We start from the raw sequence: 72089 nt of genomic DNA, 5'->3' as shown, positions 1-72089 counted from the left end.
TGGAGCAGGACACAGTGTGTATGATCAATTCAAATTTTATCGAAAAACAAGGAAATCCAAGCCTACTTATAAAGTGTGTCCCAAAAGTTTAGAGACAACAAGATTTTCATGCTTTACATGTTAAAAAGAGAAATAACTAATTCGAAACAATTTAGAATCATACAAAATATCAGTACAATATTTATACTTGATTTTGAAAAAAATTACACAATCACAGAATTTGTGATAAAAATTTAAACTTCAATCATTATTTTCCTTTAATGTTCAAAATTTTAATTAAAACCAACTGCGTTCAATTTGCAGTTTAAGATCTTGAATTGTTGCAAACTGACTTCCATTAGCGTTTAAATCTTGAGCTGATATTCCCCAGAGGGTCGCTATTGGGTTTAGGTGAGGGCTAAAGGCTAGTCAGTCCAAAAGAGTTACGTTATTTTGCTTAAACCACATTATTGTCTAGTTAGACACATGAATGGAGCAGTTGTCTTATTGGAATTTCCATTGGTTCTCACTAAGTAACTTTCCAAATGGAAGTAATTGTTCTTCAAACGTTTTCCTGTAACCTTTGGAACATTGACGACCTTTTAAAGAAGATATATCGGTTCTTCCATTGAAAGAGAATGCACTCCACATCATGAGTGAACCTTCCCCTTGTTGTCTGCTGAAAAAAGTTTGGAGTTCCTTGCGAATAACGTACCAGTAATATGCCCAATCATCAAGACCATATAAATTGAATTTCTTTTCATCACTAAAAAGAACATTTAACCATTCATTTGTCCCAATCATGTGGTTTCGGGCCTACTGAACACGAGCATCTTTATGCAGTTTTGTAAACTTCGGCGAACGACGAATTTTGCGATAAACAAGAAATGCAATTACCTGCAGTTGTCGATGTACTATTGATTTTGCAACTAGAAAGCTTACTTCTTTACAAACTGACCGTGTTGACTGGCTCTGGGTCGAAACTAATCTTTCCATCTCTCTGTCTTGTCGTTTTAGATATTTTCTTTGGTCTTCCGGAACGAAAGTTTGCTTCAAAACTATTAGGTATCCTTTGACAAAATTTGGTAAATACCAGCTCTGCGTCCAGTTTTACTTGCAATGTCTACCACTTTCCATCCACACCCTTTCAAACGATAGATTTTCCAAATTTCCTTTTTAGAGAACTGCTCATTGTGGGACATCTTGGCAATCGTTCAGAAACAGAAATGCATGTTCGTTTTTATATCAGAAAACTTGTGCGTCACGAGAAAATGCCCTTGTAGTATGCAAATTTTGAGTATCAATACTAAAATCAGATTTTTCATCGATTGTCATTATACTTTTGGGACAGCATTTTTTCTTTTATATTTTTTAAAATTAGATCTATGATCGATGAAAGTTGTTTGAGAGTTTTATCATTTTTACGTCATCATTTGATATTTGCATAGCTTATTTCGTCTTGTTTACTCATATAGTTAGCTTGTGGTTTCAATAAAATGATTGTCTATAAACTTTTGGGACGCACGTTATGAAAAAACCATTCATATGTCAACCCCCCCATCCCCCTAAATTATGGGCCAGTCTGCAGGGGCGTAGCTAAGAGGGGGTTTTGGGGAACCCCCCCCCCGAAACGTTTGTCTCAAAAAAAAAAAAGAGAAAAGAAAGAAAAAAACAAAGAAAAAGAAAAAAAATCAAAACGACTTTTTTTTGAGTAACAAAGGTCAAAAATTCACTTTGCCCCCCCCCCCCCCGAATGCCATTGAAAATCTGCTCCTCAAGCATCAAGACGCCTCCCTCTACTGCGACAATTTTTTGATAATTGACTGAAATTTGACACTTCGCTTTAGAAATGAGATTGATTTGTTAAATCCACGTATATGCAGCCTTTCTTCGTCATCGATTCTGCAAATTGCTAAATATGTTTAATTTTATGAGTAGCGCAGTGGGAATATTGCATACAGTCGAATCTGTATACTTCGAATTTCACAGGGAAGAAAAAAATCGAGATAAAGAGGTTTTGAGATACGGGGGCTTTGAGAAACTTTATAGAAATCTGGAAAATGATGGTGAAAATTTGAAATCGATACTAAAGACAATGTGGGCTCTTGATTAAAATTCCTCTGTATTAGTTTTGTTAGGTATTTATTCTGTTATTACATTATTAAGTGCTTTATTGCAAGTTGAAGGAATCATTTTGACAGTAAAAGAAACTTTAAGCATATCTTTTTCAAGAAAAAGTCTTATTGCTTTTTGGTCCCTGTTTTTTTTTTTTTTTTGATTCATTATTCTTTTGAGGTTAGCAATTGCTGCAAATCTAACTTGACCAATATTCTACGATTTTCCTTTTTTCATCACTTGAAAAAATCGTATACTTTCTTTTTACTCCTATCATTTCGGTTTTCTAAGGAATCACAATTTTAAGAAAGAGAGCAACCAAAGAATAGTACTAATCCAGATAACAGAGCGAAATGGCTTTTAACTTGAATGATCTTTAACCATAAACTTGAAATGTTCATCTTAAATGTAAAACCTGTGAATTTTACCCCTTTACTCGTCTTCCAAGAAAGTGCGCGAAACCCGCGAACAAGGACGTAGCCAAGGGGTGGGTCCATGGGGTCCGGACCCCCCCTCCCTTCCCGAAAGACTCCTCTCCTTTTTTCTCAGTTGTTGCATCTCGCATCAACAAAAATTTTCCGAAAGACAATAATTTTATAAAAGGCAGCATTCTCCCCTTAAATATTCCCAGTAATCGGCAATTTTCTCAGCGCTTGAGTCAATTCAGAACACGAGAACCTCGTGCAACAACTGCAGGTTCCCAATTTTCGTCCGTTTTTTGCTGTGTCACCTACTCCGTCCGAAACGGGGAAATGTTCCTTTCGACTTTCAAACCAGCTGGGTCCTGTGACCTTGAAATTCAGCCCCTCTCCTTGGTCCATCAAATTGCCATTGGCAAAGTAAAAACAAGCATTTATTGCCACTTCCGCCGTATCCCACATTCTCATTGGCGTGGTTTTCTTTATTTCTTTCTCTTTTCTTTTTGGATTTTCGTGGATTTCGTAGACGCATGTTGTACGAAAGACAGTCAGAGTGAGGTGCGTTCCTGGTGAATCAGTAATTGAATTCCGATTCTTTTCTGTTTTAACACGCAGTTTTTATCTACGTCATACTTATAGGAAACATATCTTGAACAAAAAATTGTATGCAAAAGAAAATTAAGTTTACCCCAACTAGGTAAGTCGTAGTGCTCCCTTTTAAAGTTTTCTTGATAATACGAGCAATTTTACGTGTTAATGTGTTTTTCCATTTAAAAACTAATTTTAGATTCTAAGCCAGCAGCGAAAAAAGAAATTCTACACATTTCGTGTGTTTGAGGATGAGAAAAATAATTATTGATTTTTTTTTTATTTTAACGCCTTTATTTTTGGCATGGTTCATTTCAGATTCATTTTATTTTTTGATAAAAATTTTATTTGAACTTTTAGATTACTTTTAACATCTCTCTCCTTTCTGAGTAACAAATTACGTAGATTTTTTACTGATGTTTTCCCCCCAATATTTAAGCATGATCATAGAACATATTAAATGCCCCCCCAAAAAAAAAATCGTGTTTGAAGGTAAAATAAATAAAATAAATGAATAAATAAAACTTGAAGTTGATGTAGCAAACTTTTTACGGTATAAAAATTGTATAGAAAAATTAAATTGAAAATTACTTGAATATTTTACTGTGATCAGTTTATGAAATTACAAGTTCGGCCATATTAAGGCATGTAATAAGTAATTTATTAGAAATTATTACTTTTAAATCTTACTGAATTGTGATTCTATGATCCCAAAAGAAAAAGTTAGTTTTTAATTGACGAAAAAAAATCTTATTCGATGTTGTTCCATAAAACATATTTGTATTTGCATCAATGGAACACATTTTCTGATTGTTATTCACTGGCTTTGTACTAAGGAGTTATTTAATTATTAGCATCTATGCATCCATCTTTAGTAAATTGTGAAGATAGCATTAAACGTAACAAAAAACAGGCATGTGCATTTAACTATAAATTACTAGGTGAAAATTACCGCTATTTACTGCGTTACAAGCAAAGAAACAAAAAAGGTGAATACGAGGTAAATGTTTTTGAGCTTTTCTTTTATATATTGCCTTTTTTTTAAACACTTATTTTCTTCAAGCTAAAGATATTTACTATTTCTTGCAATAGAGTGTTTTGCTAACATCGTATTGAAGAAAAAAAATCATTACCTGCGTCGTAAAATATGATATGTACTGTTGTTAAAATTAACAACATGTTGTTAAAATAAAATTACACAGATGCTTAATTTAATTCATTAGGTATACATTCCATTAATCGTCATGTAAAAGATCCCTTAGGTCGTTTGACTGTGAATACTCTTGACAAAATTAAATTCCTTTTGCAGTTTCGCATCGAAGAGAGCTCAGGTGTTTCCATCTGGTGGAAACTGGGCATCAAATTTTCCTGTGACATTCACATCCGCGCCTTAAGGGTGGCATATGAATGACTGGATGCCATATCGTTGGTTCGCACTTGTTCCGCAAAAGGCTAAATCCTCTAACACAGCCCCGTTAGAAAGAAAAAAATAATGATAAAATACGCCTTTTCCGATATTTAAATTTTTTTCGAACAGCTTTCACCCTTTTTAGGAATAGCGACTTCACTTGAGAACACCATTTATTTCTTGCTTCTCTTTTTTTTTTTTTTTCCAGCTAACTGAAATCACTGTGTCAGTTGGCTGAAGAAAGAAAATACAGTGAAACCCCTCCTAACGGACACCCCTCAAAGGCGGACACCCCTCTTATGCGGACAATTTTTAATTCCCCAGTTCCAATGCAAATAACATTATTAAACCCCTGTTCTGCGGACACCTCTCTACTGCGGACAAAAAAATGTGTCCCGATAGTGTCCGTATTAGAGGGATTTTACTGTATATACAGTCGACGCTCGATATAACGACCATCTCCGTCCCAGAGAAAAAGGTCTTTATAACGAGTGGTCGTTATAAGAGGTATAAATTTAAAAAATGTACACCGTCATCATGCATGCCCAAATGTTTTTTATCATAGGAATTTTTAGAAAAGTAGTGTGCAAAATATTATGACAGAATATTAAACAAGTTTTAAAGTAGAAAATTTAGGGAGAAAAATGTTACACACTTTCAGATCTGCTATTACTACTACTACCACAACAATTTCTGAAGATAAAACCAGAAACAGAGGTCTGCCTTTTTAGCAGACGTGATTTTCTCAAAACATTATTTTCTGTTTCAGATATAGGTGATTAATTGTGTTTCTCTTGCTTTCCAAAGAAACATTTAGAAGTCCCCCGAGAACCCCAAATATTTAAAAATAGTAGATTCAAACACCAAACTACCAATACATCTGTCAACTCCCTTTTCGTAGGAATCTGGAATTTTCTCGATTTTTCCTTCCATTATTTTTTCTGTGCTAGCTGTGGTGAATGGTAATGCCTCCCCCCCCACCCCCTCTTAAAGTTCTATTTGACATTGAAAACTTCAGGCAGATGTCCGTAAACAATAATCAATGCCATTTTAAGCTACAAATTTGTTTTATTGGAAAGAACACAAGAAATAGCGTCCGCTGATTCGGTCGCTGTATTGAATTAGACGATACAGAACGGTCGTTATAACGAAAGCAAATTAACATAGAGTTTATAGGAACAAAGTTGGGACTTCTACCACTGGTCGTTATAATGGGACGGTCTTTATAATGTGTGGTCGTTATAATGAGCGTCGACTGTATATATATAAAATGGTTGCAACAAAGGAAGCCTCCGTCCCTCAAAGAGTTAATAGTTTGTTCAAGCTTTTAATTGATGATTAGGAATGATAATTAGAAAACGGATAAGATTGGAAATATCACTCTATTTCGTGTTATCAAAAGAATATTATAAATGTAAATAAATAAAAACCAATTCAAGCTTTTTAAATGAAACCTTGTTATTATTTTCGTTGAGAGAGTTGTGGGATTTTGCCTGAAATGTTGTTCAAATCGGACAGGGTTACGTTATGTAACATTCATATACTAGTTATACATTCGACTCCATAGATATAGATTTATTTATCCTCATATAAATAATGCCGATGATCGAGTAACCCGCGTGTTTCAACAATGAATTCGCACCACGGCATGATATGTAATTCGATAATATGTTTTGGTAATGTTTAACATGCAAGGAAAGGCTTTATTGTGACAAGGCTGAACTCGATCCGGTAACTTGAACAGTTTTACTGGTAAGACTGTGTCATATCAGAAGAATGAAGAAACGAAAACAATGAACGCTATCTACTGGAGTTTAGGGTTGATGCACTGGTGTTAGAGTTAAAATTTCAACTATCAAAATATCACCAATCAGGCAATTGCTTCGTTCAAATGAAGAAGAGTTGAAGCAATTTTCACCCGTCATGGCTTGACGGGTGACTTTCTAGTTTTCAAATAAAATGGCATAAGTACAAATGTACATATTTTGTTGAAATATATTACAAAGCTTTAATATTTTATTAAAGTATCGCATGCATTTTCCAAGTAATTTCTAGAACAGTTTTCGTTTTCCGTTTTTCTTTTATTGTGCCCTTTTTATTAATAGAAAATACATATCACTTATTTTCAGGAGGACAAAGGTTCAACCATATTTGGAAACTTTGTATGTGATAACCTTCAGTTTAATGTTAATTTACAAACTGACAATAATTAATTTACCACTTAACATAAACTTTTTGTTAACTAATTTTAACTAATGACTCTATTAATTTCAATTATTTAATTAATTTTAATTAATTATCATATTTTAATGATCAGTTTTAATTGGATTTATCTTAGTCTTGTGTAATTATCAGCTACTAATTCTGCTTTAGCAAGCCTCCTCTTTTGAAGTTCGTGCAACCTTGGACCCCCCGCCTTAACAAAGTTCTAGCTACGTGCCTGCCGCGAAACGACTGTCCTTTTGTTAATCTTCCTAGAAAGCCTATTCGTGGAACGCAATTCTCCCTTTTTTCCACCGCCCTCTCAGATCTTGAAGATAATTGCTCTGTTTCTGAGTTGAAGAAAATGTTTTTGTTTGCTGCTTTAAAGATCATTGGGCTTCAAATCCGAAAATGATAGCATATAACTGGAATTTGAGACGATAGATTGGTCTGGTCTCGTGTGTGTCGTAGATCACAGTCAAAACGACCTTTGCTAACCAGAGTATACATCGCAATCACATTGATTTTTCATCCAGTATTTACTGCGTATTCTTTTGGAAACGTACAGCTGTTTAAAATAGTACATTCTAAGTGAAAGTTGATGCATAATGAAGCGAGCAAAACCGACAACAAGCTTTTTTAAACCCTAAGAAAAAAATGAAAATGAAGAAAAGGATTGCTCTAAAAAGAGAAAGTTAACGTCATCTGAAGAAAACGAAGTACAGTCTGCAAAGCAGCCCTAGTCCCATCGGACCCTTCTGAAGGTGATTTTATTTTAATTAAAAAGAAAAACTGCATAGCATTACATGAATAAAATGTTAAAAAACGAAATGAATCTAGACTATTTCTGTTAGCTTGGTTTGCATTAAAAAGTAGAAAATAAAAAAGACTTCTGTTTATAACACTCGAAAATTGCTGTTGCTCTCTCAAATAGATATTTATGTAAATTCTAAAGCAGCTAATAAAAATAAAAATAGAAACTTGAGAGGAGAACACACGGTATGCAGCTTTGAGCGAATAACTTTCTACCGCCTATATTTCTTCCCAAATTTTTTCATTCAAATTTTATTAACTGCTTTAAAATTAGCATAAATGTAAATACATAAAAAGCAACATATAAATATAACGATAGGAAAAGCAATTTCATTTTTTGCGGGTTATAATTCAAGAAGTCTTTTTTTATTTTTGTCATACTTTTAGTGCAAACCAAGTTAGTAAAAAGTCTTTATAGTCTGTCCACCGATGAGATTGAAAGTCAAACATCCAGTTTACAGGCGGAAATGGAAGTATCCATTAGCTTTCAGGGATGCCAGCTTTTGTAGATGTGTGTTAGCCTCTAAATTAAGTAGTCACTTTGAAATGAACGGAACACGCTCATTGGTTTGGATTGACTGGTTTTGACAAGACGTTGCTAGAAAATTTCACTTTAAATTAAATGGAGGAAAAAGAAAAAAAAAGTTGAATTTTCCAAAATTAGAAAAATATAAAAAAATTTCTTTGCTTTTGTTTTGTTTGACACAAGTATCGGACTTGGGGCATTCGATTCCAAAGTATGTAAGATTCACTTCCCTCTTATTTTTTTTAAGGCTAAAAAAGGTTTACACACACACACACACACACACACACACACACACACATATATATATATACGGGGGCGGACTGGCCAGGTCGGCTGGTCGGGGATCCCCGACTGGGCCAACGGCCGAGTGGGCCACTTTAAGCAATTTTTTATTGAACTTAATACATTTAATTCACATCTAACATTTTTTAAAGCGCAATAATAGAAGAAAAAATGAATTTTGATCACTCTATGGGAAAAAAGCGTTCGGAAGCAGGTTAATTTTTCTCCCATCCTTAGCCCCCCCCCCCCTCAGGGGCCAAAGTAAATAGCCGAAGTCCACAAGTGTGAATGCTTTCCTCTCTTTGTCAACTTTCTCTCTGACGTGACCTGAAAAAGGGCCCGGGACGAAAAAAGAGCTTTCAAAAATCTTATATTAGTACGTCTATTAACAACAATTGGCTTGCACCACTAGACAATGCGGCCCCGGCCCTGGTATAAATGTGTGGGTCATGCTTTGGGGCGTTGATACATGAGCAGCGGCATGCACAAGGTTGGGGGGGGGGGAGAAGGAACACCTGTTCGCCCTTTTCCGAGCCTGAAAGGGGCCCGAGATTTTTTAAATGAGGAGTGAAATATACAGTAGGGACGTAGTGGTAAACAAAATGGAGGGGGGCCCGTAAAAGTCATTTGTGACGGGCCTCAAAAATATTCGTACACTCCCTTGGCCTGATATTCACTATTTGCGGCAGATTCAACTAAATGCTGTCACTTGGCAATCGATTTCATTAGTCTAATGTAATTTATGACTATACGAGTATTTTCATCTCAGAATCGCATCGGGAAAGCAAGTCTGGACTACGATAAACTGAATCTGAAACAGGACAAAATTTCAACTTAGAAGAGCGAGTTTCTAAACATAGGCGGATTTAGGCCTGAGTTCCAGGGGAGGTAATAGGGACTGGGGGGGGGGGGGGTAAGCTTTTTTTTCTCTTATTTTGTTTTTTTAGCAACATTAGTTGTAATCAGGGCCAGACTTAGATTTAACGGGGGTCCCAGGGTTGTCAACCTTGGAGAAACAATTTGAGGAACATCTGTGTTGATTTTGAGGAGTAATTTAAAATTCTGCGGATCAGTCCGGAATTTTGTATAAAAATCAATAAAATTAATTAAAATCACTTATCTGATTTTTTTTTTAGAGCTTTAATTTTAAGCACTAGTATGAAAATAATTATTTCTAAATTAATAAAACAGCTTTATACACAATTTCAATCTTTGAGTATAAGCATCCTTAATTCCCCACATTTACATGTTTGCTATGATGAACTAGCAAAATTTAAGCTAGAAAACTTCGGCAGGGAAATGCGGTGCAAAAGAACTTCTTTGAGGAGCCGCGGAGTTTCGTCATTTTTGCGCAGCAACTCCGCAAAATGCGGAACAGTTGGTAACCCTGGGTCCCTATGGTATTTCAGGTATGAGGTCCCTTTGTAGTCCTAATGTCACGATAGTATTAAGTCTACAATTGAGGATTTTGATGCCCAAACTTTTCCTTTTTTAAAAATTCATATTTGCGTGCGGAGAATTGATTGTTTCCGATTGGTGCAACAACGGGTCACAAATGTAAGATTAGACCTCTGCTTTGTAGTAAATAATTTAGCCTTTCGATTGGACACTAATGTTTTTTATTGGTCTTACCAAAAATGAGTGAGTCTGGACTTACCTGGTTCTTGGTTTTTGCATCAAGGTCCAAGAGGGAAATTGTGTATTACAGATTTAAAATGGTCCGCGACACATTTTGAAAAAAAAAAAAATGGTATTAAACAATTTAGAGTTTTGAATTTTTTTGCACTGATTCACCATCAGTTTGATTCGCAAAATCATAACATAAGTATCAAAAAAAAAAAAAATAAAAAAAATTTAGTTATTGTTTTCTAAAAAAAAAAAATGGGGTTGCTTTAAATTGCTAAAATTTAAAATATTCTTAGTTCAATTTTAAAATTTTTTTCAAAAAACTATGCACAAATATCTAAGTTTTAATTTTTATTCGACGATTTAAAAAATATTAATTCAATAAAAATAGAAAATATTTGAAGAAAAATTTCGAAGAATTCAAGGATACTTTTTTAAAAAAATCATATTTTTTGAAGTAATGGGTTTTTTTTTTTTTTTTTCAAATTCCCCGTATAAAAATCAAAGTAAACTGTTTGAAAAAGATATGCTCCAAATTTCATTACTTTATCTTTATCAGCTCTTGACTTATAAAGAGTTTGAATGCGAAAAATCGAGAAAAATTGCATCATGGTGAGAAACGCGTTTGAAGTTTTAAAGTTTGATATAATATTAGTTAAAAGAATGCAACAAAAATAATTATATATTTCGTTCCAATTAAGATAGAAACATGATTCAAACGCCCTTTTAAGCAGAAAAAGACGGAGAAGTTTTTTTAAATGATTAAAAAAAAAAAAAAAAAAAAAATTGCAAAATTTGACATTTTGTTTCCCGGACCCTTTAAATATCAAAAATTGCCAGACAAAATCTTCGAACCTGAGGCATTCCCTTAAAGTCACTAAAGATAGCTTAGGGTTTCACTTATAGAAATTTTCATGGGAGAGTTCGTAACCCTTTTTTATTTGCACTATAGCCAAAAATTGATTTCATTTTCAGAAAAAAATGCCCAGAGAGAACTAGTGTTTCCTCCAGACCAAAAAAGGGGAAGTGCGCTTTCAGATAAAAGGGATAAAAGGATAGAGAAGTTTTGTTGAATAAAAAAGGTGCTTCTTTTACTTTTTGGTATACTAGGTACATACAAAGTTCAAGTGTTTTCGACAGTAATTATTTTTAAAATATTAAAAAGCTCTTTGATGTTTAGTTTTAAAGAAAATGCAAAAAAACATTCAGATATGTTCTAATCAGATTTTTGTGGATAAATGATTGAAACGAAAGAATGACGTTTCAAGGACATAGGTCGAAGGTTAGCTTAAAATGGAAGGGCACGGTGCCCTTCTAAAAAATCTTGGATGAAACCTTTCTCTTTTCCTTTCAATGTTGCCAAACATATTATAAGATTATATTTTTAAAATTTCAATGTCGGAAAATTTCAAAGGAGAGTCGCCAGATTCCCCATAGTAACGAAATGTAGTTTAAAATTGGGTCAAGTATACTTCAGTTTTTAAATACTTACAAATGAGATCACTGACCCTCCTATTCTCTCAAACATGACCAAAGTTAATTTTGCGTTTTTTAATAGTTCAAACTCTAACGTTTATGTAGAGAGCTCCCTATGCTGTTCCATTAATTTTACTAAGGGTAGCCTAAAATTGTATTTCTAAAACTTCCCATTTCGGAGAATTTCTGGGAAGAGTCCCTGGCATTCTATTGTAAACAAAAATAGACTAAAATGGATTTAAATTAAAAAAAAAAAGTTAAGAAAACACAAAATTGTGGGAGAACCCCTTGTTTTCCCTCTCCTTCAATGCTGCTGAAAATTGTAAAATTGCCTTTTTTTGACATCAACTCTGAAATTATCGCTTGGAAAAGAACTAGAACCCCGTATCCCGATTCTTTTCTTTGGCCTATATAGATTAACCAATTTCAAAAAATTTCTGGGGGGATTTACCTGGTTCCTCAACTCTTTCCTCGTGTCCTTCCTATGTTGTCAGTATAGGAGCCTAAAAATGTGCCTTTTCAGGCTTATAACCATAAGTATCCTTTCAAGGCACATAGAAAATGTGTCAGTGTTAGCTATATTTTACGTTTCGGAATTTTCTATTCTAGAACTTTAAATCTAGATTTAGGAACTTAAAGAAAAATGGAAACTAGTAGTAGTTTAATGTCTTTGCTTGACTAATTTACAGAAGTGGGCCAAAATATTCTTTTGCCGACGGGGCCAAAGTCAGCCAGTCCGCTCCTCTCTCTCTCTCTCTCTCTCTCTCTCTCTATATATATATATATATATATATATATATATATATATATATATATAAGAAGTAACCCCCCCCCCCGAAAGTCGGGTCTAGCTACGCCTCTGCCAGTCTGGGTTATAACGGAGGGTTAATTTGTCCAGAAAGTTGACTGAGTACAGAGTAGTTGGAAGTGAATGTACCTTTTTACTTCCGTATTCGCGTCTTTTGCCCCTTTTTGGGGGGAAATCATTGTTAATTTCGATGTAAACTCAAGTGGTGAATCAGTGGCGTAACCATGGGGGGGATAGGGGGGTTAGAACCCCACCCATGAGCAGGGCCGATCCTAGGGTGTCGGCCGCCCCTGTGCAAAGACCTAATGTGCCGCCCCTCAAGAGTAATTGGCATATTTTGAATAATCTTTGACGTTCATATAAGTATTTCTTCAAATTTCTATAGCAAGTTCTAATTTTAAAAAGGAAAAGAAGGAAAAAACAAGACTGATGAACTTATAAAAAGGAAGAAAAGTTTTATGCAGTATACCCTCGTTTTACGCGGTAGTTACGTTCCACGAAAATGCCGCGTAAATCGAAGCCGCGTAAATTGAGTCCTAATACTAGTGTTAAAATAGGAGTTTGGTACCGTAGATAACAAAATACTTTATTCTAGTGATGACTAATTGTGTAATAAGTTTAACGTGTACTTATATCGACTTTGCACAACGTGCATAAAGAAAACACATATCAATTTCGTTTTCTGTTTATTAAGAGGAGCGGGCTATGATAGTCTTTTGGCAGTCATTAAGAACTTTTCTCATTCATTCTTTACAGAGCATTAACGCATCCATGACCACTTGCGTCATTTCCATGACAGAATTTTTCCTTCACTAACAAATCAGACAGATCATTTCTATTGTCTAGGAATGGCTCAAATTTTTCAATGTGAACGTTTTTGGTTGTGTGTCATTGATGTCGGTACCCTCGTTGGTTTTGATCGCCTTTGTCACTCCTAAAAGCTCTTCTTCCAGTGAGTTCTGAACTGTGTGAGTTTAATTACTTTACTTCTGGAAAGAGCTCTGGAACCAATCGCATAAAATGTCTCCATTGGCCCAAGCTCGATTATTAGCACGCCAAAATGCAGTTTATTACGTGCAATCTGCAATATTTAGGAGTTTGGATTTTGGAGAGGGGAAATTTTATCTGTTTGCATTGCCGCATCCGCGTAAAATAAAAAAAAAAGGTGTCAAATCTTAAACCGTGTATAATCGAAACCGCGTAAAATGAACCCGCGTTAAACGAGGGTCTACTGTAATAAGAAACTCCTTAGATACAATTTATATTTTCGAAGAAAATAATAGATACCAAATTACCTAGTCGTAAAAACGCATTTTATAGTCTGTCTTCGGTGACATCAGAGAAAGGACGGAGGAGGGAAAATCAGGGGAGGGGGATTGTTCCCAGAAAATTATCGAAATTGGCGTACCAAAAATAGTTTTGGTAATCTTTGGTTGTGTTTGGTTGCAAGGAAAAAAGAGTCGGGTATATTCAAATTTTCGAAATTGGCGTCAAATATCGCTGTTTTAGGAACTTTTTCGAGACTTCAGGGGATAAGTAATGTTGGAGTTCTCTTCTAAATTCTTTCAAAATTGAAATCAATTCGAAGCTTTATTTGTGGCCGTAGCTTAGGAAAGATCGGCACTCTTCCCGAAATTTTTCCGAAACTGAAGTTTTAAACAAGCAGTTTTGTGCTATCTTTGTTGACGTTGCTAGAGGGAGAATTTGAAAGTTTTCGAAATTGAAGTTTAAAACGCAAATTTAGGCTGTCTTTGGTGGCGGTAGGGGATCTGGCGGCTTTCCTCCGGTAATTTCTCGGCACTATTGTTTCAAAAAACCTATTTTTGGCTACATTTGAAAACGATAGGGGAACGTGAAAATATTCCGAACTAAAATATTTTTCGGAACTAAAATCTTTTTTAGGCTATTTTTGGGAAGGAAGGGTTTTGGAGCTCCCAAGAGGATATTTCTAAAAGCGCAATTTTATGCTATCTTTGGTAACGTTAACAAAACTGGGAAGCTTCGGCGGATCTTTGGATATTTTTCGATATTAATATCTGAAAAACAAAACTATAGATTTTTGTCCACCTCACTTCAACGATTGATGGGTATATGTCCTAGCGCCTAGAAAAGTTACATAAGCCAGGCAGTTCTCCTCCAGAGTTTTTTAGAAATTGAAATCCCAAAATCGTATTTAAGGCATTGTCTGATAACAATTTAACAAAGAGCGGGCGGAGGTTCAATGTGCACTCACGAACTGTTTTTTGAAACTGAAGTCAATTTCAAACTGAGGGGGTGAGATTAGGGGCCTCTCTAAAGACTCTAATGGAGACTATCTTTGGTAGTAATGTTTGGGAATGGATTTCGGGGCCCTCATACGCAAAAATTTCGAAAAAGAAATACGAAAGACGTCCTTAAGCAATTTTTGATGACATTAAGAAGGGCTGTCCTCTGAAAACCCATTTTGGATTTTAAAATCAACATTTTCATGCTATGTTTGATTTCCTTAAGATCGGTGGTTCAAACAGCTAAATTTCCCGAAACTAAAGTCCTAAAAACGCCATTTTAAGCCTTCTTTAGTCTCATCAAAGAGGTCATGGCATCCTTTTGAATCTTCGTTTTGGAGCCACATTTAAATTTACTACCCGGGGCAGTTTATTCGTGATTTTAATTCGAAAAAAATGCTGTAAAGGGGGAAAACTACAAAATTTTAGTTTGTCATTCATATATGTTTGACTCTCAGGGGAGTCGCAATTTTCCACTGTCTCTCCACGCATCCCCGATTGTTGAAAACAGAATTTGTTGTTTGAAATGCTTGCGAGAGTATCTAATCAGTACAGCTTTTTAAAAATATAACATGACATATGTCTTCATTGTTTAGCTCTATAAAAGCTTGGGGGGGGGGAGAAACATTAGTGGCCGCCCTGGGCCCTGATTGTTCCTTTTAGAAGGCACCCTTTCATACTTCAGGAGGAGGCCATTTCCCTCATCTCCCTTCCCCTGTATACAAGCATGATTACCGGTTATGTCATAAATTTTGCAACCAAATGAAGCATGTGTGTAAAGAGTAGATATTAATGGACAATGAACCAACACAATGTTCCCTAACAATCTATTTTTCTTAAACTATGCTATGCTGTAGGGAAATCGGCACTTACTTTGATAATTGAACATTTAAAATTCAGCATATTTATTTGACATATTATAAGTTATCTTTTGAGAAATTCTTGAGGAATTTTGCTTGATTAAAAGAACTATATGATGCGGCCTGCGGCCGCCCCTTGCTTTGGCCGCCCTTGTGCGGTGCACACTCTGCACACCTGCTAGGATCGGCCCTGCCCATGAGCCCCAAAGAATTATATATACAGTGAAGCACCGTTTATACGTTTCTCTTTTGTACGTTTTTATCAATTATATGTTTTTCAAATCGGTTCCTGCATAGTCTAATACTCAGTAACCTATACCAATTATAAGTTTTTTCATACAGTCCCTTCAAAAACGTATAAACGGTGCTTCACTGTATATACATACATTATACATGTACACACACACACACACACACACACACACTTGAGTGTAAACTTGAGTGCATATAGCTTTACTTTAAACTTCAGAAAAAATTAACCCCCCCTCCAAGGATTTTTTCTCGCTACGCCACTGAGTGGTGTTACAATTTGGCGGACACTTAGCGATATATCGCCGGTCTTTTGATCGCCAAGTTTTGTCGCAAACTTGGCGACGAATTTGGCAAATTTTTTTTTTTTTTAATCTGGTTTCAATTTGGCCACTGTTCGTGATATTTAGAGAGTAAACTATTGAATCATATTAAAATTACCAGTAATGGGAAAACGACATTAAATTGGAGTAAAAGGAAGTCATGGAGTGTGTTTTTTAACTGTGGAGGATTTTTTTTTTTTTTTTGGTACATGTTGGCAAAATTGCTTGCCATGTTCTGCTCATTTCCATTTTGTCGTGTCCATTTAGTTAAGAGCAGCTGTGAAACACGCCTGCTTCCTCATGACACCGGAGTGTCTCCGCAAAACACTTGCGAGAATATGGCGCAGCATTCATCTGTGTTTTACGTGGATGGTGTTCATACCGATGTTTGTGACTATTAAGACTTCAAGTAACTGTTTATAACAAACATTCAACCATAAGGAACACAATGTTGAAAATAAAGGGGGTACGTACAGGCTACTCTGTATAGCTGTGTGCCATACTACACTATATTATTTGCAGCAAATTTGATTTTTTTCCCCTGTCCTTCAATCAAAACTGGGATTCTGTATAAACGAAACGTGCTTAATTCATACTTAAAACCAAAATGGTCCATCACGTACAGTTTTTGCTGCAGACACACTTATCATATAAAATTTGCACTCTGATTTGAATGATTAGCCAAGCTCCAAGGAAAAACCCCGTCCTTTTACTATTGCCTCATTTAAATTTTTGAGTTCATTCCTGACCGGGAAACTATGCGACAGTGTAATAATGAAAAAAATTTTAAATTAATATTGCAATCAAAAGATATTAACCCCTTAACGATCGGATAATTTTCAAGAAAACGGTCATAAAAGTGTCTATTTTTTTTTTATTTAAGAAATTGATATAAAAATAAGTGTATGAACAACATGTGCATTCATTTTTTCATTTTCAATATTTTTTAGATTGAAATTTTAAAAAAAAAAATTAAAATTTTATGAAAAGTCAACAAGCAAGCCCAAGCAAGCAGCGAAAATTTAAGAAATACGTCTTTTATACATTAAAAAATAATTTTATTAATATTTTGTGTAAATAAGTAAAGATAAGTAAATTTTTCTTGTGTGGTAAATTTTAAAGCTTGAGATACAGAGGCCAACGTCACAATCTGGTAAGTTAGAACCAAATTTCCTTTCTTCATCTCTGCAATTACATTTAATATGGACTGGTGCTGCCATCTAGTGTATAAAGAGAGAAATAAAATGTATTCTGGGCAAAATTAATGAATTGGTTTTAATAGTTTCGTCGCGTTAATATTGCACACCCCAGCATGGCATAGACACGGGAGCGAGCGGGAAGGGGTTAAAACGTGTTTAGCGGCGCATAAATTATTTGTCCTCGTGTCCCCGTTTTCAAAATATAATGTCTTAAAATCTGCCCAAATTTTAAGAGTCACCAAATTTAGCGAGTTTTAGTGAGAAATGGAACTTACTTGTCACCGACACTTTGCAGATGGCTGTTTTGCTACATGCAGACGGTGAGTTGTGTAGTATATTCTCCTATTTCTCGACAAGTTTTGAACTTTGGTGGCTTTTCTTTCACTTCGGCAGACTTTGGGACCTTACATTTCGATAAAGGGGGCACGAGGGTAACTAAATTATGGGTCAAAAAATGTTTCAATATGATATTTTGATTTCTACCTATTTATTTATTTTTTTCATTGTTCCAGTTTTCGTGTGATTCTCTGATGCGATAGAAGAAAGTCACGTCCAACCTGTCCAGAGTTTTTGCAAATATTTTTGCCAAATCGAGTTCAATGTGCAGTGGTGGGAGAAAAACACATTGTGGATTTACGAATAATTCATTTCATATGCTTTTGTGCCAGGTTTTGCCACCAAAAGTTTTTTTTTTTTTTTTTTTTTTTTTTTTTGAGGCTACCGTTTGGACGCCGTTAAAAATTGATTAAAAAAGTTCACAAATAGATTTATACGCTTTTAAAAAATTATTATTATTATTCGTTTTTCTATACGTTACCTATTCTTCGCTCACCAACAGTTTAGTTTCAAAAAATTACCACTACTGTGATAATAGAGTTGGTTTCAATTTATCCCTTGTTTTCTTTTAATTCAACTGACTCGACTCGTGTACAGATCGATTTGTGTTTAAGTAGTAAACTTATAACTTCTTCAGCGAAATTTCGAACCAAAATTAAATATATTTTTTAATGAGTCTTATTCAGGGAAGGCGGAAATTCGCAATTTGTCTGCCGAATGGAACTCCAAATTTTGCCGAAGGATGGTAATTTGCCGAATTTGAACTCCAAATGTTTCCAGTTGATCATAATTTCGACGAATCATCAGACAAAATTTGTTGAATGAGGAAATTTTTGGATGGTCACAGAGACCTCCCATCGGGGCGCCATAGGCTAGTGAAAAAGTCGAACCACATTTCGCTGACCCCATTTTTCTGCTTTCGATAAATCGTCGCTAATAAGCATGGATTCTGAATCTAAGAACAATACAGATGAAATAGAATGAAAGAGAAGCACTGTCGGATTTTTAATTAGTGGAACATTGTGTATATTCAGATTTTGAAAATTAATCTGCATTTTAATCAGTTTTAATGATATACTTTTTCTGAAGACTGAAGTACCCATATTTTGTGGTACTGCGAACCAGTGCAGAAAAGACAATTTCACAGAGATTGACAATATCGGTTCGGCAATTGGTTCTTCGATTCATGGCGTCACTTCTTTTTGCATTCCGAGTCTTGGCAAAATGTTGTTGAAATTTAAAAAAATAATTTAAAAAAATAAGAAGACGAAATATCGGATTTATAATAGTAATTAAACATTTGGTACATTCAGATTCTGAACTGTAAAATCTGCATTTTAATCAGTTTTATTTAATGATACTTTCTGTGAAGTCTGAAATACCTCTGTTTTGCAGCACAGCGGATCTACGCGGAAAAGACAGTTTTACAGAGACTGACGATGTCGGAAATAGATTCATCAATTCATGGCGTCACTTCCTTTTATATTCTGTTTCACAACTTTCGATTCATTTCACCTTTATCGCGTCAAAAGAAGATTAACTTCAAAAATTATCAAAAAAAAAAAAAAAAAAAAAGAAAGAAAGAAAGAATAAATGAAAAGTATCTGTTGAAGTAGTAGGCGATCGACTATCATTGAAAGAAATGTGTCTAGGTTCACCTAATATGCCAATAAAATCAACACAGTGTTTTAGTACAACACAGTGCTTTGAAATTACCAATTTATTACAGTGGTAGATCATATACTACATCAATATTGAAAAATACTTTTTACTTACGAAACAAAGCCTCTCAGAAAATCTGCATCTGTTGAACATTTGATTTCAAATGCTTTCTTTTCACGGGCTATAAAAACATAAAAATTCTGTTATATATATAATGGGTTCAAAAAAAAAAGCAAAACAAAATTGTTATGAGTGAGTAACAAATTAAGCTTAAAATACGACTTCAAAACAGAATAATTTCTGTTTTTCCGGTTCGAGTTGGACTATGTAATAATGCCTTTCACTACCGAGTTTTTTTTTATATTAGTCTAAGATCCTACTTAGGCTTGACCTCATCGAGTTTCAAAAAACTGTTACTATAGATGAAGAGTAAAAGTTGTAAATAAAGCGCGAAAGTAAGAATTTCTACCTCTTTCACGTGAACTAATCAGGGTTGTCAGGGGCTGAAAGGAACCTAAAAATGAGTAATTTACCCTCATCGAGTATTTGAAAATTGTTATCATAAATGAAGAGTAAAACATGGAAATAAAACGCTTAAGTAAGGTTGCCTACCTTTCTCTGATCCCTAAGCAGGACTGCCAGAGGCTAAAAAGTGCCCAAAAATGAGTAATTTACCCCCATTGAGTTTCCAAAAATTGTTATCATAAATAAAGAGTAAAAGTTGTAAACGAAACGCTTATGTAAGGTTGCCTACCTCTTGCACGTGAACTAATCAGGGTTTCCAAGGGCTAAAGGTGCCTAAAAATGAGTAATTTTTACCCTCATCGAGTTTTCAAAAATTGTGTCATAAATTGAAGAGTAAAAGCTGTATATAAAACCTTAAGTAAGGTTGCTTACCTTTTTCTGGTCCTTAATCAGGTTGACAGGGGGCTAAAAGGTACCCAAGAATGAGTAATTTACCCTCATCGAGTTTCCACATAAGTTAGGAAAAACCACATACAGTGAAACCTGTGTAAGTTGACCACTTGCGGTGCAGTACTTTGGTGGTCAACTTAGACAGGTGGTCAACTTATAAAGGTGGTCAACTTTACAGGTTTTACTGTATAAAAAACACCACACATAAAAACATGTTGGTAAAAATATCACAAAACCGATGGTATAGGTTTGATCAAGCAAAAGCGGTCGAATCATAGGGTTGTCGCTATTCCAAGTTTCAATTATTGAAACTAATTTCTTAAATCAATGGAAGGGGACGTGTTCACCATTGACATATAACTGCGAATTATGTTTACGCAAATGTTGTTTATTTACTCTAATTCAATACTGTACAAAACAAGCACATAATATAACAGGGGGTACAGGTCCTGATTAAGATATTGAGGGGCCCAAGTCCAAATACTCTTGGGGGCCCCCTGTATTTAAACTTTATAATTTTAGCCGTTGGCTGAAATAATTTTAGCCATAGACTAAAGTAATTTCAGCCATTTGGGGGCCCCTACGTATCGAGGGCCCTAGGCCATGGCCTAGTTTGCCTATTCAGTAATCAGGCCCTGAGGGAGGTATACTTTCCTCAATAAGTATTTCTTTTTAATAAATTTCTACTGCACACTTTAATTCGCTACTCCAGAGCTCGAATATACGGCATTTGTTTCTTTTACCTTTTTCATCCGACATTAGACAGTGACTGCAGTGCCTCCTATAGTTTATTGGAGTTACGAATGAGAGGGAGAGGGTCGGGGAAAAAAACCGAAATTAATCGCAAGAACTTTTATCTGAAACTGTAACTTTGGTTTCTGTTGATAAAATTTGTATAGCGTTCGAACCGTGCAAAGGAAATGGTTATGTCTGTTATGTTTTCACGCATATGACTGCATCACACTATGTGCGCAAATGTTTATTAAATAATTTAACGTCTTTTTGTAACCTTCCGTATTTGTATTATGAGTTTAATTTTTGAATTAACATTTCATATGATACTAACGTTCAATCAGGATATTCAACGAGCAGTCTGGGAATCAAAGAATTCGCTGCAGCTCAACTGTTATAGAAAGTTAACCTAATTTTGAGTTGCCTATGTTTTTTACTTCCTTTTACAAAAAAGGAAGTATTGTATTCGCGAAAAAAAGTTCACTCAAAAATCGACCTTAATTTCCATTTTACTCACCCCCGAATGAATATGGAGTTTTTTTTTTTCGACTCTACCACACGTGGATAAGTGCCTAAGAACGTATAGACACGCGAAATATCCATAATGACGATTCCCGAGTTAATTACAACGAATTTTCTCGTGACGTCTATATGTACGTCTGTATGTATGAATATGTGCGGATGTATGTCGCATAACTCAAGAACAGTATATCCTAGAAAGTTGAAATTTGGTACGTAGTCTCCTAGTGGGGTCTAATTGTGCACCTCCCCTTTTGGTTGCATTCGGGTGTTTCTAAGGGTGTCTTTTTCCCTTTTTGGGGGGAAATCATTGTTAACTTCGATGTAAACGCAAGTGGTGTTACAATTTGGCGGACACTTGGCGATATATCACCAATCTTTTGGTCGCCAAGTTTTGTCGCCAACTTGGAGACAAATTTGGCGTTTATTTTTAAATCTGGTTTCAATTTGGCCACTGTTGGTGATATTTAGAGAGTAAACTATTGAATCACATTAAAATTGCCAATAATGGGAAAATGACATTAAATTGGAGTAAAAGGAAGTCATGTGAGGCACACATCAGCTCGTTTTAAGTTGGAAAACTAAATTTAACATAAAGATAAATTTCAAAATTTAAACCTCTAGTGGACTAACCACAGACCTGACTAAGGTCCTTCTATTTTGGGCTCCGAGCTGAGCCCCCCTACTGATTTTCAAAACCCAGTGCCAATGATAAGTATAACAACTACAATAAACATTAAAGAGGCTCATTTAATTCGAAAAGGATTCGGTCTAATAGAATTCGATCAGTTGAATTGCTCAAGGCAGAAATGTGACAAGCCACAAGGAGTGACTTTTCGATAAGATTTTTGTTTCTCATAACTAAAATTGAAATAAACATGAAAATGGATTATGTCATTTGGAGAAAAAGATATCTGGTTTTAGTATTGCAGAATATAGAACGTATAATACCTTTGAAAAATTCTACAAATATTTTTTTAGTTGGAAATTGACCAACTGAAAAATTCACACCATGTGGCATATCACATTCTTGCCCCCAGCCGTTCAGTTCTATCTAACCAGCAATTTCCTTTGCTCCCACCTAGTAGGAAATCTCTCTCTACGCTCCCGGTTGATAAAATTTGATAGAATTGAACATAATCAAGCTCAATGAGCTCCTAAATTATTATCTAATTTTATATTCCGCCCTCACTCTTTTGAAACAAAATTAACAGGGACATTTTAATAGAATTCTATCTACCAGTAGCAATTTTGTCTACCAGAAATTTCCTTCTGTGTGGGGCAAAGGAAATTTCTGGCTGCGTTATTGGTCAATACAACTTATCAAAATGTATTCAATCAAATTCTGTTATAGTTAAATATGCCCCTAAATACTAATCCACATCCACATAAACGGTTTTTAATTTTTCAAAGTAGCAAAACGTACGGTTTTCAATCCGCGTCGAGCTACAAACAAAGAAATATATACTAACCAGGGGTTGTAGCAGCTTGAGTAGTTGTGGTAGTGGTCGTTGGGGCTTTTGTTGTTTGTTTCTCCTGATTAAAATAGAAAAAAAAAAAAAACTGTCAGTGTGAAAATGTATGGCTAACGCATAGCGAGAAAACGAATTTACTACATAGCTATACGTCGATTGAAACACAGTTAAATGAAACTATTGCATAGTGTCACGGAGAGGTGGCAGATAAACTAGAAGCAGAAACTGAAACCTTCATTTTGAAGTAGGTAGGATCAGCTAGAAGCACCAGCAGTGAAAACGCTTTACTACTTGCGCGTTCTTATGAATCCTACTACTGTCGATTCCGGTTAATAGGACCACATTAGGGTTTGGCCCTAATAACCGGCTGGTCCGATTAAGCGAATACGACCTGTAAAGTTTGACCGAACACGCTATACACAAAACATTTAAATGTCCTTATATGATTATTGTGATCCAGATATGTATGGTGAGCATACAAAGAAGAAATATTGCTGTTTGCGAAATTTTTCCATTAAAAAATAAATTAAAATAACGCGAATACTATGCTCGCACTCGTTGACTCGTTTAACAACGTGTTCGAACTGATAAGGTTTTAGTTATTCCTTCCAGTCAGCATCATCCATCGATTCATTTCAATAACCAGAAGTAACTAAAAATGTGAGAGTGAAAAAATAAGTGGTTAAAACTACTAATTGGTCATTAAAAATTCCAATGAAATGTAAATTACGTATTTTACAACTAAACATTTCTTTATTTGAAAAAATTTACATATTTTTGAACGTGCTAACTGAGCTGAAGAAATTTGAAACTTCGCTGAAATTTTGATATCTGCTGCAACAGTGCCGCCATGCAATAGGAGTTTCGTTAACCTTTTTTTTTTCAACAAATATTTCTGAATTTAATTGAAAGTTACAACGAACCATTATTATTTTTTCTTGCACTAACTATTAAGTGCGTTGATACACTGAAAACTCGCTTCAAGATGGTGATTTTTAATTTTTTTCGAATTTGTTATCATGTTCTTTGGTCCGATTAAACGGATTTTCGGTCCCAATTAGCGAATAATATTAGACTTGGTGTGATGAGGTGTGTTTTGGTTTTTAAAGATTTGGTCCGAATAAGCGGCTGGTCCGATTAGACAGGGGTCCTATTAATCGGATTCCACTGTAATTACAAAATGAAGTTATGTATCTGTTTTCACTTCCAATTCATCATATCAGCGATCTCTCCGCTGAAAAACTATAATTAAATGAATATAGTGAGAGCTCGAGAGCTTGCTCCAAGAAGAATGAAATTGACTTGATTCCAATGAAAAATTACTTCTTCTTAGCAGTTCAAAAGGTACATATACATTCCTAAAAATACTGTTGCAAACGCAACTAATTAAAAGCGTTGTGGGTGAGAACATGCTTCAAAAAGGCCATTAGTTAAATTTTTTTTTTTGCGTTGAGGCTGAAAAATGCTTTGCAATAGCCTTAAACCCTCCTAGCCTGTTATTTCAAATATAAGTGAATAAGCTCTCTAAAAAGCTATCATATATGACTTTGATTTTTGGGAGGGCGGAAATTCTCAATTTGCCGAATGGAACGATTTGGCGAAATTATCATAATTCGGAAAAATGATTACCATTCTGCAAAATTTGGCGTTCTATTCGGTATATTGATCATTTCCGCCCTCTCAAAAATTTGAGTTCGGGCCGCAACTATGGTCCCTTCATTTCTACTTAACCATCTTTCAAAGTAACTCAGTACTTTGACTAGTTATATATCCGCATTCATGGCGTTTAGCATGGAAACGAGTATAAATTACTATTATTATGATTATTATTATTTTAAAATCATTTGTCGGGGACAATACTTTTTTAACCTTAAGTTAAATTTCGTTCTTAGGGAGTTTATCTTAACGAAGCTCTAAAGTGCTTTTTTCCGCATCGAGGTTTAAGTACTGTACTATACTACAGTACATAAACTTTGATAATTCGTATAGTATAGCAATTTTATTAAAACTAGAGAGGAAATTATTAACCGAAAATTTTGAGAAAACGGTTATTAAATACCGTTGTAGGTTCTTTGGTTGTTGTTGTTGTAGGCTTTTTGGTAGTTGTTGTTGTAGGTTCTGGGGTAGTTGTAGTAGGTTTTTTGGTAGTTGTTGTAGTTGTAGTAGGTTTTGTGGTAGTACTTGTTGTTGTAGGTTCTTCAGTAGTTGTCACCACTTTCGGAGCCTGGAATGATCACAAATTTTTATTATTTTCAGAAAAATATTTTAAACTGGAAACATATGGGACTATCAACGGTGAAAAAATATTCCTTTACTTGGGCATGCATAAGCATTTGTTATAGCGCAGCTTATTAAAATATTTTCTTTTTGATACAAAAAGGCGAAAAGGATTAACCAATTTTTAAACATAAGATAAAAATATTGATGATGCGAAATTTAAATATATTTAAAACTCAAAAACGGAACTTTAATTTCAGCAGAAATTTTGGTTTACTTTGTACGCTCTTATATTAGGCGAAAATCTTAATACGATTTCATTTTTGTAGGTTGTCAGATTTGTACTTTTATACTGAAGTATAAAAAAGAAATCTTACAACCTACACAAATGAAATCGCATTGAGATTTAAGAAGATTAAAGAAGATTTAGTTTAGGAATGTTCATCATGACAATTTCTCCAGAGATATTTTTCTACAAAACATGAACATAACAAATAGGAGGACTGAGGCCCTAGACAGACTGCTTTGAGAGTACAGTTGTTTAGGAGACCGTGATGGTCTTTTCCAGTCTAGTCCAGTATGGACTTACGGGGATATTTAACCAGGGATGCTGAGTCGGAGTAAAATGGCCGTCTATGGATCCGACTCCAACTCAAATTTAGAGTCTCCGACTCCTTACCCTAAAATCAGTCCGACTTAGACTCCAACTCCGCAAGCACTGACAGAGTTAGGGACTTTGGGAGAAAATGACCGACTCCGACTCCTTTACCCTAAAATCAGTCCGACTTTGACTCCGACTCCGCAAGCACTGTCAGAGTTAGGGACTTTGCGAGAAAATGACCGACTCCGACTCCTTTACCTCAAAATCAATCCAACTCCGGAGCCCTGATTTTAACAGGAGGACCCTTTCTCTGAGGAGGGTGGGCACCCCTGATTTAACGATATTCCACACTTACCATGTAAAATTTGATTCCAACATCTTCATCGCAATCATCAGAAACGCAGAAATCCTCCTCGATTCTTTGATTCATCAAAAAGCACGTTTTGTTAAGATTATATCCAAAACCTTTGCAGTTACCTTCCTTAAAACACAAAGACGCGCAGTGAATACGATTTGGTGCATCAATTTCTTTAAATACAACAGATTCTGGAAATTTATCGATTACAGTCAAATCGTATTTCATAGAATTGCTTTCGATAGTGATAATTTGGATTGAAATCAGTAAAGTTAGTAAGATGCTTATGCTGTATGATTCCATGATGAAAATGAAAGCTGTGTGTTTAATTGATTAATTGGCAGAACAAAAATTAACAGATTCTTAATTAACTATAAAAGTACTTCGTACTTCAAAAAACACTCAACTTTTATTGATAAATCGTGCGTCAAATAGTTAATTAAACGTGTGAATTAAAAAATCTTTTTGAGTTAATTGCATAATTTGGGAAAAAACACATTAAAAAAACTTTTATGCATTTCTAATTACGTTTTGCTGCTGTGAAAATTAATCTTGGAGATCATTTGAAGTCTGTAGAATATTTTAAAGGTAACCGAAGAGCCTTTATTTTTTCGTAGATATTTCATTGCATCATTAATAGGATACAAAATGCACAAAATTACTAAATTAAATTAATCTACACTATCCCTTCATAATTTTAGACGGAAATCAAATTATTGTAACATTCAACAACTATAAATTCTAAAACACATTACAATTCAAAAGAAGCGATTCAGTATTTCAAAATGTGCCACAATTCAAAATATGCGATTCAGTGTTGCAAAATATGCCACAATTCGAAATAGGCAATTCAGTATTTCAAAATATGCTACAATTCAATATATTCTCATCAACTCATCAATATGTTCTCATCAACAATCGTTCATATGTTCTCATCAACAATCGTTCATATGTTCTCATCAACTCGTCGTTCAATACATCCGATTCAGTGTTGCAAAATATGCCTCAATTCAAAATATGCGATTCAGTGTTGCAAAATATGCCACAATTAGAAATATGCAATTCAGTATTGCTATATATGCCACAGTTCAAAAGCTGCAATTTGACATTGCAAATTAATTCACGATTCAAAGGATTCAACTAAGCATTCTAAAGTATGCCACAATTCGGAACATGCAATCCATCATTGTAAAATACGCCACAACTCAAAAAACTGCAATTCATCACTGCGGAGATAAAATGAACATGGCACTTTAAATTTCTAGTATTATGTTTTTATACCAATTATAACTTAGCGAATTCACGCTAAAAACGTTCTAAAAAAGTCATACACAGCATCACATTAGATGAGAACATGCTTGTCTTACGTGACCATATTTCAGTAATATTTTTAATTGAACATAGCCCTTTTTCGAGTTGAATTCCTCTAGGGAGTATTTTGCAACTTGCGTGTTGCTAGCAAGGTGCTATTGATGGTACCGTAAATTTTAGGAACCCATTTAGATTATTAAAAATGTTATATTTGTCTTTCTATTCATTTGTTTTTATTTAGCTGTTTATTTGTTTATTTATTTGTTTTTTCAATCTTTTGGAAAAATATAGAATACGTTGCATTCATTTTCGAAAGAAACATTGCACTGCATCACGTTTCTTTCACTAGTTCCAAGTAAAACCTGTTTCCCATTCGTCGTAGTTGAACTACGTGACTTGGGATCTTTGCCTCAATTTTTCCTAAGCCAATGATTGGATTTGCTCCCTTCAGGTCCTAATTCCTGCTCTACGCTTGAAACCATTTGAAAGAATTCAGTAACCTGTTGAAGAAGTTTCTGTATCCAATTTTTACTCAATAGTATAAACCAAATTTTAGCTATGGGGGGGGGGTGGACCTTACATGTGTATATGGTTACGTGAAAAAGTAAAGGGGTAGTATCTGCAAAACGAACGATAGAGATATTCCGAAGAAACGCGTTTTGAATTCCATACTAATAGTAGAAAATATTGGAATGGGGTCGTTTCCAAAATTTTAAAAGTATTTTTTTCTGAAAGAGCAGGCTTAAAAATATAGGATCTGACCATTTTTTAAATAATTTATTCAAGTTTAATACTTTTAAAAAAATACTTAAATCGGTGTGCTTTCATTGTTTACACTTCTGTCATGTGACATCACAAATGATGAAAGGCCATTCAATGTTGCCATTCACAGAACAAAATATTTAATTCGCATCTTTACACAAGTGTATTGGCAACAATATGGTTGATAGCAAGCGTAGAGTGCAATTTTAATTCGCTGCTTGATTATCATAACGTGGAAACGTAGTAGAAAGATGCGGCAAAGTGCATCATTTGTGACTTCATTAAGAACTCGCCTTGTTTGAAAAATCGGACATTTTAAAAAATGAATTTAAAAAAAACTGTTGGAAAAATGAATGTATATTCTGGGTCCATGTCTTTTTTCTTTTTTTTTTTGCTCATTTTATCCATTTCAATGACTAAAAGTAGTACTTTTGACTGAAGGAAACCACCCCATTTGACGTTTTTTTCGTGCTTTATTTTCAGCATTAAAACTCAATAAGCAAGCTTGTGCAATTAAGCTAAAGTGCAATAAATGAAAGAAATGCAAAAAAATGAAAAAGAAAAATTTGCAGATACTGCACTTTACCTTCCGAAACATATTGAGATTGGCAATATAGCTAAAACCCCTGAAAAGGCTTTTCCGGTTGTTTTTGTGCAAACCTGACAACTTTTACGCATTTTTAGGTGCAAAATTTGCGCATTTTCGCCATTATTGCGCTTTTACGCACAGTACCGTTTTTTCACGCATTTCGAAGTCCCATTACATGCGTGTCTGTAACACACGCTTGGTTTTATCGACTGTACCAGGGATATGGATTCAGAGTCGGACTGATGTTGAGTTAAAGGAGTCGGGAGTCGATGACTTAAAAGTCCAAGAGTCGAAGTCGATCATTTTTCCTCTAAGTACGTCAATCTGCCAATGCTTACGAAGTCAGAGTCGGACAGATTTTAAGGTGTCGGAGTCAGTCATTTTCTCATCAACTCCACAGCACTGGATTCCTACCGCAGGAACCCCTTTAGTTCACTGTAACAAATTTCGGAAACGTTTCTAGATATATCGGAAACGTTTCCAAAATAGCAAGAATCCTTCATCCAATAGCGAACTCCTCATTATTCAGAAAGCTTTTTGTTATTTCAAAAAATCTAGAAGCGGAAGTGCTAACGCAATGCTTCGAAACGTATTTTATCCTTCCATCACTGGCGCCAGTGAGTCGGAAATAACGAGAGCTTATTTTTTTCCTTATCTCTGGTTGCTGCAGTCAGCAACTGTTTAGTATTGAATTGCTTGTTATTTTATGTCTAGAGAGTAGTAAATTGTGTCGAAATTAATTTTTCGCCTTTGCATTTTGGGCTGCCCTTAATTTTTTAGACGATGTACGCAGCTATTAAGTTAGTTAATAACGATTTGCTTCTTTACAATTTCCAGAGCGTTCCATGATTAGATATATATTGTGTGTTCAAGCGTGAATAGTTTCAACACCCGTGTTTATATTTAATGAAACGAAACCCTTTGGATTACTTATCCAATTGTAATGGAGCTACTTTCCGCTCAGGTTCACTTGTAAGTATTAAAGAATATTTTAAAACATATTGTTATTTATATTTATATTTTTGTTTATTTGCATTTGATAAGGCTCCAATTGTAACTGTTTTTGGGTATATCGAATTAATTTAAAGTTATCCTACATACCTATGTGCGCAGTGTACTATTTGTTGTAACCAATTGAAACTGATTAATTACGCAAAAGAAATAAGACATATTTAAAAAGCAATCACAGAAAAGTTATTTTAAAATACTTAGATATACATACATTGGTTCATAAACAAAATCAATTGTTTAACTCATTAAAAATATGGTAATGCAAATGTTTTTTAGTATTGTAATATACTTCACAAAAAATGTGCCAGTATTATTTATCTTTTTTTACTATAATTTATTCATTTATTCAAAAATATTTATACCATTAGAAAATGACCCAGTTATCTATTAGTAAGCAACATGGATACGCACTTAATTCATGTGCTTATTCATTTTGTTAAATGTGGTTGACAATAAAAAATTCCTTGACATTAGTTGTGTTCGGTAAATAACATTTCCTTCGTAGATATACTAGTTTAATGTAGGACAGTCAGGAGGAATGAGTCAGTGGCAAAAATGGAACAGCTGCATTTACATGCCGAAATAAAAAGTAATATTATTTCATGTCATTGTTTTAAAAGTGATCATTTTTTAAATACTATGTTATTAATATACAATGTAAATATGGGGAGAAGACGAGGGGCGTTCACCACGCAGACTGAAATTGACATTTTCAGGGGTTGCTTTTTTAAGGGGGGGGAGCGCTTTATAGCATTTTATGGGTGCACCATCACTCTTATGGTGTACGGGGAGGGGGGGATTTTCGTATATATGAAATGGAATAATCATGCAATAGAATTCAATATTTTAATAAATAAAATATATAATGCATTTTGCGCACATTGTAAAAATAAAATCAGTAACCTATTTAGATTAAGTATTTATATTTGTGATGAACTGGAAAAATGCAAGAACAGAAGAATCAACCCGAAAGGTTCCAGCAGGAGGACTTGGTGTCATATTTAAATTCACCAATTTCTCTGTTGGTACTTTTCGGTACACTTTTTTCGTCAGAGAAATTGACTTGAGGTGAATGAATTCCAGAACGCGAAGGGTAGGTAAGTTCTGTCAAATTTTATCCGAAAATAAAAGCTATCAAGTTTGATATAAGATATGTTTTTAAGTTCTCCATTAAAAATACAATATGTTAATAATTTTGTCCTGAAAATATTGAGAGAAAAATTGAAGTTTAAGATTGTTTAACAAACAATCCCACTTTTGAGAAAGTACCCCCCTCCCCTGACGATTTTGTGATTAGAAATGAAACTACTATATTATTTCATAAATTTTCAAAAATTTATAACTGTGCATATGTTATGTTGTTAACCATGCTATTTGTCATTAGAAATTCAGAAAAAAAAAAATCCACGAATGATTCTGAAATTGCTTGTTTCATTGCTCTTATATATGAAAGAATTGAAACTGATATGATATGCAATACTATAGTAAAGAATTATATTTTAGAAAAAAAATCACGGGAAAAGGATTCCGAAATTCTCGGAAACGTTTTTGAAAATTGTTTGGAGAATTCCGAAATACTCGGAAACGTTTTTGAAACTTTCATGAACTGTAGCTGCACAGAATACTCAGAAACGATTTCTTAAATTACGGAAAGATGATTCCGAAATACTTAGAAACGTTTCTGAAAATTACAGAAAGAGAATTCCAAAATACTCAGAAACATTGAAAGAGGATTCCAAAATACTCAGACACGTTTCTGGACATTACAGAAAGAGAATTCCGAAATACTCAGAAACGTTTTTGAAAATTTCATGAACCGCAGCTGCACGATATACTCAGAAACGTTTCCGGATTTTTTTTACAGTGTTCCCACGATGCAAATAGCCTAAATTTCGTTTTATTTGTTCAAATTTGCATTGATTTGAAAAGAAGTGCATTAGCTGTTTTGTCCTCACAGCCTATTTTTACTTGTAAAAGCTTAAATTTTGCCTAAAATGTAATTATTTTTACATTTTAGGCAAAATTTTTACATTTTAGGCATTGACTTGAGAAGAAGCTCTGGGTATTCACATGCAAATTAAGCCCTGGATTTTACCTATTGATTTGTAAAACGTTATTACTGTATTACACTTTGAGATTCTCCCAAAGTGAGAGGTGTGCCTTCACAAAAGGATAATTTCCTTTCGTCAAGATTATCCCTTTGGTCATCTGGCTTCTGCTGAGTCTCCTCAGGCGCTCGTTACTTTGAACACGGAGTAGCCGTCCTTGTTGACACATTTGGCATTGCTGGGACAATCTTCTTCTTCTATTTGTCCTTTGAGTAATCTGCAAGTCCTGGATGAGTCCAAACTGAAGCCGTCGCAGTTCCCTTTGCGCAAACAAAGAGCTGCGCACTGGACTGGGGATGATCTCTTCACTGGGCTACACAGTACCAAATAAAGAGATTTCACACCTTATTAGAATATGAAATCAAAAAAACAAAAATGGTAAATATTTTCTATAGCTGTAACCAGGCAAGTCTCCTCCTTTTAAATTCAATAACGAGTACACTGGCATGTATAACTAAAGTGAAAAACCAACCAGATAGTGGTGAGAGAACTGAACGTCAACTACGTGGACACTGGTATTTATACCAAATGGGCCAACCAAAAAGAATTCACGATAAAAAGCGACAACCAACCGATCAGCAAACTACAAGTCAACAAAGACAACCAGTCAGTAGCTAGGAAGCAAAAATAGTGGGAGAAAACGAAAAATTCGAAAAAGCAATTATGAACATTGCTTCTAAATATCAGGAAAAAATGGAGTGCTGGAAAAATCATTGACTATAGATTGAGAATTTTTTCAAAAATAGTAAGCTTCCAAAAAACCGAGGTCATATGCCGAAGAACATTTTCATTTACAAATAATTCTGGCAGATGAAAATTCAAAACAGTGGCCAGAAGTCCAACAATGCTAAGCAATGGAAGAACGAGCAAGTTCTTTATGTTTAACAGAATTATCATGCTCTTTCAGACTGTGTTTGAGAACACTTTTAGTCTGACCAACGTAACGAAGTCCACACTTGCAGGAGAAACTAGAAATGACCATTAATTGTCATAGCATCTGGGTTGGTATAAATAAGTGTCTACGTGGTTAACGTTCAGATCTCTTACGACTGTTTGGTCGTGTGGTGAGTTTTTTTTTTTGCACTAATGAAGAGAGAGACTCCATTGTAGCCTTTAAAAATCCACATGCTGTATTTTCTTGAGATATATTGTGCTTTATTTATGTTAGTTTTTCACTTCGTTCATATTGTTGATCAAATAAGCACAAAGCTTATTTGATCATTTTTCATTTACACTGGTATGTGTTTAAAATTCTCTACTACTAGTACTCAGTGGCATAGACAGGGGCGCTTCTTCGATTTTGACACCGCCCCTCAAAAATTGCATTTTTATAGCAAAAAGAAAAAAAAAACCACCAGCAAAAAAAAAACGCCATTTCCGGTACTTTCACAAGATGTACTTGGTCAAATTGTGCATGGTAATTCTTGTAGCACAAAAATCAAACTCCACTTATTTTATTACTATTATTACTGTTGTTGTAGAATTTTCGAATTATTTTCATTTTACGCACAATTTCTGTTAAATTTGAAATTATATCAAACTTATGTAGATGGGAAAATGTTTCATGTATTGGCAAACTGCAAAAAATCTTTTAAGATCATTGAATTTGACGCTAAATCTCTCTTGAGATTTAGCGTCAATTTGCTCAGGCTATGAAATTTCACTATTTAAAGTACACAGTACACTAATTTAATTATTTTAACGAGTTACTTGAACGTTATCTTGTCTTGGTTCCTTCAATCTAGTACCCATTGTCTACTAATAAATGCTTTCGCTCGATTATATACCTATACTACCCCTCATTAATTTCCATACATTTCCTTTTGTCCAGAATTTCCACCATAAGCAAACAGTAGTTTTACCAAAATGGGACATGTCTTAAGAGTGTGCAAACCCTGGACACTGATTTAAGAAGAGAATGCTTGGTAAATAACTGCTACATATTGATTGCATAGTAGTAGTAGTAAGAAATTTCAAACGAAATCATAAAATCTTCCTTGTCAACAATCAGTAAATAAGTATTCAAATCCAACAACTAATTTTGAACCAATATAAGGAGGGAATGCTTGGTAATTAAAAGTAAATTTTTGATTGCATAGCAACCTGAAATCAGTGAAAAATGTTCAGATGAAATCATAAAATGTTCAGTGTTAATAACAAGTACATAAATATCCAAACGTCGCAACTAATTTGGTACTAATTTAAGGGGGGAATGCTCGGTTAAAAAATGTAGCGTATTGATTGCATAACAGCCTTAGATCTCTGAAAAATGTTCAAACGAAATCATAAAATCTTCAGTAACCAGTACGTAAGTATTCAAAAGTAGTAACTAATTTGGGGCAAAATGTTCAACTTAAATGTAGATCAGTTTGAGACGGAGAGAGCCTTAACTTACTATAGTTTCTTTTTCAGATATCAAATTTTGTATCAATTGCTCCAAATGGTGTGCCTCAATCTAGGGTTCCCGAAGTGGGTACCGTGGCACCCTTTGGAGCCAGAGATAGAGGCAAGAGGTTCCGAGAAGTATCCACGCTATCCATATGTATGATACAGTAGATATAGAGTACAGGACGCCGTGAGAAAATTCTAAATCTTCAAAGGTTGTCGGAAAAGTTTGGGAACCCTTGCCTCATTCAATTATAATAAGATAATTATTTTTTATATTCTTACTTAATTCCTGAAAAGGGACTCACATGTTCATTCTAATGAGTACTTTTCATATTCTTAATTTGATTGCAGCAAGTAACACAACTAATTTATTTGCTATCTTTACTAATAATAAAGCTGAAAGTCTCTGTGTCTGGATATGGGGATCTCTGTCTGGATCTCTGTGACGCGCATAGCGCCTAGAGCGTTAGGCCAATTTTCATGATATTTGGCACAGAATTAGTTTATAGCATGGAGATGTGCACCTCGAAGCGATTTTTCGAAAATTCGATTTTGTGCTTCTATTCCAGTTTTAAGAAAATTTTACCGAGTACATTATCACAACGTGGAAAAGTAAATTACCAAATTATCATAACGTGGAACCGTAACATGGGCAAACAAATGAACATAGCAAATTGGCGAGAAATTCATCATCCATTATTTGTAAATATACATGAGAACCAAATGGCCTTTTAATTTTCTACTACGGGCAAAACCTTGCAGGTGCTACTAGTAATGTATAAAGCTCTAGATTAGCTGTAACCAGTCGCCAGCGGGCGACCGTTTCACTGAAAATAGCTACCAAAAAATAAAGCCTTAGTCGCCAAAATGGCGATCATATGTTTCTTCATTTGTTGAAAATTATATAACATACTCTGGTAGCCAGTGGCTACTATTCAGAATTCCAAGTCTAGAGCTTTATGTAATGAAGCAATTTTATATTTCTTACCTTGATTCTTTCACACTTTTGTTCTTGCTATTCCTGTAAGCAACTTGGAATTTGAGGCCTTCTACCAGCATTGAGCAAATAAGCAAGAAAACTAGGCATGATAAGAACCTGAAATCTACGTGAAGTTTCATCCCTTTCTTGGTGCAACAGCATATGCCTCAAGATTCTGTAAGGAAAACGAAGACGTTGGATATTTCGGTCTTTCGTGTCACGCAGTCGTAAAGATCTCCAGACTAATTTGCTATAAGACGCTAAACAGAACGCTTATGAGGTAATAAAAAGAGCATTGAGTATTTTATTTAAGTTTTATTCTTTCTGTAGCTGTAGAAACCACTTATTTGTTTTAAGAAAGAGCCCATTAATGCGCGCACTTACAAACCTACAGTGGTGAATGGACTGTTAATGCTTATTTAACGTAACGTTTTGATCATAGGAGCAAGATTATTTTTGAATTGGAAAGTTTCCATGCAATAAACTACTTTATTTGGGTTCTGCCAATATTCACAATATCTAAAGCTTTTAACCTTATACATAAAGACGTTAAAAAAAACTGATTAATTTTACTATTTCTTAAGAACACGGCGAGGCAAGTTTAGGCAGTTATGTTCGCAAGGCTTAATTCGCATGGAAGCTTCACTGGAGCTCAGATCCTGCCTTTTTTATAATTTCATGCGAACTTTATATGTTAGACGGAATTAAGAGTCATTGAAATAAGCTGTATAGATTATGCAGTAGTTCCCAACCTAACCCATCGTGACCTTTTTTGGATAATTTAGCAATTCGCAACTCCATATTAAGAGTGTCCCTTATAGCAGAGTTTTCCCATTTAACCTGCAAGACCTTCATTTCCTCAACCGTTAGTCCAAGTTGCATACTTCCAATTGCAAAAATTATCAAAGATGCAAACAGTGCTATTGATGAGCTGAAGAAAGTATGTTAATTAAATATTGAAAATATTAATCAGTAGATCATAAAAACAACACTTACGTAAGGTTCATGAAAAATATTTCACACTTCACGAGAACTGATGGTTCGCTTCATAGGTATTTAATTTTGCTTCTTCGGCTGCGTGTTATTGCCACAAATTGTGATAGAAGTAAATAAATATTGTTGCCATAGACATGGTTAAAGCTTTGGAGCTTTTGCAACCGAATATGCACATTTATGCTTTTTTTTTGTAAATAATTCATAATAAAATTGCTCCGTATGTATCTCTTATTGTGACTGCTGGGCATGTGAAATAACAGCTGTCATTCCCGGTGCTGCTACACGCTACACATTTCCAGTTAGAGATTGTTTTATTGACAACCAGCTGAAACCGGAGTTTTATGAAGGAGAAAAACATGAGGTAATTTATCCGTCTATTTTATTTTAATCGTAAGTCCTTACTAGGCTCAGATTAACGGATGGTTACTGGGCCCTACCCCGGAGTTTTCCATGGTTTAGCGGTCTCATTTATTTTCAACGTTGTATCTAATAGCATTTGCATCTCATAACTGTTAGTCCAGCGGTCGGCAACTGGCGGACCAGGTTCGGACAGCCAAAAGCATAAATTGCTCAAATAAATTATTGAAAAAGGAAGAAAAAAAAGCTAGCAACAACACCTTTTGACGCCATCTTTATCACTTTTTCTAGTATTTTAGAAGCAATTGTGTGACTCAGTAGCGTAACTTCAAATTTTCGGCCCCACCGCAAAATCTGATTTTGGGCCCCCTATTAAAAATCGTATTAATGTAATTTACAGTGCATTTTTTTGATTTTGTCGGCACCATTTTTTTTTTTCAAACATGCACATACACACATATATATTTTATATATATATATATATATAGAGAGAGAGAGAGAGGGGGGGATTGAGATTTTAGTTTAGAAAGGAATCATTAGGTATACAGAAATCCGGATAACTCGTTGCAATGAGGAGAAAAAGAATTACCAATATGAATTTAATTGTAAATATAACATTTGTACAGAAATAGGAGTTCGGAGTTTCTAAAGTTCTACTGAAGTTCCAGTTTGAAAAACGGAATCTCAGACTATATGTGGCAAAAAGAGGTTCAGGGCACGTAATTTTTCGAAATTGAAGTTTTAAAAACGAGATTGCAAGCCATTTTTTGTGACACAATGGAAAGGGGTCAGTGACTCTCTTCCACAAATATTTTGGTATGGGAGCTCGAAAAACGCAATTTTAAAAGACGACCTTCGATAATGTTGAAAAAACGGATTTTGGCGGTTATCCCAGGAAATTTATCGAAATCGAACTTCTAAAAATGCAATATAGGCCACCTCTGATGATGTTAGGTGAAAGGATAAGAACATTTCGAATTTCCAGTTTTAAACGTTCGTCAGTGATGTTAGAAGGATGGAAGATTCGGGGGTCTTAACCGTAAATTTTTCGAAACGGGGGAGAAGTCGGGGACTCTTCAGAAAATATCTCAATATTAAAGTTCTAAAAACGTAATTTTAGACAAAATTCGTTAATGTTAACGAAAATGGGGGGGGGGGGGGGCTCGCTGGCTCTCCTCCGGAAATTTTTTGAAATTGAACTTTAAAAAACACAATTGCAGGCCACCTTTGATGACGTTATAACAAAGGATTAAATTGGGGACTCTGCACAGAATTTTTGAAATTGAAGTTCCAAAAACGCAATTTTCGACGAAATTTAGGTGATATTAAGAAGAGAGCAAGTTTTAGGGACCTTCTTGGTAAATTTTTCGAAGTTGAAGTTTTAAAAATGCGATTGTAAGCCATCTTTAAATTGCATTTTTGGACTTCGATTTCGAAATTTTAAGGGGCAAAGTTTCAAATCCCCTTATTTCTTCCCCTAACTTCATCGAAAGTGGTCCACAAATGCATTTTTAAGATATTATGTAAACGCGAGCTGTTCAAAGATGAAACTTCCGGAAAATTCTTTTGATAATGAAGTTTCCTATACGCAATTTTAGATGATCTTCGGTAATTTGAAAAGGAACGAGAGTTCGGAGGCTCCCAGAAAATTTTTCAAAATTGAACTTCTGAAATGCAGTTGTAGACCACCTTTGATGACCAGACGAGAAGAGATGGGGTTCCGAGGGTATTCCGGCATTTTTTGAAAATTAACGTTTTAAAATCTTAAATTTGGGAAAGGATGAGGTTCGGAACTTTACCCCGGAATTTTTTGAATAGAAGTTCAAAATAAGCAATTTAAAAAGATTTTTGGACAGATTAGGGAGAAGGAGGTTTTTCAGACTCTCTCCCAGAGAGTTTCCGAAATTGAAGTTTAAAAACACAATAGCTGTCTTTGGTGAAGTAAAAAGAAATTATTTAGTTTTAGGATCCCTTCTTTCCCACCTTCTTATCAAAGGTCCTATTTTTTATTTATTTTGAAAAAAAAAATGTAAGAGGGCCTGTTTACTGAATATGCCAACTAGGCCGTGGCCTAGAGACCTGCTATTTGGGGCCTGCTATATTGGGGTCCAAAAGGTGAAAACAGTTATAGCAAATGACAAGAATTGTAATGTTTGGCTACAAAAGGGCGCCGGAAAAGTTTGGGCCTACGATCTCTGATATTTTAATCCAATAGCCTCCAATACACCAAGCCAATAAGTTCTGGGGCCCTAGAACCAACATAAGCATTCAAAACTATAAGTTTAATAAGATTGAGTAAAAACAAAGTTAAAAACTTTTCGGGCCCCTTCTAATTCCATCCGAAATCCAGTTCTACCCAAAAACTTCTCTTGGCTGTCTTTTTCCATGCGCCGGTGCAGTCAGGACTTTTTTTCTTTTTCTTTCAGGAATTTTCCCATCTTTCCGTGGCAGGTGGCCTAGGGAGGGTATGATACTTTTTGCACCGTACCGAGGTTTGGTTTTCGCGCAGGGAAGTTGGTCCGTGGGCCCCCTTCTCTCTACTCAGGGCCTGTGTACTTAAAAGGCCAAATAGGCCGTGACTTAGAGCCCCTTCTGTTCGGGGGCCTCGAATGGCTATAACTGTTTTAGCAAATAGCAAAAATTGTAATGTTTGCCTTTATGAGGACCCCGAAAAAGGGTTTGGCCTAAGGCCCCGATGTTTTATTTTGGTCAAAAGGTGTTGGGGTTATAGAGGGCCCTAGAACCAATATAAAGTTTTAAACTAAGCTTGATTTACGGAAAATTTAATGAAATTGAATGAAAACAAAACTCAAACATTTTCGGGCCCCTTCCTACTTCGGGCCCCACCGCGTTGCGGGGTCTTGTGGTACGTAGTTACGCCAATGGCTGTGAATGGAGTTTTTAATAATCAGTGTAGAATATGACGGATTTTGCTGGACCTGGACGGAAAACTTTCTGAAGTACCCGGACATCAACTAAAATTACTTGCCGACCCTTGTGTTAGGCTTTGAACATATGTTTACTAAGGAGACAACTGTCAAAATGAGTTTTGGGGTTTCTTTTTCTTGAATTTCTTGGTTAATTGTAGTTTAAATTAATAACTCAGTAGATTTACATTATAAATTACTTTGTGTCATTGCATTTAAAACATATTACATATTTGGTACAATTACATGGTCATTCCCATTACTTTCCAGTCCGGAAAGTAATGTTAGTGAGTCGATTAAGAGATCTTTATTGATCTGGCCGTTACAATAAATTAAAAAGTTTCAAAAAAGACTTCCCCTGAATTGATTTTAGCTCTTCCAACAAGATTTTAGATTTCCTGGCATTCAAGGAGTCCATGATTGGTTTTTTCCAGAATGTCCTTTAGAGCTTTGGTGCAAGACTCTTTGACTTGGTCAAATTTCTAATACAGTGAAACCTGTGTAAGTTGACCACCTGCGGTGCACTTTTTTAGTGGTCAACTTAAACAAGTGGTCAACTTACAGAGGTTAATTTACAAGATAAGGGCTAATTCCGTGCCTGAAAAAAGTGGTCAACTTAGACAGGTGTTCAACTTACAAGGGTGGTCAACTTCATAGGTTTTACTGTATTATCAATGAAATGACGTTCTTTCATGTTGATTTTCATGTAGAGCAACACAAATCAGTTGAGGGAAGTCGCGTCTGAGCTGCAGGGGGGGAGGGGGGGGGGGCGGTGAGAGGTCACTGTAACCTTTCAACATTTTCTTTACTCGGCAAATTTTGTCTGGTGATTTGACGAAATTTGGAGTTCTATTCAGTAAATTGAGAATTTCTGCCTCTACTGAACTGCAGGGCGGCAGAGGGATAGTCGACACCTTTGAATATCGGCAAAGAGATTCAAAGGGTCACATTCACGAAACTGGTGACCTGTTACGTGAATTTTTCACAAGTGCAGACAATTTTTCTATCTCTTGAACAGTAACATTTTGCCTTTTGTAGATGTTTAATTAATCTCAGTGCCTTTCAAGGAGCACTCAAAAGATTTCATGAGTTCATGATTTTATTGTCGCAATTTCGTCAGAGGTGGTTGTTGATGGCCTTATTCCAGAACAAGGATCCATCGTTTGCCTCTTCTCGGCCTTAAAAGATCGCTTGTGTCTTTCAGGGGCGCCCCGAACTTTATTTTTGAGAGGGTGGCAATTTTCAATTTTCCGAACGATGATAGTTTTGCCGAATGGAACTTCAAATTTCGCCGACTGAAGATAATTTTGCCGAATGGAACTCCAAATTTGGCCGAATTGTCAGACAAAATTTGCCAAATAAAGACATTTTTGGACGGTCATAATGACCTCCCATTAGGGCACCCTGGTGTCTTTCATCGTAACGAAACGAAAGATTCGCCGTTCCGTTTCCAAAGGTTATCTTTTTTCCTGGAAAAAGCTCCTACTTGGACTTGCCGAGTTTCGTAAAAAAATATGACATTCTTTTGGTTTATCAAACTTGTTCAAAAAAACATTTTTTTTTTGAAAGAAAAAAAAACCTTCCATCTAAGTGAACGATTCGTACTGTATTTCTTGGGTTCTTTGATACGGTCCACAGGTTTAGCATGTGCTTGTAGTTTTAGAGTTTAGCATATTTTTATGCATTTTACGATTAATAAAATATCGGTTCATCTCGCAGACTATTTTTTTGTGGTTTTTAATCTGCACCACAGACTGCTGGGGGAAAAAACCCTTCTAAGGTGTGTATGTCATGGTTTTTGTGTGTTTGTTTTGAGTTGAATAAAACAATGACAAAATGAAAATAAACATTTATATGCATAAATAAAAGATCATCATATTCTGAAGAAACAATCGACAAAAAATTGTCGTACATAACTGAAGAAATAAATGATCTTCATGATACAACATCGTAATTTGTTTAAACTTAAGGAAGAATACAATAGTAACTTTTAAGTTGAAACATTTGTAGACATATTTACTGATAGTGCGTACAGGGTGTCCTGAAAAAGACTGACTGTTCTTAAAAATTTATAACAGGAAAACGGTAAATGATAAAAAAATTCTTACAGAAAATTCATGTGATGGGCCGTAAATTCCTCCCCCCACCCCTGAGTTCAAAATTTTAGTTGAAAATTTTTCCAATAGATGGCGCTGCAGATAGTAAGAACGTAAATAAAAAAAATATATAGAAAATTACATCATAATTTTTCGAAAATACTGAACAAAAGAACAAAACAATATTTTTAAACAATCGTCGGCTGTAATCCTATGTCGCAATCGGAGGAAAAAGCAGTGAATTTCAATTCTTCTTTTTTGACTTACTGGCTTACTATGTGCAGCGCCATCTATTGAAATATTTTTAAACTAAAATTTGGAACTCTGAGGGGGAAAAACTTAGGGCCCACCACATGAATTTTCTGCAAGAATTTGTTTTTTATCATTAACCGTTCTCCTGTTATAAATTTTTGAAAACAGTCAGTCATTTTCAGAACACCCTGTACATAGATATATTACAGTAGACTCCGGTCCACTGTATTAAGTTATCGTATTACGCCTGTGATTTAAAAGTCCGCCATTACAAGTTACTATAATAGTATTTTTGTGAACCCTTTTAAGCACCTCCCGAACCTCCAGTGGTTCGCGAACCTCTGTTTGGGAAGGGATGCTGTAATGTCTCATAGCCAGTTTTTATCATTCATAGCCATCGAGCGATCTTCTTTTACGAAAAGCGTCGAGGTTTTTGGTCTTTTTTGCTGAATTATCAGAAATAATCTGTTTAATGTTCTGTAGGTGTAGCTTTGCTTTAGTCCTCTCGTTATTCAGATTTTTTTTAAGTGACTTAACGCAACAGGTTCTCAGGAAATAAGGAAAAACTACTGCTTATGGCATTGGTATTAGGAAAAATTATTTTAGCAGGGTAGTGGAACCTTGGAACAGCTTACCGTAAGAGGTGGTAATGAGCAAGGGGGGTGGATAGCTTTAAGAGGGCCATTGATCTTCATTGAGGACTAATAAATTGACTAGGACCAGCCTAATTGGGCCAAGAGCCTGTTGCTGGTCGTCACATTTGTATTTTGTATTGTATTTGTAACGGAAATTGATTAGTATTTGGCGTCTTACTATGTTAATTGCTTCGTATCAATCCTGCATAGTAAAAAGCAAAGCTCATTATTGTTAGTATGTTACTTTGTTAGTTGCTTCATAATAATCCTAAATTGTAAAAAGCAAAGCTCATTGTTATTAGCATATTACTTTGGCAATTGCTTGATAATGATCCTACACAGTAAGAAGTCAAGCCCATTATTTTTAGCATGCTACTTTGTAAATTGCTTTATAATAATTCTAAATAGTAAAAAGCAAAGCTCATTTATATTAGATTATGTTACTTTGTTAAATGCTTCATAAGAATATTTCATTATAAAAAGCAAAGCTCATTAATGTTAACTTCTTATTTGCTTTTCTATTTACCATTAGTTTACATGGTATAATCTGGCCCTCGTAAAAAGACGCTTGACCTAGGGCGAGCTCGTTTACGTTTGGGTTGAAAGAGAAGAAATTCTTAGATTGGCACAACGCCAATAATCTTATAATAATTAAGAGCTTACTATGTCACTTCTATCATAAAAAGTACCTAAGCTGCATAAGTTGTTTTCCAGAAGCAAATGAATAAAAATGAATTAACTCTGTCCCCTACTAAATAAAAATATATATACATATTTCCATGCATATTTTTGGCATTTTGACTGGAAAAAAGTACCTAACTTTAAATCATCCTTTTTGAAATTTATGAAAGAAAGTATCTAGTTTATATAAAGAAGAAGTCAATTGCTTTAAAAATCTTGAGCTCCAGCTTTACGCATTTTACAGCATGAATCCTAGAACCTACATAAAAATAAATTTATAGGAACATGTGAAGAGTTTTTCTTAAACAATCAGCTAAACAAATATCAGCTAGGACCAGCCTTTAAAACTCAATTTATAAATACTCCTTGTGCTGGAAATATTCTTAAAAGGTGAACATTATGTAACAGGAACAGGACTAAAATCCAGTTTTTGAATAACACTGAAATAGTGATGAACATTGGTAAACTGGGACTAAAACCCAATTTTTCAATAATGCTCTTAAAAGGTGAATACAAATAAACAGTGATTAAACCCCAGTTTTTTAATAATGTGCTCCTAAAAGGTAAACATTAATAAACAGGGATTAAAACCCAAATTTTTTTTGATTACGTACTCTCAAAAGGTAAACATTAAGAAACAAGGACTAAAATCCAGATTTTTGAATAATACTCTTAAATGGTGGTGAACATTAATAAACAGGGCTAAAATTCAATATTTACAAAATGCTCTTAAAAGGGGAACATATTAATCAACGCCAACGGGCACTAAAATCCAATTTGTAAAGTGCTGTTGAGTCTCCCCACACAGCTTTATGCGTGTAGGGAATTCCAATTTTTCGGGGAATGAGAAAATATAGCTAAGAGTTGTGAGAAATTTTAGCGAGAATTATACCCTCCTTCCCAAGCCCTGATAAAACGTTTTGATTTTTTCATCAGCCTTTCAAGTTTAATAGGATTTTGATACTGCTCGCACTATAACCAAATTATTCACGTTTTGCAAATTGAAATATATGCAGATTTCATCATCACCTTCTTTAACCAATAGCAAGGAAATCTGAAGATATACTTTTAATAAAAGTAAAATACTTAGGACATTGTTCGATGATGATCATAAATTAAATAACCAATGAAACAATTAAAAATCCAATAATCTCAAAATTAGTAACAAACCACTAAGCTCTAATAAAACCAAATGCACTACTAAAACAATTACAATAACAGACTTATGTACAGTAACGTCGACCAAAATATGCAAAATTTTACCCGAAAAAACTTTATAATATATATTACATACTAACATGTAATTTCTAAATAGTTCGAATATTATGCAAAATAACAAAACTTGTTTCATCAATAACATTTCTATGTAGAACCGAATTTCATCATTGATGTCACCTGCCATGGGCAGATAAAATGCAGTAACTGCAAATTTTTCATTTCTAATTTTTTTGCATTTTTGACATCTATTGAACATTATCTTTTTTGTGCAAGCTCGTTTACTTGGTTTCCGCTGAAAAAAAAGGGCGAAAAAACGTCTAATTAAAACATTTTCCCATTTCTATTATTGAATCCACCACACATTTCTTCAAATATCTCGAAAACTCATTTTTGCAGATACTGCTGCTTACCTGCACACGGCAGAATTATCACTTGGCGGCAATTAACTGCCTGAATTGCTGAGTAGGAAACTAATGTCTAAAAGCATGATAGAATTCAAATTGACTTACGCCTTAAAAATAGTTCAATGTTTAATGTTAAATTTACATACATTTTACAACTCTAAACAAATTCTTTTGCCTTTTTGAAATGTTTAACTTTATTTGATTTGCATAAATACTTTTTAATTACTTTGGAAAACAAATTGCACAAAGCTAGCTTGTGTCATGAATTTACAGTTTACATTTCTCTTCAAAATAAATTGAATTTCGCTCAAAATGGAATGTTAAATTAAAATCAATTCATAAATAAACTGGATGCTTATTAGGTCTTGCGCTAAAAAAATTCATTAAAAAAACTGCTTCAGATTTATGCACAATTCTTTTTATTTTTTCATCCTTATCTCATCAAGTCCCCCCCCCCCCCACACTCCCATTGGTTCAGTATTTGCTAAAAGCATGTAAGTGGCGCTAACATATTTGATGTTAGCGCCACTTACATGCTTTTAGCAAAGTGTGGCACTAACACCAAATATGTTAGCGCCACACCCATTTTTAGAAAACTAAAAATGGCGTTTAAGAAATAACAAACTCGCTGGGGGAATGGGGTTGTTGGAAAACTCCCCAGAACGTTTAGTTTGTACACAGAGTGCTAATTATAATCTGCTAGTTAATTTCCATGTGAGGTCTTTTATGACCAAATCCTTACTTCCAGGCAGGGACGTGCACAGAAATTTTGAGGCCCGTCACAAATGACTTTTATGGGCCCCCTCCATATTGTTTACCCCTACGTCACTACATATATTTCACCCCACATGTTTGAAATCTCGGGGCCCCCTGCAGGCTTGGCCCCGTGCCAACAGGCGCCCCCCCCCCCCCCGTGCACGTCCCTGCTTCCAGGTTGTAAATTCTGGTTGCGTTAGTGTCTGGTGCGACATTGCAAATACTCTAAGTCTTCCCAGAACTACGAAAGTTTCACACGTAAAAGTTTATTTGTGAAAAAAAAAATCTTTTAGAGGTAAGGATAAATTAAAAAAAAAAAAAGTTGTGTTTAAATCTGAAGTATATGTTTTTTTAATGAATTGTCTTTATCGGTGAAAGACTTTATAAACATCCAGTAACCCTAAAAAATATTTCATGAAATTGTTTTTGTTACATGAATAGACAAGGCCGTGGTGACCTGATCGGTAAGGCATCGGACTTGTGACCGGAATGTCTCGGGTCGATCCTCGCTGATCCAAGATCCACCGTCGTCATTAATGGTGACTGCGCGACGTTAAATATGCTCGTGGTCACAATGTCCTCCAAGTGAAACGATACCTCTGGGGGTGCTAGACCAGAAAGTTATTCGCCTTCTGGTCTGGTTCTAAGTTATCAATCTGTCCGTAGATGGTGCTGCCATCTATCGTGTTATCTGAGCCAATTCGGACTTCCACCTAGAAATAGACGTTCGATTGAAATGGAAGTCACCCCTCTGCCTTAAAATCGAGTAGCTTCGCTACTCGGGCTCGGGTTCCCGAGTGGCATAAGTAACAACATAAATAGACAGCTCACATATTTTTCTCTTCAAACTGAGTTGAAGACAATCAGTTCGAGAAATAATTTCGCTCAAAGAGGAGGAAAGGGCACAATGACGTTCTACGTGACACCAATTGGTATGTGCGGGTGCCATGCCATGCAGGTGGCACTGCAGTTTAGCAAGAGGGTTTGATCGCTTGCAGTTGCTTCGTACGTGCTGCAAAATGCTTTTGTACTCCGAACCCTTCTTTGAGCAACCGGTACCAGCCGTCCACTCCCTGGAAGAATAAAAAAAAGAGGAATAAAGATGTAAACAAAATGAAATTTCGTTACAATGAATACCAATACAAAGAAATATTCATTTTTAACAAAATAAAGTTTCAGTCTAGATTTGAATTCCGTTACATTGCTTGAATTATATTACAACGAAATCCTCATTACAACGAACGAAATTTGCGATCTCTTGAAATTTGTTGCAACGGGACTTCACAGAATAATATAAATACAGTGAAATCCCGTTACAACGAACTTCAAAGGTGCGTTGTAACGGGATTTTCGTTATAATGGAATTCAAACAATATTCTGGCAATGAATTAGGTTCTTTTCACTTTTCACCCCAAGGTTCCCCATACCTACCACTATTTGTGGTTCAACCAGTTGCATGGGACCTTAAAGGCAGCTCTGATTTTTTTGATCCAGACCAGAAATTGAGCAATCCCTGGTCCAACACCCCCCCCCCCCCCCCGAGGTATCGTTTAACTTGGAGGACATTGAGACCACGAGCATATTTAACGTCTATTAATTAGGCACTGGTACTGAAAATGTGTTTCGTTGAAGCAGATATCACGTTGCATTGGTATTCATTGTAACGGAGTTTTACTGTATTTAGAAACGATATTGAGATGAAAGAAATATGTGAGAAAATATCTGCTTTAAATGGACTTCCTTTAAGCCGCACATGAATTCGTTTCTTGTCCTGATTTAACAAGAACCCTTATTCATGGAAGAAATGAAATTTCGTGGTTGGTACACAGTTAAAACTACAGGTTGCATTCGGTACCTTTCAGGGGTGAAATGCTTGTTCACCAGCGGCACCTAATACGGAGCCGAAATTGCACCTAACTAGGGTGAAAAACAGGCGCCTTTTAAAAAATAGGCAGCAGCCGGGGTGAAAAGAATGAACCTTCGGAGAGAGAAATGGCACCCTTACTGTAGATCCTCCTCCCCCTCCCCCCCCCCCTCCCTCGTCTTGTGTGTGTTTTTGAATACAGTTTTTTTTTTTTTTTTTAAATAGTTTTGTTTTGATTCATGATAGTTTACGTTTTGCACACTTTTCACATTGCATGAATTCAGTACTGGAAATGATTAAAACTTATAATTACAGCATTTGATCATATTTCAGAGTTTTCAACATAGTTAAGAAGTGCTCATTGCTTTAATTCATCTGATCGTTCTCTATATCAGTGTTTCTGAACCTCTTTTGACCCACGGGTCGGTAAAAGCAAATGAAAAACATTGCGGACCTGTGAAATTTTTATCCTTTTGTTAAAAATAAATAATATAAATAATAATAATTATAATAACTATCGGGGCGGTAAAAAAAACTTGTGAAAACATTCTGCGTACTGATGAGTTTTTTTTTACGAAGCAATATTAAAAATGAATAAAACAATAAATATCTACAGACTTTATTTGGTATCAAAGAGTTGTCACAAATATATTTAAAGTTAAAGACGAGTAATTATTTGAATAATCATAGTTAAGTTAATGATCATGTGAGAAATAACCGCACCGAAAGTAAAGTGTAGAGGTACTTATGAATTATTTACATGAAGAGCCAAAAATATTCTGGGATATAAAGTTACGGAAAAACAAATTCGTTTCTCAAACGTTCAAAACTTCAATCAAAATAACAATAAAATAAAATGCGCATGAAATTTTTCGACAGTTTAAAAATTTAAAGAAATTCCTAACGCTATCGAAATATTAACCGCTAACAGGAAATGATTCAAACACTTGAACGAAAAAGCAAAAGAAAAAGCTAGGCGGAGAGAGATTTCTTTTATTTTTTGCGCTCGCTGTTGTGTAGTAATCTACGAAGCACAAGAATCATTTTTATTTAGGTTCTCACTTGTTGATTATTGAGAATCTTATTGCGGTTATTATTTTGGTGATTAAATGTTGCTTATCGAGTACTCAAGAAAATAATGATATATATATTCAGTAGCGTTTTGAATGATGGAAATTTCACGACACTAACGGTACGATGGTATCGTAACGGACTAACGGTAACTGAAAAGCATTAAACGTACTTTTAAATATGTTTGAAAGCCCTAAAAGCTACAAAGTGATCAAAAGCTATACTTACTTCTTATTTTAAAGAATTATTGTAGAAAAGTTGAGATTTAATCCAATAGTGTACTTCATTCAATGTGAAAGACATAGAAGCGACGCATAGATGCAACCTATCATTCGTCCGCCATATTGAAGTGGTTGAATGGTGAATGTATGCCGGAAGCGCATGCGCCAGCAAGTCATTTTGCGATTGCTTGCTGTTTTGGCACCCCTGTCTACGATTGTCTGCTGTTTTCGCACCCCTGCTCTACTTCCTGGCTAGTATTGCACCCTTGGGCACCATGCTTTCACCTTAGGGGGAATATATTCACTCGTCTGGAACCTCTGGTTATAACAGTGTATAATGTTGAGTCTGTGTGAACATAACTTGCTTTTTACAAAAAAAAAAAAAGCCTTTGCCCCAATGGGAAGTCATTGTGACTTCCCAAATAATTTTCTTCGCAACTTTTGTGTTACGATTCGGCAGAATTTGGAGCTCTATTCGGCAAAATTGGTATCATAATTCGGCAAAATAATCATCATTTGACGAAGTTTGTTGTTCCATTCGGCAAAAGAATTTCCGTCCTCTCAAAAATTTAAGAGCGGGTCTCCCCTGCTTAAAGCGACCAATATAAGAGGTACTCGTGAAATGTCTGTTGACTTCTGGATCAATTAACACTTTCTTCGGGAAAATTCCGTATTCGTTCTGATTCCGAAGTTAACCGAAAGCTAATGATGGCTGTCATCTTGAGATAAAACGATGATGACCATTTTTCTAGTGTTGTGGAGAAGCATTTGAAAAGATTGGAGATGACTTACTTCCGAGGATATTGTATCTCAAATTCAAACTGATGCAAATAAAAAAAAGATAAATACAGTGAAGCACCGTTTATACGTTTCTCTTTAATACGTTTTTATCAATTATACGTTTTTAAAATTTGTCCTTGCAAAGTCTAATACACATTAACCTATACCTATCATACGTTTTTTCGTTTGTACGCTTTTTTCATATAGTCCCTTCAAAAACGTATAAACGGTGCTTCCCTGTATTTAAAAAAATTATATTAATTTGAATTTTTGACATCTTGAATTCAAATTAAGTTTTTTGCAATCACGAGCGTGTATGTGTATGAATGCGAGTGTGTTTGTGTAGGCGCATGCACGTGAGTGCGTTTATATGTGTGTATGTATGCATGTGTGAGCGTGTTGCGTATGCAGTGCTGTGTGTGTAAGCGCGTGTGTGTGTGTAGGCGTTCGTGTGTGTGTATGTAGGCATATGTGTCTGTGCGCAGGCATGAGTGTGTGTATGTGTGTGTGTAGAAGTGTGTGTTTATGTCTGTGCGCAGGCATGAGTGTGTAGGCGTGTGTGTGTAGGATACGGACGCAACCTGGAGACGGCTTTCGCAAGAGGAGCAGCATCGTGAGACCGGTCGACGCGACGGTGGTGCTGGCAGAGGGTGTTGGTGGGAAAATAAAATCAGCGTAACATCAAAAACAGTCAAGTGAGAACAATAAGCAATCGTGATTGCTCAATAATAATAATGAAAATGTCAGTGTTTTCCGGATGATGACTATTCCCCGTAGAACAACAACACAAGAAAGATACAAGACAGGTAAAACAATGAACTAACTTCTTTATTACAGGACAGGAAAAATGATACAGTATGGGAACCCAAATCCGGAATGCATGGACCACGACCTTTACGGATTTTGGATAGTGACGCAAAATTGTCTCGTTTTTCCTGTTTTTCGCTGATGTTGCGCTAAACTTCTTTATTTATTTTTTTATCAATCTGAATGAAAGTATATTTCATAATGCTAAAACATAAGTCGGCGATAATCTGCGGCGGCATATAATCCGCGGATGTAGCTTCTTAGTATTACGTGATGTGTCGATCGATACAATAAGTAAAACATATTTTTACTAAAAATGATTTTGTATTTTTATTCAATAGATTTTGTACTGCATACTATGAAAAGAAAAAAAAGGAGCATCGTTAACCGAAAGGGAATGTTAAAAGATTGTTGCATAATTAAAGCAAAACAATTATTCACGCGTAACACGTGGCAGCGAAAAAACTTTTTTTTTAAACTGAACTGAAAGTACTATGTTTTCAACAACAAACGTTAATAATTTTGGATTTTAATAACTGAAAAAAAAAGTCCCCCCCCCCACCAATATTTAAGGAGAAAAGTTCAGGTTTTCCGAATTTGGGATTTCATACTGTACAGCACAACCTTGCTTATCCGGACTAACTGGGACCAGAAGCAATCCGGATAAAGGAAAATCCGAATAATCTGGATAATCTGGGATTTTTGAATTTGGTGTATCCCCATTACAAATTGTATTGGAAAATAGTAAAATTACGCCCACTTATATGCCAAAGCATCAAATTTTCAAAGCCAGAGGGTGATCAACTCCCCTACCCCTTAAATGACGGGCCTGGGTAAATATTTTAAAATCACTTTTTAAGCGTCTACATCAATTAATAATTCGGAACGTTCTTCCCGGGTTGGAAGTCGCCAGACACGCAAAATAACGATCACGAAGAAGACACCATTTTGTTTTGAGTATCAGTTTGAATAATAATAAATAAATAATGAAAAGGCGTACTTACGTGATCTGGGTCCATTACATGTTTTAAGCTAAAAGACATGCAACCAATCAATTCGCTTCTCCTGTGGAGAAAAAAAAATAATTTGAATTTTGACATTTTGAATTCAAATTATGTTTTTCGCAATCACAAGTGTATGTAGGCGTGTGTGTTTGTGTGTGGGGGTATGTGTGTTTGTGTGTAGGGGTATGTGTATGTGTGTGTAGGCATGTGTGTTTGTCTGTGTGCTGGTATAAGTGTGTGAGTAGTTGTGTATATGAATGTGTGTATGTGTGTGGTGGGGGGGTATGTGTATGTGTGTGTGTAGGCATATGTGTTTGTGTCAGTGTGCAGGCATGAATGTGTGTGTATGTGTGTGCGCGTGCGTGTGTGTGTGTAGCTGCGTATGTATGTGCGTGTGTGTAGGATATGGATGCAACCTGGAGACGGCTTTCGCTATAGGAGCAGCATCGTGAGGAGCCGGTCGACGGTGACAGGGTGCGGAGGGTGGCGGTGGGAAAATAAAAAGATAGGACATCAAAACAGTCAAATGAGAACAATAAGCAATCGTGATTGCTCAAAAAAGGAAACCGTGAGAATGTGGAATTTTATTGCAGACATTGAAAAAAAAAAAAAACTTTAAAAGATAGTTGATTGATATTTTTGTAGTTGATTTGCCAAAATAATGCTGCAACCTTTAAGGGGCTGTCCATAAATGATGTCACGCTTTGAAGGGGAGGGGGATTCGTGAAATTGTGACAGTTTGATAAGGGGGAGTAAGAAATGTGACATCAAGCATTTTTTAAAAATAAGAATGTTTATAAAAAGTAGCGTGACATGTGACAAGGGAATGATGAAGTGTGACACTTTGTAACAAAAGGGAGGGAAAGGGGGTTAAATATGTTGGAAAAAGTGTAACATCATTTATGGACAGCCCCAATGAGGACAGCATTTGTAGGTGACTATGAAATCAAAAGAGAAGAGGAAACATACTTTAATAAAGGCATTTTTCTCCAATAATGAGGACAGCCTTTGTAGGGGAGTATGAAATCAAAAAAGAAAAGGAAATATACTTTAATAAAGGTATTTTTCTCAGAAAAATATAACACGAATCGAAGTTTACTCATCAGTGGTGAATAAACCTTTTTTGAGGTGTAATTTAAAAATAAAGAGTGAAAAGTATAAATTAGATATTTTTTAAAAATATATTGTTTTAGAAAAATAAATAAGTGAATAGAAAGTCAGCTTGATCACACATAAAACAAATGCCGAAATTTCAGAAAAACAATAGAAAATGAGTTGAAATATCATTTAGACTATGAATAGTGGCGACTGGCGAACTCATCAATGATGAATATAACTTTTTGAAACAGTTTAGAGGTCAATTTTTCGAAAAATAAATACACAAATAACAGCTTGAAAATGAAACAAGTAACTAACTTTTCAAAAAATACATGATAATGATCGAAAATGTCTCAATTTAGCGTTAATACATTTACAATATACTAATAATGGCGGATTCCAGCCGTTGAATAAAACTTTTTGACATATAAATTAGAGATAAAATTTTCGTAAATTAAAATGGCGGTTTAAACGTAATCAAATAGAATTGTCAAGTTAAAATATCTCCCTTTAGTGTTAATGTTTTGTGTTTTAATATCACTGCCGACGCGTCAGCTGAAGTTTAGCCATTTTGGATCGGATTTTTCATTGTTGCACTGCTAGGGTTACCAGAGCAAATTTTCGAATTTCGCCAAATTTGCCGAAAATAATATTTTATTTAATAAACAATTCACGTGCAGCTAATAATTGTTCACAGTGAACAACCACCAAACGCGATAATTCGCCAGAAAAGACAACTACTTAAACACGCGCTCCGATCCAAAATGGCTAATCTTAAACTGATGCACCGGCTTAATATGAATGATTTGAAAATGACTTAATCAATAATTGACCAATTTTAAGATTACAAATCGACTTTTCACTTACTGTCTTCCATAATCTCGATGCCACACGGAAAACAATAGCCGTTTTGAAGAATCATCTTCCAATGCTTCACTGAAAATAAAACAAAAACAAAATTTGCAGCACAAATAGAAGCTTTGAAGTCTTAACGCATGAATTAATGCATATACGTAATAAGAAAAAGAAAAATGCAGTACTAAAAAAAGAGAACAAAAAGTATATCAGTTATTTAGCTGTAAGTTACCGCCCTAAGCCAAGGCTAAAAATGAAAATGGCAGAAATGCATAAAATACACCGTCAGCTCAGTTATTCCATCTGGGTGGAATAACTGAGCTGGCGGTGTATTTTATGTATCTCTGCCTTAGCCCTGGCTTAGGGCGGTAACTTACTGCAAAATACCATTCTTTGCCATCAATCTTTGGGTTGAACCGCACCATTCTGCGGTTAGTCGTCTGGTGTGCTAATTCTACATTATCTACCAGTTTGGTTGGCTCCCTTGGTTCTCTTAAGAGGTTTTTCGCCACCAGCTCAGTTACTTTCCTATTCCGGGCTGATGAGTGGTAAAAAGCACGAAACTGCAGTCCTCGGATGGAATTACTGAGCGGTGTATTTTATGTATATCAGTTAGTTATCATTAAAAAGAATCAATGTGATACCTAAATCTTGTTGTCCAGTCCATTACTTTATACCTATTAACAAAATCTACTGACGCAAATTTTTAAAATATGATCATAAAAACAATGAGTTACATGTGAACACTATGATATATTAAACTTCTACTAAACCTGAGTGTATTTTTGTGAATAAATTATCTCCTGTTACAAATGCCCCTTTTTTTCTTTTTCTTTTTTTTTTTTTTTTTTTTGCATTAGGCTGACTACTAGTCATATTCGCCCCCACAATTCAAACGCGAAACTGAAGGAGAGAAAAATATGTATTCTCCATTCCTCATGTAGCCTAACTACTCGCCTGCCAACACACAGCACTGGATTTTCGGATACACATTTTTTTTTAGTTCATTATGTCCAGAAATGAAAATGTGGTTCCTTATAAAGAACGTAGGATAATTTAGAACGTTCTGCAAACTGCATTCAGATCAATCAGGTCCAGAACTTGATTGATCGCTACATGGTCAACAACGGCGCCAGCAATATAAACACACATAATATTTATCAAACCGGTTTTCCTTACTCCTATTTTAGCAAATGCAATCCTCTAATCCAGGAGTATTCAACCTTTTATTTTGAGGACATCTTTGAGCTTACGGTTGAAGAAACCCCCTTTTCAAAAAGCAGAAAAAATAGGACATCAATACTATTTGATTATACTCAAATTTGCAAAATTATTGTTGCATCTGTACTTTATCACAGTACAAACATCTAACTAAGGTTGCAAATGAGATTCTCTTTTTTTTTTCTTTTTTAAATATATTCTAAGCATAATAAACAAAATAACAGTATTTTAAAAACAAATTTATAAAAGGAAATTGTTTAACTACCTATTTATTTATATTACATTTATTTTTACAAGCAAAACCGCTTTCAGATTTCTATCTTTTATAAAAATTCAAGTTTTACTAAAATTTAGACGCTTTGATTAAGCAAAAAACTTGTGGAACCCCTGTCAAAGTTCCAGGGAACCCAAGATTCCGCCACACCCAAGTTGAAGACTATCGTCTGATCCTTCTGCCATCGGAATTCATCTCATCAGAGACAACATTTCAGTCAGTATTAGTGATGTTCCGGATATCCGTATCCGTATCCGTGGATATCCGATGAAAAATAAAGAACTGTATCCGCATCCGTTACTTTTTTGTCGGATCTTAAACGGATCTTTTCTGTTCTAAAAATTTTTAAATATTTGAATGAAAGACTCTTAAATTCCGTTTAAATTAGGTTTTATTCCCTATTATAATTTAAATAGGGAATCACAAGGTATCATTTCAGAAGCCAACGGCCCTCTGAGACATGTTTTTTTTTTTTTAATTTTTAGTTTAATATTAGTTTTTGTTATTGATTTGTTTCTGTTTTTCTTCATTTCGGTTTTTCCCGGCATCCTTTAAAAAAAATGAGACAAAAGTATCTATTTACTCTATGTAAAGGTGTTCCCGGCTCTGTTATTTCGTCGATTGGAGTAATTTGGGTGGAATGGGTCAGCACTGCATTTATGCTGAAATAAAATGCGAAAAATTATTTCTAGCCTATCCAGTAGCAGCTTTACATTCTTGCTCCTGTATCCATCTACCGAGCAAGATTGAAATAAATTTTCACATTCTATTCAAGCATTAATGCTGCGCTGACCCGTTCCTTCCAACTTTCCATCAATTTTAACCGAGATTTCTTCAAAGAGTATCAAAGTCTTTATTATATTTTCGCCGTAGATGACATTTTTTGAAGAAACAGTGTTATTATAGCGACGGGAATACCTTCCGTAATAAATTTTACACTTGGATAGTTGAATTGGGCAAAAACATTTTGAGATCCGTATCCGTATCCGCGGATCTACTTTTTTAATGATCCGGCACATCACTAGTAAGTATATTGCAATTTAAATGTCAAATACTTACAATGAAAACTTGGTGTCATATCGCGGATGCTTCTGCGCCTTCTGAACTGGTGTTCTCCAGTGCACACGTTTGGATTCATCTGGTACCAGACATACCTGATGGACAGATAGCCAAACACAATTTGGGATTAGGTTAAGAATGTTTTAGTAAAAAATATTTGTTTAAAGGTTCTCTTTAGTAGCATAAAAATATCCATCTGGTCTCGAATTGAAAAGAAATACTTAATTTCAAATTTCTTCAAAATACATAAATTTGTCACTCACTTTCACATAAGAATTCAGCTCTTTGCCTAAAGTCCAGTTCAATTTTGCAGCACGCATAACTAGAAACCAATGAGACAAATCTGTTAGTAAACTTTGCATTCCTAAAAGATAAATGCATACATTTTGCTTTCCGTATCCGGGGCGCAATAAGGGTTTGTTTGCGCTGGAGAGCATGAGGGGTGGGTGATTAAAATCACCCGAATATGTGAATCACAAACAAACTGAAAATGTAATTTTTTTATCTTTAGGATGCGTTCACTCAAATATTTCTATACAGATAACAAAGTTAGTTCCTAAAAGTTTACTGAAACAAAGAACAAAATGTGTGTTACATGTAATACACAGTACAGTACAAATATGTTCAGTAATCAGAAATCTAATTGCTGAATGAGCCAAATAATCCGTGCTTAGGACCCCTGATTTTTGAGGTCCACCAAATGACTAAAATTGCTTAAGTTCTAAACTTAGAAAATTTACCAATACAAAACATTAATAACTATAAATAAAGATATGACCTTCTCCTCAAACACGGGTCCATGGCATGATCCATGGGGATCATTAAACCCATTAAGACAGCCAAAGAAAGCTTAAAACTACGCTTTGGACATCAGTTTCATGAAATTTCCAGGCGAGAGCGCCAGACTGCCTACAGTCTAACCGCAGACCGCAGAGGACGTGGAATCTTGCAAACGGCAAAAGTTTAAAACGATTCCATCTGAATGAATGCAGGGGAGAAGGAAAAACAGCGACGAGATTTTGATACACACGTGTTATAATGTTACTAGAGTTTTATTAATTTATTGCAGGGGCGTGCACAGGGGTAGAAGGGACACCTTTTTGTTCGGGCCCGAGATTGGTGAAATATATGTAGAGACGTAGGGGTAAACATAAGGAGGGGGTCCCAAAAAAGTCATTTGTGACGAGCTCTACATTTTCTGAGCACGCCAATAATTTATTGCGTTCTCTATTGCGTTGGCAATGAGGAGAAACAAAGAGAGTTTCTGAGGAAACAACAAAAAGAAGATTTAAAAAAAGTTTCATTTCGTACGGAAATGTAAAAGCAAAATGATAAGTCCAAAATTATGTTGTAAAAAATAAATTAATTTCTGTATTGAGAATATAGATCGAATATAGTTTGGATTAAAAATATTATTGCCGTGAACGTGAACAAATTGTCATTTTTATAAAACTGCGTCTAAATAATGAAGAGGCAAAATAGCACATCTGTAAAGAACAAACTACCCCCACCCTGTAAACTAATAGAGAGTATAATGTTATTGTGACGCGACGATAGATGGCAGCACGGTAAAACCGGCTGGGAAATGTGGTGCGGGATATGCCCTTTCAATGCATCCAGTCGTCAGTTGCTTTCGAGCAGTGTGAGCGGAGATAAGTGCCTCCGCTTGAAGTATGTTTTCAACTTTTGTAACATAACGCAATGGAGCGTTCGCTTGAACAATGATACGCCATAAAGTTTTGCGTGAGGTTTGGAAAAAAATGCAACCGAAACATTCCAGATGCTGCAAGAAGCCTTCAAGGACGATTGCATTTCAAGATCACAGTCTGGGAAGTGGCACAAGGCATTCAAAGAGAGCCAGGAGGAGGTAGCCGACGAACCCCGTTATGGATGTCCCCCCCCCCCCCCCGGTGATCCCTCACCACCTTACAGTTCCTACTTAGCTTCATGTGACTTCTTTTTGTTTCCGCGACTCAAGAGAGAGAGAGAGAAGAAAGGAAAACATTGGGAAACATCCAACACCATGTTACAACGTTCCTGAGAGGCATTCCCTTGGAAGAGTTTCAGGGTGCCTTTCAGGCGTAGCAAACACGTCTCCGCAAGTGTATTGATGCAGGAGGAATGTATTTTGAAGAATATTGAACATTTGTACAAATTACGATCAATAAATATATTTTGCCAGTAAATGCTCATTACTTTCATAATGGACCCTGTATCTGTGCCCGAATAGTGCACTTAACTTGTACCCCCCGCCCCCTTTCCAATTTTTGGGGCCATATTCAACGATGATTTGTTAAAAAACCAGAAGAGGGACCCGGCCGCCCCTGCGTCGTCCACACAAGCTAAGTTGTGCAAGCTCTTGTTTACAGCGATACAAAATACTTCTCCATATTTCTTGTGCAGGGCTGCCAACGGATTTTTTCGCAAAACCTAAGATTGAGCGCGTAATATTCTGAAGATCTAGGTGAGAAACCCCAAAATCGTTTTAATAACAATTTTTTGTTATGGCTACTCTTTACGAATAGGAAGAAGATATGAATATAGTTATAGAATTTAGTACTTTTTCGTACTTCGATCAAACAAACAAAAAACGAGAGAGAGAGAAAGAGAGAAAATCCACATCAAAAGTTTCTTTTTTTTTTTTTTTTTTGGTACTTTTTCGTACTTTGATGAATGTAAAAAAAGAAAGAATCTTATGATAAAGAAATATAAAACTTTAATGCGTGATGAATTTTTTACTCAAGCTTAACTTCAAATCTTACCCCTCAACTCAATCAAAAAATAAGTCTGGTATTTAAGAAAAAGAAATTATTATTTTGATACATATTTAGAATATTATTTTAATAAAACGGATTTTTAATGACATGTTACTTACTATGAACGGTTACCAGGCCACTGTTATAATAAATTTTCAACTTCAACTTGCCTGAAAAAGATAAATAAATGAAAGAAAGTTGAAGAACGTTATCAAACTATTAGAAAATGAAGTTCAAGTCAATACTGTCTACATTAAAGACTAAAAAAAAAAAAACTTAAGTACAGTTTCAAAGTCTTATTTCAATCACACCATCATGTTTTCCTTTCCTGGTATTTTTATCACCTTTATGCACAATATTAGTTTCAAATTATTGCGAAAAGCATGTTCCTCTCTCAATTGTTTCAATCATACCTGATGGATTCAAAATATTTCTGGATCCACAAAAGTTACGGCTATACTAAGGGGAAGTCCCGATTTTATTTTATCCTTGTTGTGACCCAACGTCTATCACTTGTTCGAGAAAAAACACAGGAAGATTACTATCAGCAGACCCAGATAATACCGACGAACACGCGAACATTGTTTACAAAATTTTTTCAAAGTTTGAAGAAAATTTTAAGTTCTGGTTGAAAGTGAAATTCTTATAACAGGGCAGTGCCAATATCCGTTATCAACAACGGAAGCTCGCTTTTCTTACCCCTATTTTAACAAATTTAATCGTTTAAGCTTCAATTCATCGAAAGTCAACTTGTCATATCCTATACCTTTTTTAAAAACCTCAATAAGTTACAGAATATTAAATTGTAAAAAAATAACAGTTTGCATAGTAAGAAACTCACCTTTTCCGCTAAGTACATCCCGAGATTTGTACTTGGTAGCTTTCTTCGGACTTGCTGCATAAAATAGTGACTTGTTTTCATCATTAGGACCTAAACCCATTCCTAATCGTATGGCTTTTTCCAGCAGTTGAAGGTCTGATTCGGAATCTTCAGATTTGCTAGAGCTTGGTGTTCCGCTCCAGCCGTCAGGCAAAGTTCTGCCAACGCTAGAATCTCCTCCACTTGTTGACAATGTTGTGGAAGATGGATCACTTACTTTTACTGGAGGTAGCTGTTGGTTGTCTTCCTTGTTTCCTCCTAGACCATCGGTTGTTTTAGAGTTTTTGCTGTCAGGGTTGTTATCTTTCTTGTTGTCGCAATCGTTTTTGACGGCGGAATTAATACATGTTAAGGAACCAGAAGTAAGAGGTGTGGGATTTGCCTTCTTCCTTAAATCTGGAAAAGATTTGGAATGGATAAGTCGACTGATTCGACGTTTCGCTTTTGTCTCGAGAAATATGTTTTGTGCCATGCTTCCTATTATATTTGCAAAATCGGCTTCACTTAATTCCTTGGATTGTAAGTTTTTAACTAAATCCTTAACACATTTATTACTAATGGGCGAATCAAAAAAATCTTGTGTTTTGCTTGCAGATGAAGTCGACGATACATCTGGTTGTAACAGTTCCTTGCATTCTTGGGATAATTTCTGAAATATTTCTTGCAAAAGTACTACAGAGTCATTGAAGGATATGGATTTTACAGATGCAGGGGATGATTTAGCCAAATCTGACGCTGATTCTATAGAAAATTTCGCAGCTTCGGTTGCATCAAACGCAAGCTTTTTGGGGGTCCCTCTTACTTTAACTGGACTGCATATAGGAGTTGAAAACATTCGTTTGACATCTTCTGTCTTGTAGTTCTTCTTTGTAGCACTATTAATTATCTCTGTAATATTTTCATAAATGCTTTCAATAGCATTTTTGGATGGCGAACCAACATCATGTTTGGCCTTATCATTCCCCTCTAGGCTTTTCGTTACAGTTGGTTTCAAAGGAGTTTGGCATAGAACATCGTTGCAATTGTACCATTTTTCTTCTTGTGGAGATTGGCAATGATGTATTTCTGCCTGAACTTCTTGCGTGTGCTCTTGAATGGTTTCCATTTCCGTCGTGGATGATGGTTTATCGTTGATATCAATAGAAAAGAAATATCTGTTCTCTTTATTAGAAGAAAAAAATCTTTTCACCATACTGTCTTTTTTATTATATTTGGCGTATCTAGCCATGCATGTAGAGCAGCTACAGTTGAAACTGCATTCGTCATCTGCCATGGATGAAAAACCTTCATCACTTTCTTTGCATTTATATTTGCACAGTTTATTGGACAATTGTCTCTTTTGACTGTACATAGATAACTTTACAGCTTGCTTTCTTGTCTTATTTATAAAAATCCTAGTAGAAAACTTTTGTTCCGCTGAATTTTTGAACATTAATGTCTCCCTATCTGCAGTAGTGCTCATGGATGATTGGTATGGGATGACTTCCTTGGATGAATAAATTTTTTTTTTATTATTTGAAGAGTCGAAATATTCTTTATGACCATTTGAATAATTTTTTATCCCATTTTCGGCATGATTACTTTTAGAAACTGTCTCACTCAAATAAATGTAATGTGGATTTTTGCTTTTTGAGCAATTTGGATGAGGTTTGAGACTTTCGCTTCCGCCCATGGCATTTGGTAGTCCAACTTCGTTGAGTGCTTTATTTGGAATGGGAAATGCACATTCTCTTTTTCTTTGTGTGAACCTCATAGGATGATTCACTGGTTGTAACGCTGATGAATTTTCAGAATAACTGGGCACTGGTTTTTGATATAACAGCTTCCTATTCACAGGATTGGAAATACTAGTTTGAGAATGAACCATAGGTTGTCCAGAAAACATCGATTGCGATGACATTAGAGGAAAATCGGGGTTACTGCTTGTGGATTTTTGAAAAAGCTTCATTTGATGCTCTCCCAGGCTTTGTCTATTTGTATTCACAAGCGGTTCATTCCCTTGAAAAGTTTTCGGGTTCTGAAAAATATCGTAGCAACTTTGCCTTTGAACGTGTCTCAAAGATCTTCTCTGCCATTCAGCCACTTTGGTGCTCTTAGTAAAAGGCTGACTCATAACAGACAATGTTTCTTGACTGTTAGAGACAGGATAACTTTGTTGTGACATATTCTCCGTGTGAATCTTCGAATTCCTCGGGAGAGAGCCATATTTTGTGATACTAGATACGTTTAGTTGCGGAAGCGAAGCATTTTTCCTTTCAATTAATGCTAGTTTCGTAGACGTCCTCTGAATAGTTGGTGTCTTCACTTGAGGTCCATCAACAAAAATAGCTTTAACCAAAGTTGTTTCCACCGGATTGTGCACGCTCTCCCTTGATTGATTAGACCGACTTCTGTCAAGCCTCAGAATGGGACGTTTCGGTTTTGATACGATATTTACTTTAACATTCTCTTTGTCTTCATCGGTATCGATTCGTTTTGATGGAGCAGCCTTGACGTCCACTTTGTAGTATTTGTTCAGTGGCGTTGGAGCAAATTGAACATGCTTATTTTCTTCTTTGAATGCCATATCATTGCCACCAATGGTTGTTTTATTGAGAAACAATATACCGGAATCTCTGCGGACTTCCGAGAGTGAACTGAAATCCATGGTACTGGACTGAGCAATGTCGTTGTCGAAATTGGGTACGTTTTCATCTGGTGGATTTGATAGCTTTGCTTGAGTTTTAGAGCGGGGAAGCCGAAGCAACCGAGTCCAAAAATGTTTCTTCGGCCTCTGTTCAGCCATAGTGTTGTTCATGGTGATATGAAAAACTGTATAAAACCTAAAATTGATCAAGTATTAAAATTCAGTTTTTCATTCAATAAATAAAATGATACTTCAGTGTTACGATTTAGGGGAATGTGGGGCACAGTGAAATAGTTAAGATAACTTACTTTTTTCAAAATAAACAAATTTGAAATTTGCTTAGAAAATTACGGTACATAAAGAAAGAGATAAAACTTGTTTTGAAACATTATCTTTAAATTTCAGCACTAAGCTTATACTTTCAAAGAAAAAAAAAGTAGAAAATTTTCATTCTTTTTTTAAAGAGCAAAGTGAAAAATAAAATATTTTTTTATAAATTATTTTTACTTAATATTTTAAAATATTTTTGATCAAACGATGAGTAAATAAAATAATGAATGCAGAAATGAACAGATAGTGGAACGAACAATTGAATGAAATATTTAATATATGAGAAAAATAAATGAGTGAATAAAATAGTGAATGAATAAGAAAATAAGTAAAGAAATATAAAGTTTAAAAAAATAAATGATTTAACAACCCATTCACTTTGCTCCACAAGAACTTCTCTAATTGTAAGAAATATTTAAAATAAAAATAAAAAGTAAATAAATACTGCATTGAATATTAGTGGGTATTATTAAATATTTAAAATGTTAATGACAAGAACTGAACCACTTTATAGTAACAAAATTAATTTTTGACTTACTGCAAAATATTGCAAAATGAGTATCAATTTTTGAAAATTGCTTGTATTATCATGCGCTTTAATCTTCACCAATAAATTTTTCCTGACTTTTACAGACTACATATGGTTCCATTTGGTAAAATATTACCAGATAGGTGGCGCTAAAAACAAAGTAAATATTCCACCACTTAACTTTGACCTGAAGAGCAATAACATTGCTATTCACATTCATCTACAAAAACTTCTGACTTATGATGTACTGGCATTCAAAGTTAAAAGTTCCACGTACTTTAATTTGGGACTACTGTGTGTGTTTGAGACTAATGTTAAAATTTAAAAAATTCCCTTATAACAACACACTAAATAAAGATCTCAATGTACACAGTGCTGTAGTTGGGGGGGGGGGGGGGGGGTAGCCGTCCTCCGAAATATATTTGGTGTTTTATTGTAAAAATAATGAAAATTGGTTTCAAACCGCCCTTTCTTTTGGTGATACCCCCCAAATCCCATATGGTGAGTTCCCCCTTATGAATTTATTTACTTTTCTCTTAATTATTTATCTATTTGTACACATTTATTTATATTTTTGGTAAGCAAACAATTTCTCTTCAAAGTCACCAGAAGCAGCCATTCTTATTGTGGGCACCAAGTTATGCTAACATTTTCATTCCTTCTGTCCCCCCTCCCACTAATACTACCATTGAATTTTTTGAACACGAAATGTTTCAGGATTTTAAAATGCAATTCAATTCAGAATTCGAGTTTGAATATGAAAGTTCAGTATTGTTTTATCACGTAACTTTTTTTAATGTGTATTTATGTTTAAAATTAAAATTTAAAGTTTAGTTTTGGATGGAACTTCTTGTTTAAATTAATAATTGTTCTTTTGATATAGCTAAATTTAGGAAGTTAAATGGAAACGCATTTACATTGCACAAAAGATACAAAAAGATAATTATTTTTTATTTTGAATTGGTTTAGATAAAAATACAATTATTACAGTTAAAAATTTTTAATTTATTAGGTATTCGGCAAAATATGATATTTGGAACATCTTCAGTTTTTATTTTGAAAAGTGAAATCCTAATGACGAGTGTTTCTTTTTCTCTTATGATATTTGTTTCCTTCTCTTTTTCTCTGCCCCCCCCCCCCCCCCATCTTAATATATAAAAATCTTCTGTGCGGACGTTTGTCACCATAAGGCTTTTAAACGGCTGGACCGAATTTGATCAAATTTTTTGTATGTAATCAAGTTGTGTCAAGCATGTTTCGAAGCGCGATGGATCGAATCGGAAACGTTTTCGTTAATTAATTAATTGATTTAAACATTGGATGGCAAAATCTCCCAAATGATTAATATTTATTTTAAACTATTGTTGAGCGAGAACTGAAATAAATATTTAACCCGTTGCCAAAGGACAATAAGAAAACCTGCTCTGCTTTTTATAATGAAATTTCATAATGCGATATGTCAATTGAGAATAGAAAAAACGTAGAGAGTGAGAGTGAAGCCTTCATTTCTTAAAAGCAACGATTTTAGGTCCAGTGATAAATTTTAAAGAAAAGTACTGCAAGTTTCACGCAAAACGTGTGTTCTGTCGTCGTAGTTGAACCATGTGACCGGATCGGTGCTTTAGGTTTTCCTAACCAAATGATCAGAACGTACCGTACCAAGCAACATTTGTTTCTAGGCTGAAATCCATCTGAGTTTTGGCACCAATGTCAAGAATACTTTAAAGATTATCTAACTAATCAGTACATTATTAAAGGAAAAGATGATGGAATTTAAAGACGAAACAAATTTTATTTCAGTTCAGATAAATTACAACAGGGTAGTTCTGTACACAAAAGAACAGTGCAGTGGAAGATCTTTATCTTTGGTGGAAAGAACAAATTAGGCAATATATGAAGCTTAAAAAGTTTTGGTTCAAAAGATCGGACCACTAATCGGTCGGAGTTGGCTTCTCTTGCTGATCGGCTGGGTTACAGTAACATGGTGGCTTGGCGATTTTGGCTATAAACAATAGAGTTGCGCGATCATTTGTTTACATTTTAAAGATGCTGCTAATGTAATTGTTTTTTTTTTTTTTCGTAAAATATTTCAAATTGCAAAGGATTGCTTTTCGTCTTTAAGAGTTTTTAGTCATTTTAGTTGAAGAGTGTTTATTTTACATCGGGAGGGGGGGGGGGGAGGGATGAGTGATTTTCGCTTATTCAGATAACTGTTTTTACCTTGATCATTTTTTCAAACGATAGCCTTTCAATTGTTTTATTCCTTTTCATATGGGGAATATTGCAGCGGGATTTCCCGTTTGTTCTAGATGTGTAGTAAGTTTTTTATACTTAATATCTGAGGACGCTTTTTATCCTTTGAGTATGGCTGAAGGAACAAACTATCAAGTACGGGAGAAAAAATAGTTAATAAAACAACTGCTCAGTGGGCATTAGATAAATTAAGTTTTAATAAAAATATGCATTCTGACACCAAGCAGCTTAAAACATTTTCTTTTTACTTATTTTTTTCAACAAAACGGTTCAAACACTTGATAGTTTATAGAATTTTTTTACCTTTTCAATTTACAAAGTTTTGTCGGGTCCTCTAGTTTTTTTTATATATATTTCTTAGTTTGTATGGAGAATGATCCGTTTCTTCACCTCCTATAACGAGTTTTAAAAGCGGCAGGTTCCAACATTCCATTCCCCCTTGGCTGGTTAGTAGCAAGCCAGATCGTCGAGAACCTACTGTATCCTCCTCGGTCCCCTTGTATCACATGTGATACATAAGTTTCATAATTTTTTGTGAAGCCTGAAACGCAAAAGCAAATTTGGGACCGGTTGTATCACATGTGATACAAATTGAAATACTGCATATAATTTTCTCGTTTAGTCAGCAGATGGCAGTAACTTTCCATGATAGGGATTTCAAGTAGAGTCTCAGAATCAAAACAAGATGGCTGCGCGTCCTCGAAGTAAGTATTTTTTTCTTATTTATATACAAATATTAAACTCTTTTTAAGCTATGCATTTTCTTTGCATGTGTACTTTTTATTAGTTAACACCAAAAAAAATAAAATTTTATTAAAATATTTAAGCATAATGACTTGTTAAATTTGTTTGTATCACATGTGATACAAGGGGTCCTAATCACTTTATGAACACACTTTTTTAATCTATTTTGTTTTAATTTTTTGAAATATTTTGGAAGAATTTGCAGAGTGATATAGTTACTTCTCAAGGTAAAATCTTTAGTTGAGGTGTTTGCTTTTTATTTTCATCTATTTTTCATGATATTTTTTTTAATAAGTTTTTTTTTTCAGTGAAATATTTGACACCAGATGCAGTTTTGGAGCTGATGAATCGTGATGATTCTGATGTAAGTTCACTGTCAGACGAAGATGATTATCAAAGTGATCATGGAAGTGAGATGGAAGAAGAAGATGATCCGGATGTATCATCTGACTTTTTTGCTCAACGCTTTTCACGAAAATGAAAAATAATGTTACTGTACTACTATGATACTACTAATATGTACCTAAAACGTCAATAAAGCTTGATTTTCATGTTGGATTTATTAAATGTATGTATTGTGTGATTAAAGACTAAGATTTAATTAATTATTTTAATCTTGCTTGATACTTAAAAAAATTCTGATTGTAGTGTCTTGGTCCTGATGTATCACATGAGATACATCCCCCCTAGCTGCTATAAATTAAAAATATTTTTTTTTATTGCACTTTTCTACATCATAGTGACCATAACAACTGTATAAGTACCTCTTACCAAATATCAAACTTTTATTTTTCTCTCGGGTCTGAGGAGGGTATTTTCGTAACTATTCCGTTACTAGAAAATCGCCCGTCAAGGTATGACAGGTGAAAATTGCTTCTACATTTGAACGGAGACATTGCCTGTTTGGTGATGCATTTTGATAGCTGAAATTGTAATCCTAACTCCAATGGATGAATTCTGAACTCCAGTAGGTAGCGTTCATTGTTGACCATTTTTTCGTTTCTTCATTCCCTTGAAATGACACAGTCTTACCAGTAAAACAGTTAAGTTGCCGGATCGAGTTCAGCCTTGTCACAATAAAGCCTTTCCCTGCATTTTAAACATTACCAAAACACATTATCAAATTATGGTATCGTGGCGCGAGTTTTATCGTTGAAACTCAGGGGTTACTCGATCATTGGCTATTATATATATGAAGATCATCTTACAGCTTTTTGTTGGAATGTGAGTAACTTCTATTAAATATTGGAAATTGGGGGAGTGGGGTGCATCCCGAAATTTTTCCCCCATGGCGCGATACCGGCTGTCCCATTTAAGAGGACTGCAAAAAAAAAATTTATATATGAGCTATAAAAAAATTCAAAACAAAAAAAAAATCTTTTAATATTTACGTATCACTTTTAATTCGGTTCTATCCGTCATTACATAAAATGCTAACTTTCTTCTTCCTTCAAATAAGAGGCCCAGAATGGTTGATTATCGACTTTTATCGAGCGGTGCATTCCTATCCTGTTACTAGATAAAATATAGTTACTAATACTACTTTTTATAGTATTATAGTAGCGTCTTTTCTCATGGGTGTCATTCAGAGCCGTAATTTGTGATGCCCCCCCCCCCAAAAAAAAAACGTTTAATATACAAACATGAAGTACACATGCATACCTACACATTTATAAATATGCTTTACAACTCTAAATGTTCCAAAACTCCGAAAGACTCTAAAAATAATCTCTATACTAAAAAAAGGTAACGTCAAAGAAATTGTGAAATTCTGTTTGTGGCTGGCCAGGAGACCCCATAGTACCTACACAGCCTTAAAAGTTTGTACAAAATTAGTTCGAGCCCCTGGGGTGGAGTTTTTGTGCTTAAATTTCGAATTATTTTTCGTAATTGATTTTTTAAGTTAACATTTCAAGTAAGTTGTCTATTAAAAGTGATAAAAAATTTCCCACACCTCTTAACTGCAGGGGTGCCCACCCCCTAGGAGCAAAGGCGCACCCCCTAAAATAGCCCCCCTCCCAAATGAGTAAATTCCCGTCAAAACAGACACCCTCCTAAGAATTTCAATAGCGCAGTCTGAGCCATGACCCTTCCCCCTCCCTCCCCCTCTGTAGGTGGACACCCTTCACCTTAACATCCTATGTTATTCCAAAGGGCTTTTTTTCTTGCATCAGATTGAGCTTGTTCCAATTTTTTTCATTAATTGGAACAGCAAATATAAAGGTTTCTAATTTAGGGAAAATCCAAGGTTCGACTCAATTCAAGCCCGTTGCTAAAGAGCGAACAATTACTAGAGACCACGAATTTGAAAGCGAATTTTCAAACGTACAAAACGTCCGTTTTGATTTGCATTAAGAGGGAGCGAGGCCTTCGAGATAGGAAGGCCATCCAACTAGCAAATGACGTCATCGTTCGTCGATCCACAATGATATTGGGAAGTGAGCGCTTTGATTAGTATTTTGGTTTAATTAAACTATTTGGTTTATTTATTATTGTCTTCTATTATATTAGTAGTATTAAAACTTCTACTTTTTCATTTGAAAACATAAAAAGGAACCAATAATCATACATTAAAAAATACACTGAGCTTAATTCATAGTATTTCACATAAAAACATTTATAAGTCTCACAAATTATTCAAATAACTAAACACGATTTTATTTTACAATCTTGTAAAAACAAAGTGATAAATAAACATAGTTTTATTTTTCATTTGAAATTTTTTTTTTAACACTAATCGCATTTTAACTACTCGTATATTGTATTGAAACATTGAGTCTTAAGAAGTATTCAAATAAATAAATAAACTTTCATTTTACAATTACATCAAAACAAAAAATAATTTTACCATTGTATTTGAATAAGAATAAAATGAAATTTTAAAATATAAATAAATATTTTTATTAAAGTAAACGAGAAACATAACTGCAATATGTTTCAAAGACATAACATCAAATTAAAATACATAATACCAGATTATTAATGTTAACTTAGCTTAGCAAATTTATGCTTTTAAAAAGACATGAATGTTTGGGTGCCATCCCCCAAAGTAAACGGTGCCCTACCTTCTTCAATTATGAAAACTTCAAGAAAAATACCCCATAAACATCTCCCCCATCTCCCTTAAAATTTCAAGGGCACAGTTATTTATAACTATAGCCGTTGAAAAGCTATCATTATTATGAGACTATGATTCCTACCCCTCCCCCCTTCGGTGGGCACTCTCGAAAAGTTACACAGGAATTCAACTTGAAAAACGTTAATTAAAGAATGAATTATACAACATCATGAATACTGTATGTTGTACATCAAAAAAAAATGTATTCAATATCAAAGCAGCCTTTTTTTTAAATTGGAATTTGGCTACTTTTCCATTTTCAGCTTTTTCTGCTCCTAATGATTCTTGTGTAGAGGGGGGGGGGGGGGCTTTAATAGTTCATCATTTTAGGCTTTTAAAAAATTATTTTAAAGAGCATTAATTGATGACAAAGTAACCTTTTTCAAAAAACTTCTCATAGAATGACCATTTTATCAACTTTCTTCAATACTTAAAACTTCATATATGTTAAATTTAGATCAACATTTTGCTGAGTAGGCTCTTTTAGGAATTCAGTGTGACATTTTTGTGACAGGGGGAAGGGAGGGGATAACAAGAAGTGTGACATCACGCGTTGTTTATAACAATATGCTCATGTTGAACAGCGTTACATGTAACAAGGAGGGTGGGGGGGGGATTTGTTCAAAATTTTGCAACATCCTTTATAGACAGCCCCTTAATTCAATTTATGTTACAGTTTCAGAGTTCCTGAAAGCTTTTTAACAGAAAACCCCAAGGAGTTCAAAAATTATATAGTTCAAGACATTTTGCCTTTTTTAAGCATAACAAACAAGCATAGAGCATTTGGCAAAAACACGTTGTATCCACTGCTAAAAAGTAATCTTTCGCAAGCCCAGAAATCATGAATACCGTTAACTCAACCACAATTTGTACATAAATATCATAAAACTTAAAGACAACAGTGCCAAAAAAAAAAAAAAAAAAAAAAAAAAAACATATTTTTTTTTAATTTGCGCACAGAACCAGCTTGTTTGAATAACATTGCAGGGGCGTAGTTGGGGGAAAATGTTTGAGTATCGAACCCACCACCTCCGGCGTTCAAAGCTAATCTTCTTACCTCAGAACTACGGAAGTCCATCAAGGAATGTTTTTTGATCAAAATAACACATGCTAGCGTATGAAACAATTTAATCGAAACCGAAAATATAAGATTAGTTCAGTTAAAAGCCTGTTTCAATAAACTTGTTTACATATTAACTGAATATCAACACCAAGTTATGTTGCTTCTGATAGCAACAAGTATATTCGCGGAAAATTTTGACACATGTATATTGTCAGCTTGGAAAATCCATTTCGAATAAATGCGTGTACAAGGTTGAAAAAATAAAGAAATAAAAAGTTGCAAGTTAACCGTTTCAAATATTAAAGCAGTATGCTGAAATTACAAATTACAGACAAAGATATCAGAAAGGAAACTGACAATTGTTTGTGTAATGGAGGAAAAGTTAAGTAACCTTAACTGCATGAAGCATAAAATGTTAATTTATTTATCTGAGAAAAGTACTTACCTCCGAACTTTAAAATTTATTCCATGAGGCGCCCGATTTTTTTCTTCTCATGCAGGTTGTTCGGTAGCGCAAATCGCTGACTCCCTTTCACTTAGCAGACACTCAGACACTTACAAGACTTATTATATATATATATATATATTTTAATTGCCTCTACATTCCGGTACGTTTAAAGGATGAGATAAATCCAACAGTATTGAGTTCAAGAATGTGCATCCGAAGTTACATATTTCCTATTTCATCTATTTCAACCAGAGTAAGCAGCACTACTGTGTGCCTGCAAACTGCACTGCTTTCAAAGTTTCGCGCCAAGTTCAAAGATCGACGACTGGTGGCGTAACGAAGCGGGGGGGAGAGGAGTTGTCGGGCCTGTTATCACGTGGGTCTCGGAGGGAGGCCCCTAATCTGTGAAACTTGGTGAAGGAGGAAGCTTTTTTTTTTTTTTTAATAATTTTGTTATCCGTATTTTTATCAAGTTTTTTTCGTCTTCGGGTAGGAGGATTTTAATATCTTATATAATCTACCTAAGCATCTACTTATGTCCGAGTTACTTCTTCCGAACGCCAGTGAAATGACCATCGAACCAGGTATCCATAGATTCGTAATTTTCCCGATTTATGTTTGGCTATTTAACATAATCTTCCGATAATTATTAGCGGAGATATCAATTAAAAACTATTAATTATGACGCTTAGATTTTGACATAAAATCCCTATTTTTCGAAGGTTTTCCTCCATTCAAATTATTATTCAGTGCTTCATCTCAACTTTCCGTAACAATGCTTTCATTAAAATTTGTAGCGCGAAGAAAATCATTGGGACGAAAGATCTGTTGCTATTTTTTTTTTCGAATATGAACAAATAAAATTCTTGCTTTTGTTTTAAATGCTTTTCCTGAAATCCGCAGATTTGAAATGTTCACACTTTGGTTATTTTCCCGTAATCTGCCGCAAAATTATACTGTTTTTTTTTTTTTTTTTTTTTTTTATAGCCTGATTGTTGAACACGCGTCACTTGACATAACTTTTATTTTTGAGGTTGACCGTGCAAAGCCGAGCGACGCAGCTAGTTTTTCTAAATTCAATGAACTCTTTACTGAAACTCAATTTACCACAGAAAAGGGAGGGCGATTGTTGTTGTTTTTCCTTCTTTCTTTTTCGGTTTGATCGTAACGTGTATTTTAATCTGATTCCTTTCAACAGGCACTCTAAACCTTCCTGAAACAAAGAAGATTCCGAAGCATTCTTCGGGGATTCGCCAGGGCGAGCGGGAGCGAGCAGGAACCGGAGTATAAAACAAATTCAATAGTAATGTTACCCTGACTCCAGCTATTCTGACTTCATCGAGATGCATGCGTTTCTTGTTTAAATAAATTATAAATTTAATACAAAAACAAAACAAAACTAGTATGTTGTGGTAATAACGAAACTTCTACATATTTCTTCTAATTCTGATCCCTCCCCATGCTTGAATGTTTGACGAGGAAGCAATATTCCCAACAAAAACAAAATTAGACACGCCAAAACTTGACGACCGTCCAAATTCCCGATTTATCTCAAAAGCAAAACAAAGAATGAAAATTATTTTAAAAGCCTTGCTTAAAATAATTACAAACATTTATTTGTTAACTAACACAAGATGGCAACAGTTAAAAAGTTTAAATTATCGCGATT

The 72089-nt window shown here is 34.9% G+C and overlaps 1 protein-coding gene across 1 annotated transcript; it reads right to left on the bottom strand.

Moving 5' to 3' along the window:
• Nucleotides 1-46378: 46378 nt before the first annotated feature.
• Nucleotides 46379-62106, bottom strand: LOC129224846 (uncharacterized). The gene is made up of 7 exons (XM_054859393.1): nt 59271-62106; nt 58549-58599; nt 55937-55995; nt 55674-55768; nt 53132-53200; nt 51167-51227; nt 46379-46492 (listed from the first exon to the last, which is right to left on the bottom strand). Exons 1-7 carry the CDS (start codon nt 62104-62106, stop codon nt 46391-46393), a joined length of 3273 nt encoding a protein of 1090 aa, XP_054715368.1. The 3' UTR covers nt 46379-46390.
• Nucleotides 62107-72089: the final 9983 nt, after the last annotated feature.

Source organism: Uloborus diversus, chromosome 6, assembly GCF_026930045.1.
Source record: "Uloborus diversus isolate 005 chromosome 6, Udiv.v.3.1, whole genome shotgun sequence".
Taxonomy (NCBI): Eukaryota; Metazoa; Arthropoda; class Arachnida; order Araneae; family Uloboridae; genus Uloborus; species Uloborus diversus.
This window is presented reverse-complemented; position numbering and strand designations above follow the sequence as displayed.

Excerpts from the sequence above, each read along its gene's own strand:
- LOC129224846 (XM_054859393.1), bottom strand. The coding sequence starts at position 62,106 with ATGAACAACACTATGGCTGAACAGAGGCCGAAGAAACATTTTTGGACT. Across the intron at positions 58,600-59,270 it reads GGATGTACTTAGCGGAAAAG|GCAAGTTGAAGTTGAAAATT; the intron begins GTGAGTTTCTTA and ends TATCTTTTTCAG. Across the intron at positions 55,996-58,548 it reads TGGCCTGGTAACCGTTCATA|TTATGCGTGCTGCAAAATTG; the intron begins GTAAGTAACATG and ends ATTGGTTTCTAG.